The sequence below is a fragment of the Miscanthus floridulus genome, chromosome 16, assembly GCF_019320115.1.
Source record: "Miscanthus floridulus cultivar M001 chromosome 16, ASM1932011v1, whole genome shotgun sequence".
Lineage (NCBI taxonomy): Eukaryota > Viridiplantae > Streptophyta > Magnoliopsida > Poales > Poaceae > Miscanthus > Miscanthus floridulus.
Genome location: NC_089595.1, coordinates 114,482,824 through 114,553,727, shown reverse-complemented (window position 1 = coordinate 114,553,727; position 70,904 = coordinate 114,482,824). Strand labels below are relative to the sequence as shown.

General features: G+C 45.4%; 4 protein-coding genes across 5 annotated transcripts; 1 reads left to right on the top strand and 3 right to left on the bottom strand.

The window, feature by feature from the left end:
* Window positions 1–2,216: 2,216 nt before the first annotated feature.
* On the bottom strand, window positions 2,217–7,866 carry LOC136511548 (aspartic proteinase oryzasin-1). 2 transcript variants are annotated; one of them, XM_066505593.1, is made up of 14 exons: window positions 7,713–7,866; window positions 6,867–7,226; window positions 6,699–6,759; window positions 5,561–5,655; window positions 5,304–5,416; window positions 4,638–4,806; window positions 4,515–4,554; window positions 4,369–4,433; window positions 3,554–3,667; window positions 3,388–3,452; window positions 3,066–3,225; window positions 2,866–2,985; window positions 2,659–2,747; window positions 2,217–2,570 (listed from the first exon to the last, which is right to left on the bottom strand). In XM_066505593.1, the coding sequence occupies exons 2-14, from the start codon at window positions 7,215–7,217 to the stop codon at window positions 2,486–2,488; spliced, it is 1,527 nt and encodes a 508-aa protein (XP_066361690.1). In that variant the 5' UTR covers window positions 7,218–7,226; window positions 7,713–7,866; the 3' UTR covers window positions 2,217–2,485. The 2 variants fall into 2 exon arrangements, with proteins under 2 accessions (XP_066361690.1, XP_066361691.1); XM_066505594.1 differs by having other exon boundaries at window positions 6,867–7,271; window positions 7,713–7,792.
* An 11,520-nt stretch (window positions 7,867–19,386) lies between these two features.
* On the bottom strand, window positions 19,387–31,262 carry LOC136511578 (uncharacterized). Its single transcript, XM_066505623.1, has 10 exons — window positions 30,857–31,262; window positions 29,249–29,292; window positions 28,810–28,924; window positions 28,641–28,719; window positions 27,555–28,195; window positions 26,566–26,842; window positions 26,205–26,481; window positions 20,885–21,037; window positions 20,069–20,587; window positions 19,387–19,945 (listed from the first exon to the last, which is right to left on the bottom strand). Exons 1-10 carry the CDS (start codon window positions 31,029–31,031, stop codon window positions 19,655–19,657), a joined length of 2,571 nt encoding a protein of 856 aa, XP_066361720.1. The 5' UTR covers window positions 31,032–31,262; the 3' UTR covers window positions 19,387–19,654.
* Window positions 31,263–37,982: 6,720 nt separating this feature from the next.
* Window positions 37,983–38,960, bottom strand: LOC136511713 (chlorophyll a-b binding protein M9, chloroplastic). Its single transcript, XM_066505750.1, has one exon. It carries the CDS (start codon window positions 38,876–38,878, stop codon window positions 38,081–38,083), a length of 798 nt encoding a protein of 265 aa, XP_066361847.1. The 5' UTR covers window positions 38,879–38,960; the 3' UTR covers window positions 37,983–38,080.
* Window positions 38,961–40,233: 1,273 nt separating this feature from the next.
* LOC136511331 (eukaryotic translation initiation factor 3 subunit D-like) lies at window positions 40,234–51,900 on the top strand. Its single transcript, XM_066505436.1, has 13 exons — window positions 40,234–40,810; window positions 40,924–41,058; window positions 41,861–41,956; window positions 42,104–42,168; window positions 42,514–42,583; window positions 42,952–43,107; window positions 43,802–45,662; window positions 47,228–47,309; window positions 47,713–47,938; window positions 48,795–48,879; window positions 48,977–50,293; window positions 51,111–51,177; window positions 51,639–51,900. The coding sequence occupies exons 1-7, from the start codon at window positions 40,668–40,670 to the stop codon at window positions 45,564–45,566; spliced, it is 2,430 nt and encodes an 809-aa protein (XP_066361533.1). The 5' UTR covers window positions 40,234–40,667; the 3' UTR covers window positions 45,567–45,662; window positions 47,228–47,309; window positions 47,713–47,938; window positions 48,795–48,879; window positions 48,977–50,293; window positions 51,111–51,177; window positions 51,639–51,900.
* The last annotated feature ends 19,004 nt before the right edge of the window (window positions 51,901–70,904 follow it).

Genomic DNA, 70,904 nt, shown 5'->3' with positions numbered 1-70,904 from the left:
AAATGGACCCTAGGCCTATTTACTTTGGATTTTGGTGTTTGATGGCCAACACAACTAAATTGGACTAATGAATTTGCAAGTGATTATTTTGTAGTTCAATAGGGTGCAAGACGTGACTTGGATGAAGGCGACATGATGATCCGATGATCAACACCATAAGCAAGACCCTAGGAGCATAAGAGAAGACCTAAGATATCAAGCAAAGTCCAAGCACGAAGATAGGAACCAAGCCGTACACAAGATCGCGAAGAAACGAGCTCACGGAGGTGACCAGACGCTGGACCGGACGCTGGTGGAAAGTGACCAGACGCTCCGATCAAGAGGTTCGGCAACAGTAGGCGTCAGCAGCAGCGACCGGACGCTGAGCAGCAAAGTGAACGGACGCTGAGTGCCTGAGTCCGGTCAACATCAGTAAGGTTCCAGAGAGCAGTTTTCGTGACCGGACGCGTCCAATCCGTGCTAACCGGATGCTAGTCAGAGTCCGGCCAGTAGCAAAAAAGTAGGATTTCGTCCCCAATGGCTACTTTCTCAGTGGGGCTTATAAATAGACCCCCCAACTGGCCATTTGAGACATGTGGAGCTAAGGAAACATATCAAGGGTGTTGATACACCATTTTAGTGATCTCCATTTGGATAGTACTTAGTGATTCATTAGGTGATTAGTGTAGGTGCTTTGCAAAGTGCTTAGGTTGATTAGACCATCGCTTATGCGCTTGCTCTAGGTTTAGGCCTAGTGTTTAGTGAGGTTTGCATACCTCTTACCACTCGGTGCTTGCGCGCACCATCGTTGTACATCGGAGGGGCTTGTAGTCTTGCGAGATCACACAAACCGCAGTTGTGGTGTGGCTGCCACCGTGTACCGGAGGGAACAAGGTCCGCGGCGTTTCGGCCGGAAGCTTGATAGTGAAGACGGCGGGGAGCATCCAGGAGAGGCTTGCCGAAAGGCACGTCGGAGACCCACTTGCGCATGGAGAAGGCCCGAGGCTATCCACGGAGTTACCCGACCGGGAGCTTGGCCCTTACGAGGGGCTCCAACGAGGACTAGGGGAAAACTTGAGCGCTTCTCGATACCTTGGTAAAAATACCGGAGTCGTCGACGGGAGTTTGCATATCTCTACCTTGCTCTTTAGCTTCCGCATTTACATTGATTACTTTTACTCCTTTTACGGTAGAGATATCAACACACTAGCAATACCGTAGTTACACATTTAGATAGTTTATCTTTTACATAGGTTTTGCTAAGGTTAGAAAAAGAGACCATAGTTTAGAGTTAGAATTTTAAGTTGCCTAATTCAACCCCCTCTTAGGCGTCACGGTCCCCTACAGACATTATTGAGCGTGCTATTTTGAGGAGGAAGTATTAGCTTGGGATTGACTTAAGCTGGAGCATCGTTTTTCCTGTGGTTAATACGACTGTTGTACTTCATAGAGGACATTATTGTGCGTAACAACAAAAGAGTGGAAGGGGATGAGTGGCTTAGAGGGTGTTTGGTTTAAGAAAGGGTCTAATCCATCATCTACTCATGTTTGGTTTATAGAATGGAACGAGTTAATGCATCATCACTCTATTCCTCAAAAGTCAATAATTAGTGTTAGTATGAAAAATAGTCGTTCAACTAAATTTGAGGAATTGACTCATGATATAGCACCTCATCTAGAATTGAGTTGAGTGGAAGTGAGTCCTCGAACCAAAACCAAACACCCATGAGTACGATGTGGCATGAGATCCGTAGATCAGTGACTAGCCCGTCGCCGGATCGAGGAAGTGTTATAAGAGGTCGAATGGCGTCCTCAGTAAGGCCGTAGTTAGTCGTGCAAAGTTTTGCTGTTAAGCATTTCATCAAGAAAAAAATATGCTTCCCATTGCGCAAGGCCGTAGTTAAGTCATGCGAAGTTATGTTCTTAACCATTTCAAGAAAAAATATGTGAAAAGTTGACTGCTGAGCGTTCTCCCTCTCCCCGTTGGTTAAGTATACTACCTTCGTTTCCAAGAAAACCCCACTTTCTATATACCAAAGAAGTTGCAAAAACCAGTCATCAATCTGATGCTGACGCAATATGATCCCACTGTGCGTACAAACTGTAGGCCTGTAAATTTTGGAAATATGTTTCAGCGACGTACCATACATCATCAGCCAAAGCGTCAATATCGCAGATTAACTGCTATCATAATTCATAAAGCATACCAGGGTCAGTGCACATATCGCACGCATAACACAAGGAAAATATTTCTTGAAGTACACGTTGCTAGGGTGCACGGCAACAATTCAGTACAAGACGCCGAGCCACGATGGCAAATACATCCAGAAATATTCTTGCGCCAGGTTAAAACAGATGGGCGTTGTCTCAGGTCTCAGAAAGCATCACTAAACATGTAGTAGCATATATACACACATCGCCGGCCGCATAAACACACAAGTTAAAAACAAGCTAAGCTTCTCTCTCGGCGCATGAGTTTGCCTCGGGACGAAGCTTCAAACCATCCTTAGGCCGACTCTGCGAAGCCAACCCTCAGGTTGCCATAGTCGAAGACAGTGTGGTAAACTCCCATAAAAACATCACCCAAGATCCTGGAATTGCAAATAGTGTCCAAACGTTATGCGCAAATATTAAGAATCGTGCGAGCCAGGATCAGGAGCTTAGCGGTGCATAGTTTACCAGAGGGGGCCACGAGGTGGTGGGATATCCATAGCAGTGAATCCGCTGATGCACTGAGCAGCTTGTCCTTCACCAACCTTCAGAATGTACTGCATAACCAAAGAGAGAGAGAGTCAAGTTCAGATACCGCAACAAGATGGCAAAAGGGGGTGGTTGGGCTAATAAGGATCAAGAGCTGAGAGAGTGATAATGGAGAAGGGATCACACCTGCTCTGGTTTCAGCTTGAACTTCTTGCCTCCAATGGTGAACGCAATGTCAGGCATGGACCCAAGACTGGCACAGTCCACGGCTGATTCTCCCATGGGACTAGGGAGACGCTCGCAAAGCTGTCATAGTGAAACAGTTAAACAAAGTAGAGTACTATGTGGTACATAAACACTCTGCGCTCAAAGTCAGTTAACCTCACCTGATTAATGTAGTTCAGGATGAGCTCCTGTGTCTTGTTCTGGGCAAGTTGGTTCTGCATCCATACCACAGCCATCTCACAGGCGTTGCACATTGGATCACTCTTGAGACCACCATTTGATTTCCCAGCTTCATCATCCACTACGCTCCGAATTCCAGCACTATGTTTGCATAGCATATAACAAAGGAAGAAATGAGCTACAGTGACACCATAATATGAGACGGTATGCCCAGATGGTTATCGTTATCATGAGTACATGACAAGCTATGTCTCAGCAAACATCAAACAGTATGTAACTATAGAGATTGTTTACAGTCCTCACCTAACACCATGACTGCCATCAAAAGTGCACAGACCAACCTGAGAACAGACCTTCGCTGGTTGTGTCTGCAAAATATCCCAATACCAAGTTGAGTTACCTCAGAGTTTCAAAAGCAACTGACCAAACCAGCAACCAGAAAAGCAAATCCATAGTTCATTACACAAACCTCTTCTAGCAAAAGATCTAGGATCTGTTGTCCATATTGAGAAACAACAGTCTTGCACTCCTGGCTGACTACACCAGCAGCACCAATCTTTTCATTGATTTCAGTAATTATGGCCTGCATTGATCATATTAACTTGTAAGCACCGGAGCAACACAGGGTGGAACACAAAATGCAGAAAAGCAGGGAATGATAATCAGACTCAAATCACCACCCCGACATTTTATGTGAGCACCACAGGATTGAACACAAAATGCAGAGAAGGAGAGTGATGATCATAGATTCATCACCACCTAGGCAAATATCAAAAGTTAAGTGCATCAAATGCAAGTGCTGTTTTCTCACAATTAAGCTGCAAAATTACATAGAGTTTTGGTATTGCTGAAATCATCCTCGCCAAATGATATACATATGAGATAAGATGGTACAAAAAGACAGTCTTATTAAAAAAAACAAAGGATAAAGTGTCCAGGAGCCAACCCGGTACATCTAACTGAGTCTAATTTCCAAACTGTTTTAGCTATCGAAGTATTAAGCACCTGAGACGATCAATTTGTCAACACTCAACAAGGCCATGGTATGATGGATTGATGGTACAGTAATATAAGTAGCAAGGTGGCCATTTTTAGGCAGACATGATAGCATCAACTACATTTTTCATTCAACAAGGATCATCAGGTCATTTATACAAAGGTTTTGTTATATATAAAATATAACCAAACAGACAAAAAAAACTAAGCAGCTGCTTCAATCGCAAAATGGTGAATCCCATCATTGTTATTGCAGATAAAAAAAAACACACAAAACTCAAAACTTACTGTGGGGCCAGCAAGCAAGGAAGTTCCAGAATCTGCGATTGCTGCACAACCGCCAGCACAAAACCCTGATAATGATAGATGTCGCATTTAGTTATATTTCTCATCAACATGAGATTAGAATAACAAAGAGAGAAACATTGCAGTACCAGTGGACTTTCCATCAACCAGGACATCGCCCATGTTAAACTGCATCAACAAATTGTACACTTTAAACTGAGACATACATTCGAAAAATGAAATCATTTGAGAATACAAGAAACAAAACCAACCTGCCAGTATCCCTTCTGAGTGACTGGGACATACGTGTGATCACCCTTGTAGTGGCTAGAATCCATTCCACCAAACACAATTTCACCACCTTCTCCATCATCAGCATGTCGGTTAAACCAGAAGGAGAAAACAGGGTCACTGATGAGACCTTGTTTTACCATGTTATACCTGCAATTTGTTTGTTATTAGGGACCAGATGTGCAAAGTATTATCATAATCATATTTCCCAAACCGCAAACCAATATGTAACAAAGTTGTACAAGACCATAATCACATATCTTACTATTCTTACTAGATACAGCAAAATCTAACTACATAGCATGGGAACACATAAGATACCCCAGAAAACGCTTTACAAATATAAGCATCACAAGAAAAAGGGAACAAGAACTCTTAATGCAGAAAGATGACCTTTTGTTTTACACAACAATAACCAGGAAATATGTAGCATGCTGCCATTAATGTAGATACAATGTGTTATGAGCAACTAAACCACGACGACCTTGAGTTACAGTGTTCGAGAGAAGAAAAAAAAGACCTCGAGTTACTGAAAGAATCTTAACAACAGCTAAAGCTAGATGCACAAAGGAACGATCATTGCTTTTACTGTAATTGAAAGACAAGTGATTAAATAATCTGAACTTTGACGGACACAAAAAGCTTACCACACTGGTGTTGCATTCCCAACAGATATTTCCTGAAAGCCTAGCCCAAGAATGCCATCAAATTTTGCAACCATGAAGGTAAGGCCTGGCTCCTTTGTAGCTTCAATAAATTCCTAATAAAGCAACACAATATTTATTATTTCCAAGTGGAACTGATGTGACCAGAGAGATGCAATAAATGAATTCCGAACACATATTATAACATATACAAAAGAGCACTGTTTCATACAAATAAACATATACAAGTGCGCACTAACCTGATCCTTCACAACCAGATCACCTAATGTAACGCTATCCTCACTGAAAAAACCAGCAATTGAACCAGTTCCATATTGAATGGCAGCAGGTTTTCCTGCAGACATGAGGTGTCAATGTCCAGAAGCAAACAAATAGCACACATAAATGGCCAATATGAAGAGCTGGATTCTTTATGCTTTTTATCTTCTTTTTAATTTTACATTATCGGTGGCTCATGTTGGGTTTCATCTCTAGCATACCTCAATTTGCTTGGGACTAAAAGTTTTTCTTTTTTAAAAAAAATAATGAGCAGTATGATAAAACAAGGCCATATACATTCCAAGAAGAGACAAACCTTTCAATATCCATACTACAAGAAAAAATAAGGCGACTATTTCCAGCATAAGGTGTGCTAGAGTCACACGCTGAAGTTATTACTATACCAACTCCTAGGTTTCAATTGAATTCGAGGAGTCATAATCAAGCTCAAAAAAGACAGCTACTGTAAACTGTCATCATCATTCCTGAATCCAGGCTCCAGAGTGCTACATCTACACAATTTGCACTACATCTACATCAGGTGCTTTTAACATCCTTTTCATAGTTGTTGCAATAACCAAGCTAACACATATTTTGTTTTCATGTTGCTAAAATGCATGATGAATTTTCTGTTTCATCATAAATATTCTAGAACCACAAAGTAGGGCATGCAGCAGACCTACAAAGCAAAGTAAGATTTACACTATTAGCAATACATGAGCAAAAATAAAAAGGGAAATTCATGATGTTAGAACTGAAAAGAAAATTTGTGTTTCTGTTCAAACAGAGTAAATTTAGCATTAATTCATGACCATGCGTCTGTTCTAGGTATGGTGCTTCGACCTAATCTCCTAGCTCGGAACTTTTTTTGCCCACAAGGCATTTAACTTATGATCCCCGACATATAAGTTTAGCTTTCCACATCTTATCATATTTTCAACGTATATGGAGTGTGTTTCCTTCATAAGAACACGGATTTTAATATGACACGATCATGTAACATGGGGCACCAGATTGGGAAAGAAAAACATATGACAAAAGCAACGCAGATCTCTCAGTCCACAATGAGCAAATCGGGAAAAATACAGTAACGAGAAAAAAAAAATTAAAGAGTCAAACCGTTCTTCTTGTAAGTGCTTGACTGCCCTGACTTGTAGCGCGAGTGGAAATAACAAGCAATCTGCATCACATCAGCACAAAAACACACTTCAGTCTCCGCACAAAACACATCCAAACCCTGGGAAAAAAACCTCGACCAGGCAAGGGAAGGAATGAACGAGGGCGCACCGACAAGTAGCACTTGGAGGACGGCACCCAGAGGTTGGAGCTGCCGGTGTCGAAGATGACGGTGAACTTCTGCGCCGGCGTGCCAACGCCGATCTCCCCAAAGTACTGTGCGTTCATGTAGTTCTTGAGCGCGATGACGTCGGAGTCGTCGCCGCCCGAGCCCAGGGCGTGGCGGAGGAGGAGGCGATGCCTCTCCTCAGCGGAGAGGCGCGCGGCGACGCGGTTGTTCTGGTCGACGGGCTGCTTCTTCAGCGTGACCCGCACCAGGCCCTCCGCCGCCGCCGGCGCGGGGAGGAGCGCCTGGAGCAGCACCGCCGCGAGGAGCACCAGGGCGACGCCGCGGGTTCCCATGGTCGCGATCTGCGGCAATCGAAGGCGGAGCCAACGAGAAGCAGCGGATTTAGCCTAGGGAGTGAGGAGACTTCAGGGGTGGTTGGATCGAACAAATCCTTCAATGGGGAAATCGCTGGAACGAAAGGACTGCTCCTAACTGATACTGCAACGATTAGTTCGGTGCGGTTGCGAGCGGAGTTTACAACGTCTAATAAAATGCTCACACGATCGGATCGATCGAGGATCAAAGTCGCCGACGAACTCGATACTGGACGAACAAAAACCTCAAAACCCGGGGAGTCCATGCGACCATGCCCAACAGAATTGAACCCTTTTTTTCGAGAGAGAAAAAAAGCACAAAACTACTTGGAAATCGCAAAAATAAATCGGGTGAAAACGGATTAATCTACGAACGCGCCGAAACAGGCAGATCTAGCACAGAGCCCGCATCAGACCCAGGCAATTCGAGGCGCAGTCAAGGCGAGTCCACGAGAAGAGAATCGTCGAACTCACCAGAAACCGAGGGCAGGAGGAGCAGGAGAAAAGGTGGAGGTGGAGGAGCAACTGACGTGCGCAGCACTACGGAGCGGGGGCGTGGTGGGCCGGGTATATAGAGCAGGCGGAGAGGGGCCACGCGCTCTATTGGCCGTCGGATTCGGTGGACGTACGCGATTGACCGTTGGATGAGGATAGGGGCGTCCCGTGCCCGGGGTGGAAATTGGTACAGGTACCCAGGCAAGTGCCCGAAAGCCCGATCAGTTTTTTGATGTGTAGAAAGCAGGTCGCATCTGGTGGGGTGGTGTGGTGCGGTGTGACTTCGTGAGGAGTGCGTGAGCCTCAGACTCCTTTTTTTTTTTTTGAGGGAGGGAGGCATGAGCCTCAGACTTGAGAGTGCATGAAAATAACCTGCTGGCTGTCGGTTACTTTGCCTTGAAGCAACGAACATTCATGTCAATAATTTAAGTGTATACCATAGTTTTTTTTTCAAACATAGTAGGTCAATGTTGACCCCTATCAACATAAGAAAACCACACCTTAAAAAACTGAGCCGACTATACTTCAAGAAAAAAACTAAGCCGACACATTTTAGGTTCTTGACATTGACGAAATTATTGTAGGCAACTTGCTACCAACAAACATATTATCTACCACTAAAAGAACAAATATTGTTAAGTCGTATAATAATTTTAGAAAAATACAAGCATATATGCTAAATTAAGGATTTAATTAAATACAAATGGGTATGTTCATCGTAAACTTAGTCCAGTACAACACAGTATTTTTTAAAAATATATATATATACTATTGATTAACTTTAAATAAATGATGCAAGTTTTTTATTTTTTGTAGCAAAATCAGTCCATTTAGATTTAAATTTATCAACTTGACGGGGATCCTCGTCAGTCGTGTTTGTCGTGACTTTGTCTTAAGATCTGTTGGCTCGATTCCTCATATGTATATTTATAGGAACGATAGAGTGTGTATTTACATATGTGCACACGCTTATATATGTAAAAACGTATATTACGTAATTACGTTTGGAAGAAAAAAATGGCACTGCATCGGATACTGGTTTTTAATGAGCCAAGTCACCGCTTAAAAACGGCAAATCTCCTGTACCCAATATGGTCCATTCCTTGTAGTTATGCTTTTTTTTTTCTTTTTTGAGTGAACTATCCTTGCTGGAGTACAAAATTGACGAGGAGCGAGAGCGACACGTAGATAACTTGCATGAACACTTCGTGGAATCTCCTTGTCGTGCTGCCTGCTGCTAACGTGACGCATGGGCATGGCATGGGTAGCACCTGTGCACCTGGCCGGCGTACACAACTCCAGGCTCCCCATCTGACGGTGGGCCTACTCGCTTCCGGGGCCCACGGGCATGGAGAGCGAGCCCTCTCGCAGTAGGCTCTTCTTGTCTTGTATACGTACAGGAGGGGGCCGCAGCGGGCGGCGGGTACGGGTAGGATAGCGTGTGAGCAGAGCGACGCGTGGCTGCTCGGCGCGGGATTCTGCTCCGCGGACCCCTCGCGTGCACGCCAAAAGCGCCAGGTCGCATCTGATGGTCCGTCGCGGTGTGAACTGAACAAGGCCAAAAAGACAAAGGAAAGCATCGAGTGATCGACGCACAAGATTTTTCTTATTTAGTAGAGAAAAGAAGATAGATTTATTTGCTAATTCTGATGGTCATTGTTGAGCCGATAAGGTGGACAAATCAGACGCACGCTGTCCGCAAAAATAGACTAACCTTATTAAAACAATACATTTTGTTATATAAGCGCACGCCACTAGCTAGTAGATTAACAATACAGCATGAGGGGCACTGAACTCCAACGAAATCACCGACGCTTTGTTTATAGAGACAAAAAAAATCAAGTGAAGTCAACTTTTAGATGCTCTTCAGAATATTGAAATATGTTTAGTACCGTACCTTCGTTACACAGCCTGTTCGGCCGGCCGTAAACGATCATGGATTATTTACTGTTGGCTGATTTGGTGTGAGAGAAAAATACTGTTCTGGTTGGAAATTTGCGTTTACGACAAGCGAACAGACTGACATTTATTACCGACCACTATGCTTAATATATGGACCACTATGCTTAATATATGCAGCACGCACAGTGTGGCACGTGATATAGCAGGGGGTCGTTTTGAAGGATGGAATGGTTCCAATTCTCTTGGGAGAATCGCTGCCAAACAGCCGGACAGCACAAATATTTCAAGCAGAATTGTTCTGGAATGTTTCTCATTTTTGCGCTGCTCGATAGAACCTTTTTTTTAAGTCCACGTTCGTTTCGCTGAAAAGCCAGGCTAAAAAGTATTGTTCGTTGATTTATTATGAGAGAAAAACACTGTACCATAGCTGATAAGTTAAGCTAATAAGTTCAAACGAACAGGGCAAATCTTTTTTAGTGCAGTGAGTTAAAAAAATGTGTTGTATTTGAGTTGTTCTTTAACCACAAAAAGTCCGGAATTTTTTGAAAACATATTTTTGTTTATGTAATTTTAAATAAAGAATATATACATATTCTTGTGATCAGAATCAGGTCTACAAACCAAATGATCTCATAAAGTGATTCTGATTCATCACCCGAAACAAATTTGGATCCGAGATGTTACTACCAGAATTTGAATCCCTACCAAACAGTCTATCACCTGACCAAACACTATGGAAAAATATATCTCATTAAAATCTTAGCCAGGTCGTGCTATGTCTCGAGTTTTTTCAGATTTTTCAATTTTGGTCGAAAATCAAGATTGGAACTTAACCGATCATTTTTAGATTGGGTTGGTCTGGTCAGGTAACCAATGATCAGGTCGATATGCACGGTTGTCTTAGCTCCTATTTTCCATAATAAATTATAGGAATTCTACTAGTACGTTGTAGTGACAAGTACTTAACTTATTTTATACGCTAATTTATTAACAAAAAAAATCCAAGTAGATTTATCATGAAAATACTGCGTCTACCCTAAAAAAATGGTAGATCATTTTTATATTTATGAGCTAATATCATTATTTAAAAAGTTATTATAGGCAAGTTTGAGCAGTAAAACCTAGTTGAGTGGATGTTTCATGTCTTTTTACTGGTACGCTCTTTCCAAATAGTGCACATTTGGATCCCTCGAAAAATAAAACGAAATGATAGCGTCGATGATACTATAGAGTATCTCTTTCAATTTGTACATTCCATCAACAACTCTAAGTGTGTGTTTAATCCGGAGACAAGATAAAACTAAAAAGTTGCCGTCCTTATTTTTGGATCAAACTGTCACAGCTGATGTTTGGTTGAAGAAAATGAAGCCATTCATATTTGTTCGTTTGGTTGAGGTGATTGAATCAAATGGGATGGATAGAGATATTAACACAATTATCTGCGGTTGTCATGGTCCCACCTATCACAAATGGACCCCAGCGAGTAGCCTCATGAGCACATCTCCTCTTTTTTTCTCTACGACGCCCATATGCTTCCGCTTTAAGCGCCACCACCTTGCCGCCTGCCCGCACCACCCCACCGGCACCATCGACTAGAGACTTGGTCGCCACTCTGAGCTTTGGCGCCACCCCCGCCCTAGATCTGGTGGCACGAGTTTCAGACGAGGCTTTGAGTTTGGGTGCTACCTCCCTGGCCCCAGGTTCAATTTGACAGTGTAGCCCTCCCGCGTGGTCATCCAAAGATGGACGGCAAGTTTGTTCTCTCGCTTTGGAGACACGGACTTGCCACGAATCTTCATAGAATATTTGAGAATCAACACTATTGCACTTCCTCTGCAACCAGGTAAAAAGGGGATAACCTCATCTCATCCTCATTTGTCCTCGCAACCAGTGGCAACATGTGAGATGTTACTAGCGTCTATAGTTGTCGTACATACGGTCATTGGGAATTTACTTGCACAATAGTGGGATTACAACTTTTTTTTCGAAGACTTTGTTCTCATTCATTCATATATATATATATATATATATATATATATATATATATATATATATATATATAGTAGTCCTATATACTCCAGTAATAAGCAGCCTGTGACTGGCCAACTAATTGGAGTTGATTCGCAAGCAAGGAACGCCGGGGGACTGCACATGTTGTCGCTTATTTGCGCCACACAGTCGGTGGCAACCCAAAGGTACTCTAGGTATAGACTACGAGGAGTTGGGAGGGAGTGTATAGTACGTGACGGATCACTTCGTTCTGCAGGTCAAATTGAGGGAGACATCACCTTTTTTTTTCAACGAAAGAAGAATTATATTAGATAATAGCTGGTTACATGAATACGTTACGAGCCCTCTGAATTACACAAATATTTATAAACTGGTTTTCATCTAAATTGTACCTGTAACACCCTGGTGTTACATTGTAACATTTTGCTGAAATAATTCGTAAGCATCTGATTTATGTGCATTGGTGTATGATAGGCTTTATAATCCATGTTTGGCTTGGAAACATTTTTACGAAACGTAAAGAAAAAGGTTATGTTTCGTGTTACATAACGCGTTTATTACCTGAATCAAAATTTTGTTAACACAAAATGTTATAAACGTTTTGGGAATGATGATAAAAAGTTGTGGTCGATGACATGGATGGCTAGTGCGTACGTCCCGGGGGTCGGGTTTGGAGTTTCGACGCGAAACCTTTCAAAACGACGCCCTCCGCGGCGGTTTTTGAAGTGGTCGACGAAGCCACCTTTGGCATTAGTTGTGGAACAATTGTCTTAAGGAGTAGCGAAATGTCGCAACTGTGGGTGATGGCTCGGTGTACCCCTTGTCGCATCGAGCAATTAGCTTAGCGTTTGGGACATGGCGTACACAATTTCTAGCTGCTTTAAAAATCGTGCACACCACCTGGCTGAGCGCTGGGCGTGGTCACCACCACGGTCGGCTTGCCAGCGCGCTGTGTCGCGTAGGCCTGAGCCACTGCCGCGCTCGGCTGTGCTGACGACGCCGTTCACTCGCACGCCCCGCGCGTCTTGACGCTCTGCCTCGCTGCTGCTCGCCTCGCCAACCGACGCGTGGCGCCCGTACCGTAGTCGTGCTCTGCCCGCGCCTTGCTCTGTGCCACCGTGGCCGTGTCGCCACCGGGTCCCGCGTTCGCGTCGCCAGCGGCTACGTTGGTACCACGCCTGGACTCCCTTGGCTGCTTGCGCGCTGGTCTACGGCCTGCTTCGCCATCTCCTCGACGTCGCGTTGCGATGTCCGTGGGCTGGTACTACCCACAGGCGAGCCATGCCGAGTTTCGTCGTTTGCTGCTGCGGCCGTGCGAACGGCTGTCGGGAGCACGCCCTGAGGTTCCCCATGGCCAGGCAAGTCAGTACCGAGCGTTGACGTCGCTGGTGAGCCATACCGCGACGGGACCTCCTCTGTCTCCGTTGTCCCCTTGCCGTCGCGACCTTTTCTTCCAATTTGCCGTAGTAGGTGCACCGCTTTCCAATTGGCTTTGCTTGCAGCTCCGTTAGACAGCCGGTCGTCTAGCCTACCCCACCGTGCTACCATTCTCGACTCACTGTGCTTCAATTTTGGACTACCGCGCCACCGGGTCCATAAGGCCGTGCCGACGCCCTCCAGCGGCGAACCGGTCCCACAGTGCACCTCGTGGCGATTCAGTGCACCCACAGACTCGCCATGTCCTCCTGAGCACCCCGCGCACCTCAGTCCTAGCATCGCAGTAGGCCAGCCCCACCGCCATGGTAGTGCCCCCGTCGGTCATCACCGCACCGCCGCGAGCTCACGTGGCCAGCCTTGCTCAGACTGCCTCCAACCTAACCGTCAACGCAGGGGTGTCGGTGAGTGCTCCCTGGTGCTCGCTAGCTCGTGCGCTGGCCTCGCCTTTGATGTTGCTCACGGGAACGCGCTCGCTCTTGCAGGTCAGGAGCCACCGCCGGGGAGGGAGGTTGTGCCTGCATCTCTGCTCGTCGTGTCGCCTCCAGTAGCTTCTACGTGCTATCCAGGTACCTATCGACCCCTTAGGTAGGCTGTAGGGGTTCAGGTGAGGCCGGCGTGGTCGCCCGGTGCCGTGCCGTCGCGTCGGTGCGCGCCCTGGGGGGGCCAGGGACCTCCTCGCGGTGAAGAAGAGGAAGTGGGAGGGTGCTGGTGTAAAACAGTAGAGTAGAGAAACAGTACCGTAGAGCTCGTAGTAAATGCTGAGTTCGTCGGGGGTGTTCGTGCAATTTTTACCGCGCGCGCAGGCTTTCCCCTTCGCGGGCCGTTGGCCATCTGGGCCGCGCCTCCGCGTGGGCCGCGCGCGGGCGGGATGGCGAGTTGGGTCAGGCCGCGCGTCGTGGGCCGGTCAGGGAGGTTTCGTTTTCTCCATTTCATTGTATTAGAAATTGTTTATCTATTTAGGTTATGAACTGAACTTCAATAATTAGTAGTAAATTGCATGATTATCCAAAAATAGCGAAACAAAGTTTGTTAGGTTCGCAAAAATATCGACTACCTGTTAGCATAGTTGGTTCCCCATTAGTGGTTAGGATGGTAGGCCCATATGCTTGAAGTAGAGGGCTTAGCGGTATATCGATCTTTAATTGCAAGATTTGTTGTGGTAAACCGACGATAACTTTAGCTTTGAAATCGTTACCGTAGGTTCCTTAGGCATTTATATGCTTGCTATACTGATGATAATCATAGAACGAGTCGTTGGATGACGTAGTTGCTATCCTTGCTTTATCATAAACTGACATTAGGAGTATGAATATCCGTAGTTATTGTAAGAATGTAGGACACGATCATACTTGTTAGTAGTACTGGTATGTGGCTTAGACTTTAGTAGGTAGACCTCACTTAGTAGTGTAATAGAGGTACTTTTGCATTGAGAATTGATGTTGCCATAGTGTAATCATTGCATCGTCATTTCATGTAGATCACGAATAGGTAGACTTTGTGCCCGTCGGTGATCCGGAGTACGATGAGGTGATCGAGGAGTACGAGGAGGAGCTTTTCACACAGGAAGGAGACCAGGAGCCTGTTGGTACTGACTTTGCTGACTCAGCACCTGCCCAAGACAAGCCCCGGCGCATAACCCCTATTTTTAAATGATCACTGAATATATTTATATGATATGCATTTACGTTACAGGCATTTTATGAAAGCTACATGCATAAATATATCCACCATGAGTCCTACTAGTACAGGTCGAGTAGCTGCTATGCTCAGGATGTCGGTAGCGTGAGTAACCTGTCGTTACTCACAAATAGGTGATTAAACTATGATATCATGATGAAATAATGGAAAGGAAAATGGTGACCGGACAGGGATGTGGATTTGGTACTGGTGAGTGTGAGGGGTTGTGTCCTGCGGCCAACAGGGCATAGCCCGGTTACACTTTTTCCCTGTCTGTGTCGATTAAGGACCGGTCGTTGCATATGACTCTAGGCAAGTCACAGATTATTGTCCCGAGCACATACTTGGGTATGGGCGCAGGGAAGGCTTGCTGCTCTCTTGTCACGGATCCGGCTCTTTCCGGACCGACTGATGGAAAGAGGAGGTGGTGGAGGTCCTTGCACCGCACTAAGTTCGGGACTTAGAGGCGGGGGCTTGGAGTCCAAGTTTGGACGGGGACCTGGACACCCGGGACAGGAGAGTGGTGGGTTAGTCCTGCTTGTGCCTGGGGTACAAGCGGGGCGTGTGTCTTCGGGGCATCCAGCTGGGCATATTGATTCGCGAATCGCAGGGTTACCCGGTACGGCTTGTCTGCGGTTTAGCACCGTAGTAAGAACTGGAAGTGGAAAAGGAGAAGAAACAGTATCGATTGCTCAACTCTTGCTTGAAAGTAGCACAGGTGCTTATATAGATTGACTAGATAAAAACTTAATACGGTTGATAATAATAATATATCAATAAGGATTCACTATTAGTACTGCTTTTGGCTAAAAGAAAACCAGCAACCATAAAGCCTAGCATATTCCTTGGAGTCGGGAGAGTATTCCCACTATCGGATAAGTCTTGCGAGTACATTGTGTACTCAGGGTTATTTATCCCTGTTGCAGGTGATGCTTGAGGAGTACCTTGTGTGGAGGATTCTTCTGGTGGGCTCAGACGAAATCCTCGTTATCTTATCGCTAGATGTTATCTTTTAATATTCCGCTGTTTATCATTCCGAACTCTGTATTTGGTATTGTAATAATGTACTTTTCAGAAACTCTAATGTATGAGATGGACTTGTGTTGTAACTCGTTTTCATTATTGGATCCTTGGGGAAAAATGTGGATCTTTCGGGCTCTCCCTCGGGGTGTGTCCGACGGATACCGCTCGCAGTAGTGGCTTTCGGGGTGCTTAGTGTCTGGTGGAAGACGAGCGCCTCCGTAAGTACGCTATTTCGGGTGGTTCTGCCACAGTACCCGCGCTGTGAGTAGCTCCAGATCTCAAAACAAAACATGTACGAAGCTTTGCAGTATGGATGACCACACAGTAAACACTCGGCAAAAGGCCTGAGGACAGATGCCCAACGAACGACGGCCAACATTTATGTAGGCGGAGTTGAGAAACTTCTTCTTTTTGGTGTCTTCCTTCTTCTTTCTGCCACCAAAGAATGAGGAAGACTCATCTAAAACTTATTCTCTGATCTTTTCTCCGTTTTATTATGGTTAGATCTGGCCACGATGGAGGACTTCGCGTCATCACGTTAGTTTCTTCTAGTTTTGGTCTTTTATAGGCGACGGTTCAAGACGGGCACTACAGATTATAACATATACGGAGTATACATACATAATAATGGAGGGGGGCGCCGGTTTTGGTTTTAATTAAACCAAGGAAATTAAAGTTAGGCACCGATCCACCAATGCAAATAAGGTGCTCTTTGGATGCAAGACGGGCACTACAGATTATAACATAGGTCTTGTTTAGATTGAGGTTAGGAATCAGTATTTGATACTGTAGCACTTTCGTTTGTATTTGACAATTATTGTCCAATCATGACCTAACTAGGCTCAAAAGATTTGTCTCGTAATTTACAATCAAACTGTGTAATTAGTTATTTTTTTTATCTACATTTAATACTCCAGGCATGTGTTCAAAGATTTGATGTGATGGAGAGAGAGTGAAAAAACTTACAATCTAAACAAAGCCATATACGGAGTATACATACATAATAATGGAGGTGGGTGACGGTTTGGTTTTAATTAAACCAAGGAAATTAAAGTTAGGCACCGATCCACCAATGCAAATAAGGTGCTCTTTGGATGCAAGACGGGCACTACAGATTATAACATATACGGAGTATACATACATAATAATGGAGGTGGCGCCGGTTTTGGTTTTAATTAAACCAAGGAAATTAAAGTTAGGCACCGATCCACCAATGGAAATAAGGCGCTCTTTGGATGCAAAACAATTTTATTATTGTCTTGGAAAAACATCGTGGTTGGTATTTGGATGTAACAGTATTTATACAAAACCATGGTACTATTTCCCTAAAAAAACCATGGTACTAGTTCTTTTGAAGTTTTAGAAACTCTACTCTAGATTTTTTTTCTTTTTCTAAGTTGCGGTTTTGCATGTTTCTTTTTCTATAAAATTAAAGTTCCTTGACACTAAAGTTCCTCAAAACAAGACACCCAAACAGGACGTTAAACTCACAGAGATCACAGCATGCTGCATTACTGCACGCCATAGGTAGGCAGGAGCTGCTTCGATACCGTACGCGATGCTTTGCGTCTTGGCAAGCGTCTCGCTGTCGCAGTCGGAACATCGAGAGATTATTGCAGGCAGAGGCAGCCAGGCAGGTCGATTCTTGGCGGTGTGCGGGTGTAGGATGTACATACACGATTGTCCAGCACACTGCGCAGCTTGAAACTTGGAGCCAGCGCATGGATGTCGACGACGCATGCAGCCAAAGCCACGGAATGGCAAAAGACGACGAAGGGAAAATAAAAAGAGGAGAAGCTGCGCATGCAACGTGTGCTGCCTCCAGTCGCGGTGACCTAAAAAATGGGCTGCTGCACCAGGATCACCAAAAGTGGCCAAACAATTCCAATCCAAGCATTCCAATCCAAACTCCACTAGCGACGTGTGATTTAAATAGGGCCGTAAAAGGAAGGCCCTGTTATACTAAGTGTCAAATAGGGAGTTTTCCTTCAAGGTAAACTATTTTAAATCAAGAAGCGACTCCTTGTTAGGTTGAACCATGTCTCAGTTGTCAAAAGGAAACCACAATGCATCAGTCTGGCAATTATTACACGTAACATGTTAAAACGTTCTCTAAACTGTTGTGGCCTGGGAGGCTAGGACCCTGTCAGAATTTCAGCGCTTAAGGTGACAAGCTCAGCTAAGATCCGAGCAGCTTACTGTGCATCGAATGAGCTTATGAGCACGCGAAACGAAACTTGGCATGTGATGGCGAAAGATCCGAGCAGCTTACACGGGCCGAATTTAACTGGGGCCTTGTTTAGATTGAAGAAAATTTCAACCCGATAAATAGTAGCACTTTCGTCTTATTTGGTAAATATTGTCCAATCGTGGACCAACTAAGTTCAAAAGATTCATCTCGTGATTTCCAACTAAACTGTGTAATTAGTTATTTTTTTACCTACATTTAATGCTCCATGCAAGTGGCTAAAAATTGATGTGATGGAGAGAGAGTGAAAAAACTTGGAATTTTGGGGTAATCTAAACAAGGCCTGGCACAGCAACGGGCCTGACAGATAAAAGGCCGGCCGAACACGCTCAGGAACGTCCGAACGTACGCCAGCACCCTACTACCTACCTCAAGGCCAAGTATAAGTAAGTGGGCCCAGTCAACGAACGTAATCCGATTACGATCTCCCAAATCCGAACCCGACGAGGATTGCCACGGACGCACCAGCCTCTTGCCGTCGTTGGGCCTGCGCGGGGACCTGCTGCTCCACTTTATCGCGAGGATGCGCGTCAACGCGTCCGACATGAGCACGAACCAGTGCCGCTTCAGCAGTTCAGCATCGGGAGGGGCGACGTCGACGAGCGCCTCCGCCCCCTGCTCTCGGCCGAGGACCGCCGAGCCGCCAACCTGACGGAACAAGCCGGCAAGAGGAAGCCGGCGAACGCGCAGCACGAGCACACGGACGGTGGAGGCGGCGAGAAGAAGCCGACGAAGAAGGGGAACGAGCACGACGGGCTTAGGGTGCGCGTCGTAGACCATGATCAAAGGGCGAGCAGCTTCTTGCGCGCGAGTGGGCTTCTGGTGGGAGATGAAGTTCAGGTCTGGGCCTTCCGCGGAGAGCCGGGCGGCGAACTCTGGTTAGTGATCGCCAAGACCGCCGGAGAGCAGCCGCCCAACGCAGTGCTGGAACAGCAGCCGGACAGTGCAGAGGATGTACGAGATGTGACCATGAGTCGTTTATAGTTTGTTTATGACAGTATCAGTAATTTTTTCCAGCATAAGCACACAGATCACGGTGACGATGAAACTCACCATGTTGGGGATCGATATCAGATCCTCAGTTTTTATTACCATTAACTGAGTTTTCAATGAAAATGGCATAATTGAACCACAAACAAATGTGGACTTGCATATCTGGACCCACAGACTTTACACAAGTAGCACATATTATTAATTTATTATTATTATTACCATAGTGATGAAATGTAGCCTGTGCTCTTCTCTTCCTCAATCCTGAAGCAAAGTTGCAACCGCATGACAAAATATTGCAAGCAAGAGCAAACAGTCAAAATCAGAGCAGCATCTGCTCAAGCTAGGGTAGCCAACTCTTGGAAATCAGAAACGACTGCTTGTTAGGTTACCATGTCTCAGTTATACAGGACTGCACCTCCGCACACATAACTCGCTATCGAAAAGAAATCACAATGCATCAGTCTGGCTACACACGCAACACGTTAAAACGCTCTAACTGTTGTATGCCTCAGCGCTCAAGGTACAAGCTCAGCTAAACCGAGCAGCTTACTCTGCATCGAGTGAGGGCACAAGCACGAGAAACTTGGCTTGTGACGGCAAAAGAGCCACCATAACAAAGGGAGTACAGGGCTCAGTAAGTGTGCTGATGCTGCCAGCTCGGATGAGATGGCTGAGACGGTGCGACCTGGAAGCCATTCAGACTGCCCTCAGCAAGGTTCTGGGGGTGCTCCTGTGTCAGGCCACCCTGAGACTGGTAGAAAGTTGGGTACCCATGGCCTCCAAATTGGGAAGGCTGTGGCTGCTGCGCCTGACGAAAGCCACCCAGCTGACTCTGTCCCTGGTAACCATAAAAGTGGTTAGGCGGAAGCGTAGAGGCCGCTCTTGAACCCGAGCCATGAAGCCACATTCCAGAGTTGTCGCCCTGAAAGAGAGAACAATAAATCACCATTTCTGTAAAAACCTTCATCCACAAAAAAAAGATGACGCTGACTGGGGAGAGAGCAAAAGGTTTCCCAGGTTACATGAGCCAGTGTGTGATGATTACCTGCTGGAGAGCCATGTATTGACTGGTGTCTTTGTACTGTCTGCTCAATGCTTCATCAAAGCCAAGAGTAGATGCAGAGCCGGTACTCTGATTAAGGGTAAAATTTCCTTGTATGTTGCTTGAGCTTCCGAAGCCTCCATAACCAGAGATGACTGATGAAGGTGGTTGTGGTTGCGGTTGTGGCTGATGTTGCTGTTGTAAGCCTGTGGCAGACAGGTTGTTCTTATACTCTGGGGTGGAGTACTTCATACCAGATCCGAGCAAAGCAGCAGCAGACTGATGGAATGGTCCATTACTCGGGTATGCTTGCTGGAAGGTGCCTGAAGATAGGTAAGTAGCATAGTTTTGTGGCAAATACGTCGGATAGCCAACCATATTTGGAAAATGTGTAATTGGTAAAGTTGGCTGAGAGTAAGGGTGATGTGCTAATTGCTGAGGGAGAGGAGGCCCCGTTGGAATGCTAGTACTTGGAAGACTCTGTGTAGACTGAGCGTTGGAGAAAACCCCTGCTTTCAGGGCCTGAAAAATATTTTCATGAAATGTATACTTAGGAAAGGCAAAAGAAATATAGGACAATACTACACAGGACGGTTCAGAATCCATAATGAATTTAACACAAGTTTGCTATGTTTCCAGTTTTAAATATTGCTGCTAATGATGTATATCACTAAACTAGGATGCTATTTCTTTCTGTATAATAATAATTTATAATTTATAGAAGCTCAAGTAATATGCACAGGAACTTTTGATACATAAAATAGCATAAGCATGTCAAGGATGTGAGTGAGAAAAAATGAATTCAAATATTTAACTAACCTCCTGCATGGATATGGCTGGTCTAGGATTTGTAGTTGAGCCTGTGTTATATTTTGCTTCCAGATAAGGCGGTAAATCAAACTCTAAGCCATGAAGAGCTGCATGATTTTGATTTGACCCCAATAGGCTGCTGGCGCTCAAAGGATTTGCTTGCTGGGAAAACAAATGATAAGAGTGAGAACTAAGAAACAAACTGACAGGAAGAAGAAAATGAAGTTTAGCATGATCCTTTTCAGTAAGAATGAAGCATGACATGAATTGAAATAGAACAGGAAACTAGAACAAAGCTGCTGGTCCATATGTTAACTGCTGAAGAATTTCTGAATGGACCTACATATATTTAAGCAGTAACAAATATACAACAAAATGTTAATTTAATATGAGGATCGAGGCCTTTCAGTAGTGAGAAGCTTTTTATAGGAGGAGATCTTAATGGGCATGTAGGTACTACAAGCGCAGGTTTCGAGGCAGTTCATGGAGGTTTTGGGTATGGTAGTAGGAATGAGGAGGGGGAGGAAGTTTTGGACTTCGCGGTAGCTTTTGACCTGATGATAGCCAACACTTTCTTTAGAAAGAGAGAATCTCATCTAGTGACCTTCAGTAGCGGACAACACTGTAGCCAGATTGACTTTGTCCTCGCAAGAAGAAAGGACAAACGAGCATGCTTGGATTGCAAGGTGATACCAGGGGAGTGTGTTGTTTCTCAACATAAGCTTTTGGTGGCAGATTTTTGTTTTCAGGTGCGTGCCCGTAGGGATAAACAAGCTAAGATTGAAAGAACAAAGTGGTGAAAACTGAAAGGGGAGACGTCAGAGGTATTCAGGGAAAGGGTTATCAAAGAGGGCTCTTGGAAGGAAGACGACGACATAAACAACATGTGGGACAAGATAGCAACCAACATTCGGAAGGTGGCCTCAGAGGTGTGTGGAGTAACCAAAGGAAGTGGACGCGAGGCTAAAGATACTTGGTGGTGGAACGAGGAAGTCCAAAGGGCTATTAAGGAGAAGAAAGAATGCTATAGACGCTTGTACCATGACAGGAGTGTGGACAACATAGAGAAGTACAAGGTGGCAAAGAAGACTACAAAGCGAGCTGTAAGTGTGGCAAATGGTAGAGCGTACGAGGATCTTTACCAACATTTGAGTACGAAGGAAGGAGAGAAGGACATTTATAGGATGGCTAGGGTTCGTGAGAGAAAGACACGGGACTTCAACCAAGTTAAGTGCATTAAGGATGAAAGGGAGCATCTCTTGGTGAAGGAGGATGAGATCCGACATCGATGGCAAGAGTATTTTGACAAATTGTTCAATGGTGAGAATATGGACACAACCTTTCAGTTGGATGACTCTTTTGATGACACCAATAGGCGCTTTGTGCGGAGAATCCAAGAATCTGAGGTCAGAGAGGCGTTGAAAAGGATGAAAGGAGGTAAGGCGATGGGACCGGATGGTATCCCAATCGAGGTGTGGAGATGCCTCGGGGGCATAGCTATAGTATGGCTAACCAAGCTGTTCAACCATATTTTTCAATCGAACAAGATGCCTGATGAGTGGAGGTGAAGTATATTGGTACCGATCTACAAGAATAAAGGAGATATTCAAAGTTGTACGAGTTACCGGGGAATTAAGTTGATGAGCCATACTATGAAGCTATGGGAGAGAGTTATCGAGCATCGCTTGAGAGCAATAATGCGGGTCTCTATGAACCAATTTGGTTTCATGCCCGAAAGGTCAACCATGGAAGCCATTTTCTTAACAAGTTATGGAGCGGTATAGGGAGAAGAAGAAGGACCTACACATGGTTTTTATTGACTTGGAGAAGGCTTATGATAAAATACCAAGGAATGTTATGTGATGGGCTTCGGACAAACATAAAGTCCCAACGAAGTACGTCGGGCTCATTAAGGACATGTACAACAATGTTGTGACTAGAGTTCGAACAAGTGATGGAGACACGGATGACTTCCCGATTAGGATAGGACTACATCAAGGGTCAGCTTTGAGCCCTTATTTGTTTGCTTTAGTGATGGATGAGGCCACAAGGAACATACAAGGGGACATCCCTTGGTGTATGCTTTTCGCGGACGATGTAGTGCTAGTTGATGAAAGCCGGACAGGAGTGAATCAGAAACTGGAGTTATGGCGGGAGACTTTGGAGTCCAAAGGTTTTAGACTCAGTAGAACTAAAACTGAGTATATGAGATGTGACTTCGACACTACTACTCGGGAGGAGGAAGATGTTAGTTTGGAAGGTCAAGTAGTGCCTAGGAAGGATACCTTTCGATATTTAGGATCAATGCTATAGAGGGACGGGGATATTGATGAAGATGTTAGCCATAGAATCAAAGCAGGGTGGATGAAGTGGCGGCAGTGTTTTTAAGGCGTCGCTTTGTCGTCACTTTGGCGTCGCTTAAGCGCCAAGGCGCTCCACGCGGGACGCCACAGCAGACGACTCGCCTTAGATTCATATGGCGTCCGCCTTACGACCACGTCGTCCAGAAATCGTCGCTTTGGCGTCCGATTCGCGCCAAATCGTGCATGGCGGGCGCCATACGCGGGAGAATCGGCAGGAGAAAAACGAAAGAGGGCAAGCACGAGGGAGAAAAAGTCGCGCGTAGATGGAGCGGGCGCGCGGGAGAAACAGAGCAGGCGCGCGGGAGACCAACCAGTGAGCGGGAGAGCGAGAGAGGAATAGGAAGCCGCAGCTCGCTCGCCTGCGCCGCTGCATCCCCCCCCCCCCCCCCCCCCCCCCCCCCCCCCCCCCCCCCCCCCCCGCTGCCGTGGGAAGTTGCCGCCTACCCGCCCGCAGCCGAACGATCCATGTCCTCTTCCCCCTCAAGAATAGCTTCCCCCTCTGGTCAAGTTTTGCGAGGAGCAGCCGCCTGCGAACCGCGGCCACCTCCCAATCGGCGCTGGCCTACAGGAGAGAGGGGAGCAAGAGACGGATTTGGGAGAGAGTTGCGGCGGCACTGAGGAGAGAGGAATTCGAGAGATATGAAGACGTGCGGGGCACATGGGCTGCTGGTGGGCCAGACCACTTCTTACTCTGTTCTTTTTTCGTTTTTCCTTTTCTGTTTTTCTTCACCATTTACTGCTCTGAGCTGTTGTTTTAAATTTTCCTTAAATTGTTAAGGCGTCGCCTCGCCTTACGCCTTACTCGTAAGACGGTAGTCAATCGCCACGCCTCGCCTTACCGCCTTGAAAACATTGAGTGGCGGCAAGCGTCTGGTGTCCTATGTGACAAAAGGGTACCACAGAAGCTAAAAGGCAAGTTTTATAGGACGGCGATTAGACCTGCTATGTTGTATGGTGCAGAATGTTGGCCTACGAAAAGACGACATGTTCAACAGCTAAGTGTCGCGGAAATACGTATGTTGCGTTGGATTTGCGGTCATACAAGAAGGGATCGAGTTCGGAACGATGATATACGTGATAGATTAGGGGTAGCGCCAATTGAAGAAAAGCTTGTCCAACACCGGTTGAGATGGTTTGGACATGTGCAACTGAGACCTCCAGAGGAACCGGTGCGTAGTGGAATCCTAAGCCAGGATCATAACGTGAAGAGAGACAGAGGAAGACCGAAGTTGACTTGGGTAGAGGCAATAAAAGGAGACTTGAAAGGATGGAATATACCCAAAGACTTAGCCTTAGATAGGAGTGCTTGGAAGACAGCTATTCACGTGCCTGAACCTTGATTGCTTCTGATGGGTTTCAACTCTAGCCTACCCCAACCTGTTTGGGACGGCTTTGTTGTTGTTGTTGTTGTTGTTGAGGATCGAGGCCTTTCGTCTTTTTTGTACTTCTTTTAAATAGAGTTAAACTAGCACACCGTCATACTGAAATATTTTTAAACTGGTTCATATGGCTTAAAATATTGTGTTGACACCTCATTTGAACTCTCTTATTCAATCTGCGTACTACTAGTCCTATAAACCAGAAGCAACTGGTCAGCAAAAATTAGTTTGACCCACTGAATAACTGTTTCTGCTTTGTTTTGAGGATATATAGTAATCTCTTCATAACTCATCCAGTTATAAAGGCAGTTACAATCTTTTTGTTAGATATAAATACTCCACCATCCTCAGCCCTGGACACTTGTTCACCAAATTACCTTTCCCTTTTGTTGATTCACATTTGAAAAAAATACAAAGCAAGAGATAAACACCACATAACAGATTACTTGGATTTTTCTGAACTTGCTAACACAAATATACCTAATGTGACCAAATCACCTCACCAATTTACAGAATCAAATAAGTCAACAGGGTAAAGAAAACAGCTTAAAAACATCAAACAGCCAACAAGAAACATCTGATGCCCAAAACAGCTAGTTACATAGACTTTTAACTTAATTCAGAAGGTGATAACATTTCTATTACGTCCATTAGATCTATGCAGTCAATCAACACTTAAAAGTCATTCTATGGCCGAGAACATATTCTAGTACATGTCACGAACTCATGCTACCTTTGTCAATGTCAAAGTTATAAATATGGGCGCATGCGCACACACACACACTTTTAAGAAATAATTTCAGAGAACTACACTCCTAGTTGCATAAATGCATCACAAAACTGCGATTTAAACAATAGCTTCACAAAAAAAACCCTTAAATTTTCATAAAAACACACGTTTAAGCACTCCATCCACCATAACCTTTGGAATACTAAGTGGACACACCAATGGGATATGGCAATGCTTAAAGAGTGTAGTCTTGTTAAATACTAAAATTTGTTCCTTAAAAGTGTGGTTTCTTGTGATAGTTTTACAAAAGGTAGTAATACCTTTTGAAAATCTATCTATTATAATTCTAAAAAATACAAATTGTATGCTCGTGTCAATTTTACTTTTTTTATTTATTACGCATGTGTAAAACAGTTTAAATGTAGAAGTGTTTCTTAGCAGTTCCCTACTCAAGCATTACATAGGTCATGCAATCATGATGATTTTTCAATACAAAAGGAGGTCAAAGCATAACCAGGGCAAGTTTAGCCAAGATATGAGCATTTAAGATGAGAAAACTCCAGATGGACCTAAGTGCAGTTTCCCTTATTAATATAATCTGGGCCCTCCTACATGCTAAATGTTCTAGAAAAATGTAACAGAAATGCTATATAAGGCCAATGCGTCTAGATCTGTTATCATATCATGGCAACTCAAGAAGTTTTTCTTATGTATGAAGGTTGACCATGTAGATACAATGGAACTTAATGCACCTTTGCAGTTACAGCATAGCACTAGACACAAATATTGAGGGCAACGAAAGATCAGTTACCAAGGATGTGTGGAAAAAAAAATACAGAAAGAAGAGTCAAGCATACCATCAAGTTTGACAAATGGGAAAGAGTATGTGCTTGGTTGTTTCCTTGTGGATCCTCCATTGTGCTAGGCTGTGAAGCGTTCGTGTTTGAATAAGCATGACTTGAAACTGATGGCACGTCATATTGAAGTCCAGAAGGATCAAGTACGTCCTGCCTAAGCTCATTAGCCTGTGAAACAGAAGGAGCATCGACATTCTCCATGTTGGCTCCTAGCATGGCCTCAAGACTTTCGTCCGCTGGCGAAGTTACTGCACCACTTTCGTAGTAATCTTGATTCCTGCAACAGACAATTCCACGGTGTCAACATTCCCGACATGAAGGGGTTAAGGAAAGTGCCACCAAAAACAGTAAAATGCTTCACCTGGCATCATTTTGATCTACTGGTGCAGATTCCTCTCGAGCAGGGAATTCCACATTGCTATCCGTGGTCTTTTGTGGGAGTAGCCCAGAAAACGCACCAGATCCAAAACTGCCAAAGCTCAAACTGACACATTCTCTATTTGTAACTTGCAAATGATCAGGAATTATCACTGCAGGGTTATCTTCGGCAGTCTTTTTTGCGGCTAACTCATCATTATGTAGGCTTAAACTCTGGAAGTTTGCTGCTGCTGCTGATACATCAGCACTGGAATCCTCAACTGAAGATAAACATATATAAACAACAATTACAAAAGGAATCAGAACTCATTGTGAACCATGCCAACAAATTTGTACAAAATTAAAAAACAAGACCAAGCTATCAGAACGCAACATGATTCATAAATATCCAAAGTGAAGTGATTCATACGATGGTAAACTGGATGAATAATTTGACAAGCCCAACAAAACTAGAAGCAAAATAACTCTCCCTTTCTTATGGAAAGCAAAGAATAATATGACAGTCCATAGTTTATTGTTGAAGACAAAACAATACAATGTCTATAGTTGTTCTTTAAATCTGTTTTAACTACAGTATCTATTACTTAACAAATACTAGCTGCATTTGATCCCATAGTTTGGATAAAGTAATGCTTTTAGGTGCTTATATTTGTCCCAGTACCTTCCTGATTATGTTTACATCTATGGCACAAATACAGTCTGCACAGAGTGAAATATACAGGCAGAACTACATAATAAATGGCAAAAAAATAGTTTACATTACCCAACTAGACTCACAAGCAGTTAATTACAATTTAGACCATTTCTTCCATGATTCTGACTAAGACTGGCAACTACCTAAGATGTTACTTTGGTGCTTATTCCATAGCAAATATATGGAAAATTAAATAAATGGATGTTTATAGAAAAAATCATCAACCTCTAAAATGGTTAACCAACAGCTAGCAGATTCCCATTAAGTTCTACACTTACCTTCTTGTTCTGTGTAAGAGTAATTATGAGGCTGATAGGAACTTGAGTTGTTCAACATTCCATCATTGTATTCAGAAATACCATCACTAGGCTCCAAGTGTCTCTCAGAGGCAGGTGCTGATCTCATTGCAAAGGTGCTGTTTTCATCCAAGTGCGAATTTTCATGTGAACTAACTACATCAGTAACCAATGTAGATGACTGAAACGATGCTTCATACAAGGACAGATCACCAGATGTCTCAGGAAGGGATGATTGGTTCGCAGATGTTGGGTCGTCTTGTGGAGACCAATCAGTACCATATGGGAGCTTGCTGTCAGAAGCAGAATGACCGTGATTCTTAACCTGAACCGAATCTTGGGCAGGTTGTAACCCCTTGTCAAGCTCTGTTGGGGGAACCATGCTTACAGATTGTTTCAGGTTCTGGTTTGTGCTTGGCAAAGATGGGTACTGACCAGCATAACCTCTATCAGCTGTGACCACAGGTTTGCTAGAAGCCTTGGCCTGAGGCCGACCCATTTTCACAATGTCAGCCATCGACAACTGACCAGGTGTCCCAGACCAACCACCATGCTGAAACCCAGACGATGATTGCAATGATACAGCTGGTCCATCAGTAACCGTATGTTTGTTTGCAGAGGAACTGCAGAATACAAGAGAGGATATTAACATCAGCAATCAGCAACATGTAATAATAAAAACTAAATGATCTGAAAATATTGACAGTTGAGAATAATTCTCTATTTTATAGAGATGGGCATCATTCAAACATTTGGAGATCATTATGTTGATTCTGAATACCCACAATATTCTTTTTTGCAAAAACTAGAATGTCATAAACTAAATGAAATGAACTACCTAGAGAACAATAGTAAACCTAAGAAATTAACACCAAGAATTCTTGTTGTCCTTGGATGTTTACTCAACATGGCAAAAGCACCAGCGGTAACACAAAAAATAGACATCACGAGCCACAACAAAATTATTTGAAGGAAAACAGAAAATCACTTAAAGTAAACAAAAAAATACATAAGCAAACAGCACTGATCCTTTGAATGGATCACAGAAGGGTCCTTTTGTCCCTTTACCTTGCAATTGTTTGCCTCTGACTGGAATTAACTGATGCCATACCAGACCCTGAGACTGGTGGCCTTGAGGTCATGTTATCTAATTTTTGGAGTGAAATGGAGATTGGGTCAGAAGAAATAATGGGCCAAAAAATAAGCTTGAGGTAAAAATGGCACATGTTCTATTTACCAGTAGAGCTAGAGTGCACAGAATTGCTCCGTCCACCACGATCTGCACCACTTCTAAGGCCTCTATTAGTAGAACTATTTGCCGATCGATATCTTGTCTCAGGAACCTCTTTAATCTGCTTATTAAATGCCCACAACTCTAGTTGTCAGTTCTAGAGGTCAACTAAGAATAGAGCACTTTTCAAACAATAACCAAAACTGTAGTTGAATATGCTAACTTCTGGGGCAAGGCATCACACATGGTAGAAAAGAGAATCAGTAGTGCATACAGATTCATTATCAGTATTATAAACCCAATGAAACTAAATGGTGCAAGAAGAAGGTTGGTTACCAATTTATGAACAAGGTAAATAAAAGCTGGCAAATGGTTATTATCAAATGGATTGTATATTCAAGACGATAGGGCATATTATAAAGTTTTTAAAAAAATCAGTTCTGACCTCTTTCTTCTTGTCGCGCTTGCTCTTTACCTCTTGGAAAGTATCTGAAAAGAGTATACACAGTGATGAGTTATCAACATTTATAGATGTGCTCGGCCCATCGACATAACAAATCAATATTGGTGTCACTACCAAGTGAACATAATGCAAGTTGCAAACCAATAAAAGGAAAACTGGAGGCCGGATGATAAAGATACAAAGCACATGTACATAATGCAAGATCAGATGATATCTAGACAACTATTTACATTGCCAGCAAAGCCATGAGTTCAGCAAGCCAGAACATATCCATAAATCCAAAGCTAACATTCTTGAGCACGTCTGGTAAATAGATAGATTTCATTCCATGACAAGCATATGTAATGTACATAGGTCTAGAGTAGTGAGAAGTTAAGCTACAGTGCCAATACTAAAATGTAGAGAACAAATGATTTAAGATCAAACTCATCCTACAGCAAAAGTGTGGGCAGGACGAAATCCTAAGAAAGTTGTCGCCTGTTCAAAGTTATAGTCAGGAATTGCAATACCAAAAGAAAAATACCATAATAAGCAGAACCAGCAAAAGCTGTTCTTCTTATACACAGACAGATTAAACTAAGAAGAAGAAGAAGAAGAAGAAGACAAGACAACCAAGCGATCTGATGTACATGTTCAATAAATCCTATCATGGGCGAATCCAGTACATAAACACCTTCCTCCAAATTGAATGACTAGCAGACAGGAGACCAAATATAAAAGAGCAAGAGTTCAAACATCATATCCCAGGGCTCCCCTCTTTCCAAACCTGGTAGCTAAAAGTACCACAGGTTTTCTTTCCCAACAAACTATATAAGCCTACCACAACCATCCTCTCCAAATCTGGTTCCTAAGTCCTACTCCTATAACTAGTACAAACACAAATCTATCCACTTAACCAATTTCAGTTTGCCTCCTGCATTGAAACACTAAGAGGTCCAGTCTAATGCAACACGCTTGTCTTACTTTCTCCCAAGCTTCCAATGTTCAGACATTGTCCGCGCTATCGTCTCATCCATTAGAGAAAAGTAAATCCTCCCAGAAGCGACAACCACAAAAAATGTCTGTGTTCTTGAAATGATTGGCTGGCACCACAACAACACAAGCGGAGGAACCAACCACCGGATAGAGAGAAAAGACAATCTACCTGCGTGGTTGTGTGATATTCCAAAATAGGTAACTCCTTAGTCACTAGTCCTTACCACTAATAGCATTTGCAGGAAATCTAAAATAGAAACCCTAAATGAATAGTGGACACTGTGACAGCACTCACAGCTCCTACATCTAATACTACTATAGACTCCAACATCTAATACTACTATCTGATATACTGCCTTAAAGATAACTAAACCGAGTATGAGCTCGAGGGCCCCAAAGGGGGAAAAGAAACAATACAGGTGCATCCGATTCCCACTAATCAGGCAGCGCGCTCAGACTACGACCTTCATGTCGACGAATCGCCCAGATCGACGAGAGCCCGCTGGCCTACGACCCGTGTAAACCCTAGCAACGGGCCATACAACGAACAGCTAAACAGGCACGGAATAGCGGGAGTGGGGAGTGGGGAGAGGACAGCGCAAGCCGTGCCCGGACCTTGGGAGAGGAGGCGGCTGACCGCCTCGTCGGGGTCCATACCGCACTCGCGCAGTGCGGCATAGATCTCCGCCTCGGGGCGGTTCACGATCTCCTTGAGGCCCTGCACCAGCTTCCTGGACCCGGCCGGGACGGGCGCCGCCGCCCCCTTCCCTCCGGCTCCGCCGCCGCTCATCCTCGAGGAGGGCCCGGCGTTGCTGCGGTGGGCTGGGGTGGTGGTGGTGGTAGCTTCGGTTTCGGCCTGGTTCACTTTGCTCTCTCCCACGCAACGGCGGCCGCTGCCTAATTCCAAAACCCTTCCTCCTCCTCCCCCTCCCTCGATGCGGCCAAGTTTATATAGCTAGACGGAAAGGATGCTGGGCGGATTAGGGAGAGGGGATTAACACGGGACCATAACTCTTTTTCCTGCCCCATGTATGGTACGGCGTACGCAATACGCGGCAATTACCCTGTGTCACATGTATTATTTGTGACTACTCCTGGAGTAAAGCAGACAACCTGCCACCCCTATAAATATACTAGGGCCTTGTTTAGTTCCCATCAAAATTCCAAGTTTTTTCACTCTCTCTCCATCACATCAATTTTTGGACGCTTGCATGGAGTATTAAATGTAGGTAAAAAAAATAACTAATTACACAGTTTAGTTGAAAATCACGAGATGAATCTTTTGAGCCTAGTTGGTCCACGATTGGACAATATTTACCAAATAAGACAAAAGTAGTACTATTCATCAGGTTGAAAAAACTTTCGATCTAAACAAGGCCTAGTACAAACAATAAACCGTACCTCTACCAAGGCTATGAGAAAATAAACTTGAGCAGATATAAGATTCATGAAGTCACTTGATATCGATGGCCATGGCGCTTGCCACAAAATTGCAAAACCTACCCCCTACATGGATCTGCCACAGATAACTCATAAAGTACCACAGATAAACCGTACCTCTACCAAGATCTTGAGATTCATAAAGTACCACAGATAACTCATTGTAGAGTGTCGACAAGCACATTGCCTACCACGATGTCGTAAACCCTATGACTATGAGAACCTCTGAAGCACTAAAAATGAGCTAACAAATCTCGAGAATCACAAAGTCAACATAGACGCCTCACAGTCAACGACAAACACGTTGCCTACCACAAAGTTGCAAATCCTACTCCTATGATAACCTCTGAAGGGCTAAACCTGAGCTGACAAATCTCGAGATTCATCACTCACAAAAAAAAATCTTGAGATTCACAGTCAACATAGGTGTCTCACTGCCGACAAGCAAGTCGCCTACCACGAAGTCGCAAACCTACCCCATGTGAGGACTCTAAAAGACTAAATATGAACCAGCAGATCTCGAGATTCACAAACTCACAACATAGGTGTCTCACCGTCGATGAGCACGTCGCCTATCACAAAGTCACAAAACCCTACACATATGAGAACCTCTGAAAGACTAAACCTGAGCGGCCAAATCTCGAGATTCACAGAGTCTTTATAGGTATCTCACTGTCAACGAGCACGTCACCTGCAACGAAGTCACAAACCTTAACCCTACGAGGACCGCGCGGAAGACTGAGCTTGAACTGGTAGATCTTGCGAGATTCATGAAATCACTGTAATTGTGTCCTGCTATCGATGGGCACGTCACTTGCCACGAAGTCGCCACATGATTTTAAACGAGGACTCAAACTCAAATGGATTGGTTGAACCACAGTAAGTTTAACCAACCGAGTTACGGTCGATCCGCATTTTGTTTTGTGCTAGTATATTTTCTATATATATATATATATATATATATATATATATATATATATATATATATATTATAAAACCGTTTTATTAATTTGACCCTCACAAATCATTACACATCTTATACATCTGAGGGAGATCGATGTTTGTCATTACTGATGATGGTCACTCGTCCCGTCATTTAGGCAGGCGTAAACGAGTGTGCACAAGATGAGGTCATTGGTGCAAGACGGCGATAATGTTTGAGGACAGGTTTAGCAACCTCGTTATTGCTCGCCATTCGAGTAGTAGTGTATTTGTATTGTCTATAGTAAATAGATGATCTTATAAGACGCAGATTGTTCTCATTAATTAATGAGGATCACACACCTTTATTTATTATATGTAGGAAGAAAACGAATAGAAATGCAAAAGATTGGAGCCATTCTCGCAAGAAGACACTAAGGTTTGATGACAGATTTGGTAGTCTCATTATTACATGCAAATTGAGGAGGGCGCATAACAATTATGCCATTTCTTCGTGGCATTATGTCTGCTCATAAATATATAATATCTTCTTTTTTTTGGCAGAGATAAATGACCTTTAGAGATATAGGCGACTTTATTTTTTTATGTCTTCGTCCACAAGCCACCCTCGTACAGCGCACTGCCACTAGCTCGATTAATGCCATGTTAGCATCATGCGACCGATGCCAACCACCGATGACCAGTAGGAGCCGTTTTAAGGTTAAATAGCATGTTCGCTTCGGTCAAGGCTTATCAATCAATCAATAGTATTTTTCTCTCACAACAAATCAATATTAGTTGAGCTTATCAGTCCAGAAACCAACCAGCAAACAGGCTAAAAGAGTGCATGGGACTTCTTTCCTTTGTGGTATGGAAGTCAATGAGATGGATGTAAAATGCAATGAGCACCGGTAATGAGGTGCTAGTGGACTAGTAGTGGTTGGGACAAATGTCTAAATACTACTACTTTCGTTCTAAATTATAATTCGTTTGATTTTTTATTTTTACCTCAAAATTGACCACTCGTCTTATTCAAAAAATTTATGCAAACATAGTCAAATTTAAGTCATTCTTGAAGAACTTTTGTTAATAAAGCAAGCCATAGCAAAAGAAGTCATATTTTGCACAAATTTTTTAATAAGATGAGTGGTCAAATTTGGGGTCAAAAAAATTAAATAAATTATAATTTGGAACGGATTTAGTAGTAAGTTTACGGCATGCAGCAAGAGCTAGCGGATAAAGATGGCGGAAGAGAACTCGTCAGAGCGAAGGAAAAAAAGCAACTCGTGGTCATGAAATCGTGAGAAAGAAGAACAATGTGTGGAAGTAGACATCGGTAGACCTGCCAATTTGGCGCTCCCGCTAACGGTGTGGGTGAAAACGAGTTTTATGGGTTGGTTGAAGATAGGGTTAGTTTTGGATGGGTGAGAATGGGTTTTATGAGTTTGTGAGCTTAGGTGACTACGTATATATGCGGGTTGGAATGGGTGGATTCAGGCGCTTGACATCCTTTGCCCCTGACCCCGAGTCTTGACCCTAGAAGGCCTCGAATGACACCATCGCCTCTGCCTTCGCCACTGTTGCACCTGAGCTCCCTTCGCGCAGTGGTCCAATGCTTTTTGGGTATGTTTCCAGGTACCTAGAGTGTCCATCTACACTCCACGAGTCTCTTCATTTGTGCCATCTCGGATCTTGCTGCGTTAGATAGGGGCATAACCGGCCAGCTTCGTCGCTAGACGCCTCAAGGGACCATATTCTCGAGGTCGGCGGCTACAACGACGTGAGTGGGAGGTGTGTGGGTCCAGGGAGGCAGCCGTGAGCTAATCCTGCGTGACAACCGCGGTTGCGGTTCCGTGCCTCGTTGAAAAGCTTTAATTGTGGGTTTTGGTGATAATAACCACATAATTAGAAAACTAATGAGATTTAACGAGATGACAAGCAGAAAATTTATATTCGAGGATGCTACACAAAACGGAGGAGCCCCTAATTATAAATGTAGATGGCTTCAAACTCAAAGGAGGTTTAAATTCTTTTATATATTGAATTTGAGTATAGGAAAATGCGTACTATAAAGAGGGCACAATGCTTAAGCTAATATGTGCTACCAAGTGCTCAAACAACCACATGCATCATCAGATTCGCAGCCAAGACAGTTTACTTCACTATTACCCTTGATGTCTTGCGCGGTGCGGCACTGTTGCACTTGAAGAGCGGTTCGCCCGACCCCTTGGTCGCGGGCTCCAGTTCGCCCGACCTTGAGGCCGTGGGCTCCGGCTCACCCGACCCCTTGGTCGTGGGATCCGCCTCGCCCGACCCCAAGGTCGCGGGATCCGTCTCGCCCGACCTCGAGGCTGCGGGCTTTCTCTCGCCCGACCCCTTGGGTGCGGTGTCCATTGAGGGCTGGGGTATATATACCTTTCCCTTTCCTCCTCAACGGCTATCTGCGATTTAAGTGACCATTGGGGGTTGCGGGGTATATATACCTTTCTCCTTCCTTTCCAATGGTAACCAATCTGCCTCTTCTTCCTTAATTCAGCACGTTCAAAAACAGAGAAGGAGCTCTCTCTCTCTTACTCCATTGTTGACCTAAAGCCCCCAAGCAAATTCATTGATTTCCCCATCAATCCTTAAGGAAAAAGGGTCCAACTTGATTAGAGAGCAACTCCATTGATTCCCAAACTCTAAAGAGCACTTGGTTCACGTTTTAGCTGGTGGTTGTGTTTGTTACTCTTGGAGCTTGGCTCCTAGCTAGCTAGAGCGTCGCCCGTGGAGCTTGCCAACTTGTGTGGCAGCCCCGGGAGGTTTGTAACCATCTTTTGAAGCCAGTAAATTCACCTCTCATCGCAAGAGTTAAGTCTCTTGACTTGAGAACGAGGAAGGGCTGGAAAGCTCTAAGTCTTAGTGGCTAACCTCAACAACGTGGAGGTAGGCAAGCCTTGGTGGCGAGCCAAACCACGGAATAAATTATTGTGTCACTTGTGCTTGATTTACATTACTTGCATGACATATTGTTGTTGAGGTGATTTCTAAAGTTTGAGGCTGATCTACTTGTGTGTGGTGTTTCCACCATTTTCAGTTGTCGATCTGTGATCTACTACCCTGCAGGAAGCTAAGAAATTTACCCTATCTAAATTTCGCTGGGCAGATTTTGAACTGTGAACTAATCTCTCCTGCAGGTACGATAGTGCCGCGCTCATAGAGCGGCAGTGCCGCGGGTGAATTTGACTTCGGTTTGAGTTGGATTTTTACAGGCCTATTCAACCCCTTCTAGACGTACCAGTGATCTACACTTCTGCCTCCGCCCCATCCACCCGTGCGTCCCCGCCATCTACCGGTACTGACCGTCTGCCGCTTCTCATTATCCAAATCCGCCACCACTACTTCCACCATCACCAACCTTGGGATTTCAGTTGTAATTGTCATTTGTGCTTGAGGAATTGCTTCTTCGCTCAATCATTCATCATAATTTAGGCCTGCAAAGTTGTCCTGGTATAGACATCGTGGATTTCTTCGAGATCCCAGTGGCAAGCTGTGGTGGTTTTCTAGTGGTAATGGGCACAGAGTTGGGCTTTTTTTACTAGTTGGATTTTTAGGTGGGGACTGGTTTAGGGAAGTGCCACATATGACATGTGTGGTGCTGATTCTGGATAGGCCTATGCTCCGAGTAGGTCAAACAACGTACAAAGACACATAGACCTATTGGTCCCGTTCGCTGGTCTGAAACTTGGCTGAAACTGGCTGGCTGTGTGAGAGAGAAACACTGTTCGCCTGGTTTTGTGAATAGTAAATTATGAGGGGGAGCAGCCGGCTGGTCTACAACTTCCAGACCAGCGAACGGCCCCAATGGGTTGGCCAAGCACCGAGCCCTCTCACTAATCTCTAATCAAAACAGTGATGGTTAGGCTGAACCTGAGGAGATTGCAACCTTGTTTATTTCTGTTAGTCTTATAATTTTTCTGGCGAAAAAGATCATTTTTGAGAAAGCATGTTAAAAGTCACATGTTTATATTTGGAAAAAAAACAAGCGGTTTTAATTTGGCTTACCAAAAGCAAACTCTTTTCATAACTTCTATTGTATGATAAGCTAATTTTTTCAGCTTCTTGCTCAAACAAAAGGTCCTACACCCAGGCGAATTCCCAACTTCAATCTCTTGGTCCAGATAGCATCGCACTCGTCAAGCTTACTTGTATTGTGGGCCAAGCAGGGGCCACGGCCACTCATCGGTCCAGTCCACTTAGATAGTTGGGCCCTTGGGACTCATCGTCCCTGCAATCTTTTTTTGGGCTAAAATAACATTTGATTTCATGGGGTGGTCGTCGGTCGTCAGTCTGGAATCTGTAGTGTACCCAAACTCTGAAAAAATGGAAACCTCGCAGATTTTCCTCTTGCACTGCAATGCGTGTCTGTGTCTCATTTCAACGTTGCAGAGAACAAAGCGTTCTTTGGCGAACGAAGACAACGCCACAAAGGCGCATTGCCCGATTGGCGCGCAAACACCCCATAATTTGGAAACTGCTATGCTTTAACGTTACACGCAATATCCTAGTGCAGTTTCTTTTTTCTCTCGAATACGCAAAAGATTTACATATCATTGTAATTAAAAAGAAGAAGAATTTAAGCATACACACGACACGCTTCTAATGAGCGCCTTAGAAGGTCTTACAGTTGTGACTGGACCTTCCTAGCAAACTGTTTTAAACTTCGATATTACATAAAGGTAAATAACCGAACTAAGGACAGCGCAGTAACCTACGGAGCTGGACGTCTCCGCTACTGGCTGCGCGACTCTGCTCCGTCATCCAAGAAGAGTCTTCTGCCACTCGTAGCGCATTGGTCGAACAGCACGTCCAATACTTCCACCTCGCTCGACGTCAAGTTCCACGCTTTCACCATAAAAAGAGTGCTGGTCAACTTGCTTAACCGTACTACTATCGCATCTAAAAGGTTGTGTACTAAATTTATAGATAGATTCTTGCATGTGTAACGAAGTGCAGACAAATAGCACAGCTAAACACCATGACCATACTGATAAAGAACTGGAACTAAATTGTAGCCTGTCAGTGTCAGAGCTCCGTTTTTTTTTTGCGAATACGGATTGCTCAATGGCTGGACTACACTGATCGAAAAAATCCCCACAACGGATGAACAATGCAGAATGCAGCTAAAACATGATCCGTTTACTCTTCTCACTGTAAGGATCGCTAGAAGCATGGGTTGCAGAAGCCCAGTGACCACAAAATCACACCCAGAAAAGTTGAGCAAAATTCTACGGTGCTAGCCCACGACCTCCATCAGGTAAGCAAATGTCTAAACTCTGATGCCCGATTTTTCAGGCAAATAAAAAGGAAAAGAATGAGTCGTATTGGACGTGGCGCGAGATAACGAACACAATTATTCCTTCTTGATTGAACCCTGGTGATTTACATCATGGTACAAACTGAAACCAGTGCGCGCTCACATGCATCCGGACACCTCCCTCACTTGCCGGGAACGAAGTTGGTGGCGTAGGCCCAGGCGTTGTTGTTGACGGGGTCGGCGAGGTGGTCAGCGAGGTTCTCGAGCGGGCCCTTGCCGGTGACGATGGCCTGGACGAAGAATCCGAACATGGAGAACATGGCGAGGCGGCCGTTCTTGAGCTCCTTCACCTTGAGCTCGGCGAAGGCCTCGGGGTCGTCGGCGAGGCCGAGCGGGTCGAAGCTGCCGCCGGGGTAGAGCGGGTCGACGACCTCGCCGAGCGGCCCGCCGGCAATGCGGTAGCCCTCGACGGCGCCCATGAGCACGACCTGGACGGCCCAGATGGCGAGGATGCTCTGCGCGTGGATCAGGCTCGGGTTGCCCAGGTAGTCCAGCCCGCCCTCGCTGAAGATCTGTGACCCGGCCTTGAACCACACGGCCTCGCCGAACTTGACGCCGTTGCGTGCGAGCAGCTCGGGGAACACGCAGCCGAGCGCGCCCAGCATGGCCCAGCGGGAGTGGATGACCTCCAGCTCCCGGTTCTTGGCGAACGTCTCGGGGTCGGCGGACAGTCCGGCCGTGTCCCAGCCGTAGTCGCCGGGGAACTCGCCTGTCAGGTAGCTCGGGGGCTCGCCGGAGAGCGGGCCCAGGTACAGCACGCGGTCAGGGCCGTACCACGGGCTGCCGGACGCCGCCGCCGGCTTGGCCTTCGCCGCCGTCTTGCGCATCGTCACGCGGGCCTCGCCGAACAGAGACGACGGCACGTTCACGGCCTTGCCGGCGAAGGCCGTGGAGGAGAGGGCCATGGTGCTGCTCGCCATTGCGCTGCTTACTGCACTTGTTTATGCGATGGGCGAGGAGTGAGACTTGCAGATCGATGGCTTGAGTTGCTGTGGAGACGACCAAGGTATTTAAAGCGATGGAGGGAAACACCGCCGCGCGCAGTTCTATCTTGAATGTTGCCAAGAGTTGCAGAAAAATCTGTTGCTTGGATGCCATTGGTGCGCCCGGGATGCTGGAACACTTGGCGCGACCGGAGCCTCAGGGAGATGAGGCAGCTCTGGCTGAGGCTAGGAATCTCCATGGAGAAAGGTGATTGGGCGCCCGGGATTTTGCGGTGGTTGTGGATTTTTCTTCAGATTTCTCTCCTTTTTGTGATTCCACAGATGCAATGCAAAGTAGCAGCCAGAAGTAACACCTCCTCTCCGGCCCCTGTGTTGTCTGTTGATATTTTTGCAACTCATGCTCACTTGGAGTCATCATGTTTCTTTTTGAGGAACGGTAAGAAAGCAAATTGTATTTTTGACGAAAGAGATTGTCCTAGTGACAGACTGATAGCGACTCCATGAGGCAAGTGAAACAAGCTAGCTGGCGGTTACTGCCGGTTGTTGTAAGTTGTAAGACAATCGACAGTTAACGTGTCTCTGTTTATAACCACTAGAAATTGTAACTTTCAGATATCAGTGTCTAGACTAGAGAGTAAAAACAGCGGAAAGCATGACGCCCTCGCCATTTCATCGGCAGCTTTCAATCGACCCCACACTCGCAACCATGGGCCGAACGGATCGTAACCCAACCAAGCTTTTCAGGCTGGGCTCGCAGCCCGAAACCAGTCTTGGGCCGAGGAGAATCATAGTAATCATGGGGCCTAATGTTGAACCCTAAAATCGTGAGCCTAATGAACCTTTCGTGTTTGGCGTAAAGGCCCGCAAGTCCACTGCACGTTCGGTGGTCCAGACTCCAGACCTTCCTGTAAATGAGGCCACTGGTGCACCGCAGGACGATGCAAATGCACTGGATCTCCGAGGCTCTACTCTATTTATTTACTGCAGCACGGGTGACCTAGGCGAACCGAACCGCATGATGAGTGGCAAGGCACGAACAGCGCAACTTTTACGGTTCACTCACGTGATGCGCGCGTCGGTCGCGTCCGTGGCACGGCGGCAGGAAACATCTCGGGGCTCTGATCGTCTCGTCCGTCGTCGCACACAACCAGCTGCAGCGTTCCAAGCTCGGTACACCACACGCAACGCAAGATCGGCCACCAAATCACATGGAAGCCCCGCGTTCTACTTGTTGTACCAGCGAAAATCAGTGACAAGCCACACGCGCTCGCTCGAGTCTGTCCACCACACCACACCACTCGGCAGATCCCAAACGAAACCCAACGGAATCAGGCAAGCCCGCGGCCGAGTCCCACGCGCCGCCCGGGGAGGAGGAGGAAGAGAAGCAAGCGGGCAAGGCAAGCAAAGCAAGAGCACCGGCACCGAGCGTGCGGCCCCTCGTGGACCGTTGCCTCCCCCGCGCGCCGCCGCGGGCACGCGTACGGCCTGGGACGGGGCGCGGGGGCCACGGGCGGCTCCACGTGGCCGCCCACGGACTCCCACGCCCGCGACTTTTACTCGCAGCCGCTCGCTCTCTCGCCGGTCCGCATCACAGCTTTGCTGACACCTCAGTCCTCCTCTGCGCTCCATCCCTGCACAGCTGCGCTCCAGTCCGCGCGAGCCGAGAGCGGAACGACCGAGCAGCTTCTCCGAGACTCTAGACACGCCCACGCCACCGCATCGTCCGCGCCGCGAGCCAATCAATCGTTCCTTCCGCGCGGCGAGAATGTCCATGTCGATGCGGCTCGCGATCCCGGCTCCCGCCGCCGCCGCGCCGACGCGGCTGAGGGTGCGAGCGGCAGCGGCAGGGGACGGGGGCTCTCTCCACGTCGCGCGCGCCGCCGTGCGGACGGACACGGGCGCGCTCAGGTGAGTCTACGGGGGCGGTGCGCCCTCGGTGAAACCTACCACTCTGGGAGCTCCTCCTCTTTCGTGGGATTATTATTGATCCAGCCTGCCGTTGGTGACGCGCATTTGTGCAGGGGATGCGCGTCGCTGCCACTGAAGCCGCTGGGCGCCGGCCAGCCGTGCCGGCGCAGGGGGACCGCCGCCGTGTGCCACTCGTCGGCGTACCTCAGCGCGCAGACCATGCAGTGGATCTCCGCCGGAGCCAGCGCGTGAGTGGCCTCCTATCCTGCCACCCATAACCAAAAGTCTCTTTCTTTCCGCTCTGCTTTTTTCGGCATTATTACCCCTCTTGTCTTGTGTGATGGCCTGACGGGTGCGAACGGTCCACACGTTCAGAAACATGGCCTTTGTTTTCTTTTGCCGTGCATCTGTTCATCTGTTGCTATTTTGCCTTCTTATTAAGGATCCTGAGCTATTTGCAAGTGTTGACATGTTGATATCTGCATACGCCTGTGAGATGTGCCATGTTGTGAAATGTGATCTTACTATTCATGTCGCAAAGCATATGCTGTCACCACTCTAGCAGTAGCTAGAACTAGTGCTCACTCCAGTGAAAAAACAAATGCCATCCTGTTGATGGAATCCATTTCCCGTATGGAAACATATGAGTCCACTGTCTAAAAACATAATTTCATTTGATCTTCCAAATATTGTTTGTCCTCTCGGGGTAACCACTTAGCATGTGTCCGTCGTGCTTCTGATCTCTTATACTAGACATGCTCATATCGTGAAGAGGATGAACTAACATGTAAAAAATGGAATTAATCCTGATTCAGATCTTTGATGAGTGTTCACGTCGTTCATGCTGCCCTTCCCTAGCATGACACTGGGCAGTCATTTTAAAAGAAGAGAATGGCCACATACACTTCGAAGTCCAACTTCTTCCTAACCGTTTTAGGACTTCTAGGGAAAACCTGGGATTGGGGAAATACATACACAGTAACAGTATAACTTTGCAGCACCCTTTATGATTCTAATTTGAAGAACATTAACTATTTTTATCTTTTGCAGAGTACTATTACTTGCTAAAGGCACTGCCATACACAAATCTTTCCTTGTGCCATTCTTTGCTCTTCAAGCACCTTGCAGCATAATCTCGTGGATCAAGTAAGATACTGCTATTTGTGGAAAGAATTGTTTGATACCTGTGTTTCTTATCTTCCTTTGTCTGCAATACAGTTTGTATGCTTCTTATTTTCGTTAAAATTACTATGTCATGCCTACTTATTTTATGTTACCAACAACCATATCTAGGGGTGACTATGGCCAGTGGACTGCTTTTCTTGCTCTGTTGGTGCGTCTATTCTTCTTCATTCCAGGTAGAGTAGCAAACATGGTTAATATAAGAGTATTTATGAGATTCTTTCTGTCTACTAATAATGAATTTCATACTTTGTTTTTGAGATAATGGAATGAGACATTTTTTAAGGGAACAACATAGACCCTGTGGCCAACCTAAACAAACTTTATTACTTTTTCGCAAGTATTCACGTGTAGGATTCAAGAAAAAAGTAACATGGGGAGTATAAAGTTATATTGTAATCCTACTATAGCAAACTTGAAGATAGTTCACGTCTTTGTAGCATTGATTCCAAACCGATTTTACGTTGTAGGTAACTAGGTTTACCCGATTGTTTATTATACCTAAAATCTGACTATTGCAGGTGAACTGGAGCTTCCGCTATCAACAATGCTGCTTGTGAGCGTTGCTCCTTACCAATTGATGAATCTGAGGTATGGGAGATTTCAACATTGGCCCTGATGAATATCCTGATGAATTTTTGTTTACACAGCTTTTTATTAACTATAATATATGAACATTTTGGTTAAACAAGTAATCATCTTTTCATTGCTGTACTGAACTGTGTTACATCTGTGTGTTTTTTGTTGGAAAAAGCACACTGAGACTTGTAGTGGTAGCATATTTGCACACTGAGACTTGTAGTGGTAGCATATTTTGAAGTATCATCATCATGCTGATTTCATATTCTCAGTTTTCCCTTATGAAAGTTGTTGCTTAATTTTGGTGAACAGAAAAAAAAAATCACTAGTTCGTTTTCTCATGTGCTCTGAATCCTCTGATTTCCAATTTATGGTTACAGGGGAACTCAAGGTGGTGCAGTACTGTCATTGGCCATAGCTGTGTATCTCGCCTTCCAGCACTTCACTAGGGTGGGAGGTCTAGGCAAAGCCTTTGAGCAGGGATCGATTATTGCGACCTTGGCCATCATCTGCATCATGATTGTTCCCTTGATGTTGCTATTCTGATTTGGATTAAGTTGGCAAGAGTTTGCTTCGCATTATGTTTAGACAAGCAACCAATCAGAACTTGTTTTGTTTGTGTGCCCAAACAAAGTTCCTTAAAGTTCTTTGCCTCGTTAGAGGGAAGAATATCAGGCATTTATTTTTGTTGTTAGGATCAGACTGTTGTCTTGTTAATCTTGCCAAAATTTTTAGATTGGAAGACCATTTTAGGTACTTTTGAAGATGCTCTTAGCTTTTTTGCCTAGAAGGTTAGGAGCCTGCCAAATAACATCATAACATCTCAGCCACAAGTGTTCCAATTCAAAAGTGGCACAAAGTGAGATATTTCACATGCCTCGATCGAAACATACCCTCCATAGCGTGTTTTTTTTTTTTGATAATAGCGCGACTTGAATATGTGTCCATACGACATACGTGTATTTTGAACGCAAAACACTCTTCATCGTCCAAGACGTTCATAAACGAAGTTACGTACATAGGACTCTGCAATCTTGACGCTGACACGTAGACCCTCAGGTGCAATCTTGAGCGTCAAATATTTTACGTGCATATAAAAATTCGATTTACACCCAAACCCTAAAGCCCCCTCCTCCCCGTAATCCCACCCCAGCCGCCGCGCCGCCGCCTCTAAGCCTCCGGATCCAGTCCAGCAATCGACGCCACCTCTAGCCTCCGGATCTAGTCCAGCATCGCCGCCGCAACCATGGGCTTCGACGTGGGCGTCGTCCCGTCCAACCCGGACGGCTGGGGCCCTCCTGACGTCCCGGCGATTCCGCAGTCCCTGGGCGGCGGCGCCTCCATCCCCTTCGCGCCCTTCTCCCGCTCCGACAAGCTGGGCCGCATCGCCGACTGGACGCGCAACCCCGCCGGCCCAGCCGCCTTCGCCGCGGCCTCCCGGGACTCCGTCTTCGACTTCACCTCCGCCGACGATTCGCTCATCGCCGGGGCCGAGGACTCCTCGTTCCGCCTCGTCGACGCTAAGCCGCCGCCGCGGCCGCAACGGTTCGGCCCCAAGTGGCGCTTCAACCAGCGCCAGCAGCTCCCGCAGCGCCAAGACGAGGAGGTGGAGGCGCGCCGCCGCTTGGCCGAGAAGGAGCGCGCACGCCGCGACCGCCTCTTCCAGAACAACCGCTCACATCACCACCCCAACTTCCGGTTCAACCAGCCTTTGAACTCGGCCAAGCCCTCCGTCGACATCCAGCCCGACTGGACCATGCGCGAGCAGATCCCCTTCGCCAACTTCACCAAGCTCTCCTTCTCCGTCGCCGACCAGCCCGAGGACCTCCTCTTATGCGGCGCCGTCGAGTTCTACGATCGGGCCTATGACCGTGTCAACCCCAAGGCTGCGCGCCGTCTCGAGCGCTTCAAGTCCCGCAACTTCTTCAAGGTCACCACCACCGACGACCCTGTCATCCGCCGCCTCGCTGAGGAGGACAAAGCCACGGTGTTCGCGACTGATGCCATCCTCGCCGCTCTCATGTGCACGCCCCGCAGCATCCAATCATGGGACATGGTCGTCCAGCGCGTGGGCAACAAGCTGTTCCTTGACAAGCGTGACGGCTCCCAGCTCGACCTGCTCACTGTCAATGAGACTGCGCAGGAGCAGCTTCCTGAGAACAAGGATGACATCAACTCAGTGCACTCGCTCGCTGTTGAGGCCACCTACATCAACCAGAACTTCTCACAGCAGGTGCTGCACCGCAATGGTGAGAAGGTTACCTTTGACGAGCCCAATCCATTTGCTTCTGAGGGCGAGGAGGCAGCATCTGTTGGCTACCGCTACCGCCGCTGGAAGCTGAATGATGAGATCAGTCTGGTTGCTCGCTGCGAGGTGCATGCTGTCAATGTTGATCCAAGTGGTGGTCGCCAGTTTATTACCCTCAACGCCCTAAATGAGTTTGATCCAAAGATTACTGGTGTTGACTGGAGGCAGAAGCTTGAGAACCAGCGTGGTGCTGTCCTTGCTACAGAGCTCAAGAACAATGCGAACAAGCTTGCTCGCTGGACTGCCCAGGCTTTGCTTGCTGGTGCTGACATGATGAAGTTGGGCTATGTGTCACGTGTGAACCCCCGAGATCACTACAACCATTCTGTGCTCACTGTGATGGGGTACAAGCCAAGGGATTTTGCCGCACAGATCAACCTCAACACTGCAAACATGTGGGGAATCGTCAAGTCAATTGTGGACATTTGCATGAAGTTTGAAGAGGGCAAGTATGTGTTTGTGAAAGATCCAGCAAAGCCACAGGTGAGGATCTATGAGGTGCCATCTGATGCGTTTGAGAATGATTATGTTGAAGAGCCACTTCCAGAGGAGGAGCAGGTTCGCCCACTTGGAGAAGTTGATGCCACTGCAGAGGAAATGGATGCTGTTGCTGAGGCAGAGGCCAACAATGCATCTTCTGCTAATGGTGGTGAGGGTGAGAAGAGTCCAGATGCCACTGTTGCTTGAAGGGAATAGAGGGTTCTTTTGCCCTATGCAAGAAAGTTCATTTTTTGTCTAATTATCTGTTTCGTTGAAGACCTGAACTTCCCAGTATTGATACAGGTCTTGTTTTGGTTAATGAGAAAACTGTCACATTCGTTTTTTCTTTCATGCTTAGACATGCTATAGTTTTTTTAGCACCCCTCATTTGAAATTTGGTACTATATACTGGTAGTTTAATCGTTTCTGCTGCAATGTTTCTGTGTATGAACTATTGAATCCGTTTCAGTGTTTTTATTGTTAAGCCTTGTCAACAGATGCATCATTGAAACTTTTAATTGTGCTTAGTAATGTTTGCAATTGAGTAGTTCTGGCATTGGGCATGTTTGTGTTGCTACTGGTGGATTATATAGTTGTTCAAATGTTATACTCCCTCTGTTCCAAATTATAAGTCGCTTTGACTTTTTTGGTTTATCCATTTTGCTATGCTAGACATATTATTTATCTAGATGCATAGCAAAATGGATGTACCAAAAAAGTCAAAGCGACTTATAATTTGGAACAGAGGGAGTAGATGTGAAGATATCTGTGAGTCCTGTCCCTGTGCTTTAGGTTTGGGGTCGCATTTACCCAAACAAGCCGGAAGAGGTTCCCGAGCGATCAGACCGTCCACGTCATCACAATATCCTTTGACCGTTTGATTCTGAGATCAACGGTGGAGGCTGATCCCATCAAATTTTACTGCGCCTCCGAAAATATCTTGGCCTCCTCTGTCCCTCTCTCGGTCTCTCCGTCTCTCCGCTGCGGCGCAGCGGCATGACCCGGCCGAGGCCGCGTGCTGGCGCCTCCACCTCCACCTCCACCTCCGCCGCCCCCACCCCCGCCCCCGCCCCCGCCCCCTTCCTCTCCCTCTCTCTCTCTCTGCACGTGGCGGCACAGCGGGACGGCGCGGCCGGGGTGGCGCGCGCCGATGGTGCCCTCCTCCGGCACGGCTGCGCATCCTCGTCCCGGCTGGCGCCGCTCCCCGCACTGCGCGCACGGCGCAGCGCGCCCCCCGACACGGCGCGCCGGCCACCACCGTGGCCGCGACCCACCCCTCGCTATCCCGGCGTGGCCTCCTACAGGCGTGTGTTCCTGTGGTCGAAGAAACCCTAACTTCCTGTGCTCCACGACCTCGGTACTCGCCGGAGGCAGCGGCGGCGGCGGCTCAGCTCGGTTGTGCAGTGAGGTGCACCCTCTTCTTCCCCTCTTCTTTCTCTTGGCTTCTCCCCAAGATCCTCTCTCCTTCCATATTCCCCTTTGCGCGAGCGATTGAGCGAGAGATGGTGGAGGCTCGGCCACCACGCACGGCGCTGCCCACTTCTGGTGTCTGTCCCTGTCATCGAAGGTTTCGTTGACCGCGTACTGCCCTCCCTTTCCGCGCGGCGCCCTGGCCAGCCCCAGGCTGTGCCTGTCTCGGCGCAGCCCCTGCACAAACTGTGATTGTTTGACAAAGGGGAGGCATAGAACAAACAAGATTGCTGTGATGGGGATTATTGTGGATTTGGGGGACAAGTCCCTCTAGCTTCGTCACCTTTACGTATGAAATGTTCCCTATGTTTGTTACTCTGTACTGCTAGCTTTCTATTGCCTGTAGTTTGGATGTTCGATTAAATGCCTAACCAGGTTGTGATCTCATGTATTGGCAGCCTAGGTGTGTGAGCAACTAAAGAACGGATGTTCAGGCAGGGGCCAACCCATCCATGCTTTGCCTCATGCACAGACACCAGGGTAAAAATTATTTTTCCTTTGTTAATGATTCATAATCACCTCATGTGCACTCCCCTTGCTCAACCTTGCGCATCAGGCATAGGTACTCTAACCGTTGTTACCTGATTAGTAGTTTAGTATTGAGTATTCGATTGTCCTTTCTTATTAGAGTGTATCTGTTTCAATGTCTTGGAGAAGAAGAGAGTACCATCTTTTCTCTTGTTCGTTACTTAAATATTATTTGGAAACAGCTTCCGGTTCTTTCATTCTTTGCTAAGCATGGTCTATTTGTTATCTGGATTTTAATGCCTACAATTCAAGCTTTTAAAGTTGGAAAATAGAACATGTAAACTTGGAATTCCTATTGCTACAACAGAGAAAAATAGTTATTTTCGAACCTGCTGATTTCGAATTTTAAATGCAGGTTCTGGTTTGCATACATTTGTGATGCATCTGGGTCCTCATATTGCTCTGTTTACTATTAAGGTTGTCCAACGTGGTAAAATTGATCTGAAAACAGCGAAAGGTTGGTGCATCATGGCTTTACAGAAATGTTCAGAGTTTGGACCGGCTGTGTATCCAGTACCAACTCTTTCATTTAGGAACCCAGAGCAACCCAGCCACTCCTACTTCGTTATTCGCATCGCCAAGTAAGCCGCCGCCTCCTCTCCTTCTTGCATGGTTGCTTCTATTCTCTTCAAATTAGTTCCGCCATTGAGGCTCTGATTCACAGGTAGATTTCCTCTCAGTACAGGTCTATCAAAATTAGTTCTAAACCAACCAACCGCTAATACAAAGGATATTTGAATTTAATTTCCACTATTTAGAATTCTGCCCTTAGGTTGGTGTGGCGCCTGCTAACTGAAATCATTTCTCAACATTCCACGTGAGCCAATCTCCAATCTCTGCTTCCAACTGTACATACACTGTTTGCTATATTTACCGGAATTAGCTTGGGAATACTAAAATCTTTGCTCAGTGGTAGGGATCGGCTTGAATTATAGGTACACTATATCTACAGTTACAGAAGCATCACAAAGCGACATGTCGAACCTATAGTTACTGAATATGCATCTTTGTCTTCCAAAATAATATTACGTCCCTTAATTTGCATCCTGAACAGACACTGTTGCAGGAATAGCGTGCCACCTAATTTCCCTTAGTATCACAGTTACATTCATGGTTCTGAACTGTTTACTTAGATCTCCTTAGTTGCTCTGCTACCTATTTGATTTCCATGTATGCTTCTCAAAGATAGTGCAAATTTAACGATCACTACCATTTTGATTTTCATCCGTATGTTCCAGTTCATTTAATATTTTGTTGCGTCATAGTTTCATTTGCAGAAACTGCATTATTAATTCAGTTTTTCCCTCATTTGTATTCTGACTTCTGAGTTAATGATTCGGCACATTTCTAATATATTAACCTGATATCCATAGGTTCTATAGTATGCCATGCCAAGAAATATAACATTCAATACAAGATTTGTTTCCATTTTTTTAGGTTTCCCTTCCTGAGTCATGAAATTGGAATGATGATCTGCTCATTGCTAAGTAGCTGCTGCTCTATAGCAACATGGCAAAAAAAGGTACCCTCCATAGGTTAATGAGAAACCAACGAACCTTTATCTTTGCTTTACATGGCTATATTCAACATTCTTATCCGTTTGTTCAAATGACAAAAAGGATACCCCACCCAGTAGGCTATGGAATGAAATCTTGAGCACCAAATCATCAATGCATCATCTGCCAGTAAGCTCACACTGAATATGTAGTTGATCTGTACTCATTGTAGCTTTCTGGTACATTTCATATTTACTTTTCGTTAATAATTTGTTGATTTACACACCTTTTTGCCGATCCGCATGTCCTACAATAACTTCTTCGGGAAATGGACGGTGGGCGCACTGCCATGGCCAGGACCCGGCGGTGGGCGCTGCCACAGGCCAGCGGCCGCTATCCACTCACCTCTCCCCCAGCCGCACGTGCATCTCTCTCTCTCTCTCTCTCTCTCTCTCTCTCTCTCTCTCTCTCTCTCTCTCTCTGCGCCACGTGCGCTGATCGGCTCACGTCCGTGGCTACCCCTGCCGGCGGCGGCGCACCTTGGCGGTCAACTCTGTGGCCAGCTCATCCTCTTCTCCACTTCGTCTGCCTCGTGCCTCCTCCCCTACATCCTCCTTTATACCTTTGTTTCCCCCCTGATGTTTGATGCAAGTGATGCAAATTTTTCTTTACTCCATAGCCTGTAATCAAAATGAATTCTTATATAAGTTGGGAATATAGCCTGATGCTGTTCACATGGAAATGTTTTGTGCTCCATATCTTGTGATCAGATTGAACTCTCATATAAGTTGAGAATATAGGCTGATGATCTCCCAGTGCATTCCTCTCTTCTTTTGGGAACACAACGTTCCCGACCAGCCAGCCTAGCCACGTCGGCAACAATTTTCATATAAGTTGGGAATATATGCTGATGATCTCCTAGGGCATGTTCATGCACATATATGTATTGCTATCTGTTTATTTATCGTACCTCATCAATTCTCTAGGGTCGATCTATTGCAGCTTCCTTTCGGGGCTTGCAAACGATTGTATTATCGGTGCTTGCCGTTCTGCCTAACCACAAGAGATCAAATGATGCCATTTTTTCCCATTTCTGAACCTACCTTTATTTGATATATTATTTCTGTTTTTCTTATTGTAATGGATTCATTGTAGTGAATTGCTGACTCAGTTGACCATTCGGTTCTCTTGGTGCCATGTTTGTACCTTTCAGCATCTAGCCTGTAGTACTATCGAACTTTTTACAAATTAGTTGTCATCTGTCCAGGGGCATAGGCTGGAATGGTTCTCAATCAGAGATCAAATGACAGGAAGCACATCACCTCTTCTTGCACCTGCTCAAATTGTTTCCCACCTCATAGTGCCGTTACGAAATGTGTCAACAGGAAATTAAGCGAAGCATGCCGTCTTGCCTATGTGTCTGCAATCAAGAAAATAAAGGTGCCCTGTTATATCTCCGTTTTTTTTAAAGAGCAGGTCAATACAGATGATTTTGCCTATTTACTCTAATAGGATTGCATCTGCACGTGCCAGATTGTTTGTTAGAGCATTTTGTGCCTGAGAATGCATAATGTAAATATTCATCAGCTAAGGTACCACTACAAGTGTCTGTAACATATAGACCATGCATGTATTAACCCACCCGTGCTCCGAATACCCACGCGCGAAAAGATTGGAAGCAAGGATGTCAAACTGTCTCGGATTTTTAGTGTGGTTTTAAATAGCTCTCTCGGAGATGCTCCAATATATAATCAACCCCAACGATGACCTTCTGTGATTCTCTAGGGGGTTTCATGAAGGATGTCAAACTGTCTCGGATTTTCCATGCTATGTTTACGGTCCTAACTTTTTGAGCCATACGTGCCTTCATGAAATAACTAACATAGATTTCAAAGTTTTCTCTGCATTGATGCTATTTTTTTTCTCCTACCTTGGACCTCGATCAAGGTTATGGTGTTTCCATTAATTTGTTTTAGGTTGTTGCAGATCTATCTTTTATCTTTCTTTTTCCCTTCCATGTTTTTGGTCCTGTTCCCCTGGAATCCTGGTCTATCTAGCTTCATGGGTTTCTTCGACATTGCATTCTCCTGCAATCTGCTCCATCTATCTTGATGGTTTTCTTCGTCATTGCAATTTGTAACCATATGGTGTTTTCTCCGTTTTTTAGCGTCTACTGCTCTTCTTTTCAGGTTTCTATCTCTTCAGCTGCTATTTCAGTTCCCATGTTCATTCATGTTTCGGTTCATTTGATTTGCAGTGCACATCACTATATGCCACAAGGAGTGCTTTGCCAAATCGAAGACGCAAAGGACTTAACTATGCATGTATTATACATTCTGTACCTCTTCCTTCCTTTGACTACTTTCTCCATACATAGATTGAATGCCTCTGAGAAAAAACAGAACTAAACGTCTTGAATAGTTATTGATGGGTAATGTGTTTAGAAGTAGCTACGGATAATTTAAGCTTGCTACTTTTAGCTGGCATGATTTCTTGTAGTAGATTGTAGGTTATATAGATTAGTCCTCTATACATGGATTGCCTGTGCAGTGCTTTCGGTACCAGCTAGGGCTGCCAAATTAGGTGATGATGTTGCATCTGCTACATGATATGGCCTGTCATTTTCTTATGCCATAGCAGCAACACATCAATTCTTTCTTGAGTAAAGTCCATTGCTTATTTTGTTTAGGCACCTCGCGTGGTGCAAAATAAAACGAGTTGCTTATGTGTGCCTTCTGTGTGTAGCTAATTGTCTTTTCTCCTCTTTCTATCCTGTACCCTGCAGGTCATAATGCTACGTTGAGGGGAAATGCAGCTAACATACGCATTTATATTGAAGATGAAAGGAAGCAAAGTTGCAATATATTTTCAGAAGACATCCGCGAAGCAATCCAGCAATACTGTTCTCGTGTGTTTACCATCGGCAAAAGTAGAAACTTTCTTTTCCCATTTAGATACCTTTCTCGGTTGTATAACAGTTTAGCACAATATTAGGTGAATATTCTTGACGTTGTCATTTAAACCAACATTCCAGCTTCTCTATATAACATATGTACATATCAGCTCGATGGATGCACTTCCACCTAACTTGCGACGCGCGCAAAGTCACGCGCAACATACTAGTTTTCTACAACTTTCAGAAGCCACACCTGATTTTGCAACTGTTTGACAAACCCTACTACCCTAGATGTACATGTGAAATCGTTTACGGCCAGTCACTGTATATATGCATTTCAAACCTCCATTGTAAATTTCCTCACACTGTGACCTGGGGCAAGATTGTTTTCAGACTGAATATTCCTTATTCCTTAATTCATGCTGCATTTCTCATGTTAAACTTTTGGTGTTGCATTGTTGGGTTTTGAACAATATAAGAGATGCTCCTTTTTTTTTGCAAGGATAAGAGATGCTCTTTGCAACCTCATTAGTGAGGAAATATCAGTTCTGATAATCTTGTTGTGCTCCCCCCTAGCTAGTTGCTAGTTGGCTTTATTTGCATTTGTTCTTTCATAGTAACCAGCGTATTAAGTGCCTTGTCTAGTATACCGTAGTCGTTTTTTTATAGGTGCAAATGTTACTATTTTTTTCTTTGGGTGACAAAAGGGTACCACAGAAGCTAAAAGGCAAGTTTTATAGGACGGCGATTAGACCTGCTATGTTGTATGGTGCAGAATGTTGGCCTACGAAAAGACGACATATTCAACAGCTAAGTGTTGCGGAAATGCGTATGTTGCGTTGGATTTACGGTCATACAAGAAGGGATCGAGTTCGGAACGATGATATACGTGAGAGATTAGGGGTAGCGCCAATTGAAGAAAAGCTTGTCCAACACCGGTTGAGATGGTTTGGACATGTGCAACGGAGACCTCCAGATGCACCGGTGCGTAGTGGAATCCTAAGTCAGGATAGTAACGTGAAGAGAGGCAGAGAAAGACCGAAGTTGACTTGGGTAGAGGAAATAAAAGGAGACTTGAAAGGATGGAATATACCCAAAGACTTAGCCTTAGATAGGAGTGCTTGGAAGACAGCTATTCACGTGCCTAAACCTTGATTTCTTCTGTTGGATTTCAACTCTAGCCTACCTTAACTTGTTTGGGACTTAAAGGCTTTGTTGTTGTTGTTGTTGTGGGTGAGAGGAACTTGTCTCAAAGATCAGATACAAATGTGGTTGGCAAAGGAACTTGAGTTGTGAGTTGACATTGATAGAAACATATCACGATACAGGTTTAGGCGTTTAGCGCTTGTTACAACGATTCTCTTCAATACTGCAAAGTCGTGTACTTCGTATATCTGGCAAATATATTGAGACATTCTTGATCTGCTAGCGGAGTACTGCGCTTAACGTTCTGAAATCTATGATCAAAGTCACCGAATTGCGCTGCAATCATATGCTGCTGCTCTTCTCTGCCGAATTGGGCTTCAATCCTATGCTGGTTTCAGTTTCGGCACAAGTTCCAGGTTTTTTTTTTCTCTCCTTTTGCTTATCTTTTTTTTTTCTTTTGCATCTTCAGTTGGAACATCTTAAAAGAAAAACGTTGTTGATTCTCGCAAAGTATATACAAGTTTTCTTTTGTTCGAAACTATGGCATGAGACGAGAATGCGATGCACACATAACTTCATTGAAGGTTTGGTACTCAGGTTGAGAATCATTCTCGTTGGAGCAAAGCTCTGCAACTCGTTTGTGATGAAGCGGTTCTAGGCACAAAAGGGGAACGAGTCACTACACTGCCCTTGATTAATTCAGTGGCAGCAGGTAGCGTTCACAAAAGCGGCATTGCACGCACCTTCTCTCCAAATGTTCAATAATTTTCTGTTTTGCAGAATAAAGCGGCTTACTCAAATGTATACCCTATTGCAGCATATATTTTGTAGTTGTAGTTTTTGGCTTTCATAGATATCGTGGTTCTCATTTTTTCCCTGGTCATTGTTCAGTCTTATCCAAATAGCAGACATGAGTTCCTTTCCGAATGTTCAATATTTTCTGTTTTGCAGAATAAAAAAACACAAACTAATCCAGGCAACACCACTGCAAGAATCCGATATGGATGTTGAAGTTTCGGAGGCAAATAAGATGCAAGTTATTCCTTTGAAAACACAAGTTCGCAGGTAATGTACTTTGTCCCCAACAAGAGATTTGGGAAAAATGTCATATTGATTATTTTGTCTGTTTACGCAGAAAAAAAATCCTCTCAGAGTACAAGCCGCAGTATCACAAAAGAAGCCAACGTTATCACACAATCAATGGCAATAGTTCCCTACAAGAGGAGGTTTGCAGATGGGCAGATGCAAAGGTCACACAGTTGAAACTCTGGTATTAAAGTATTTTTTTTAAATTCAGCGACTAGTTTAGATGGTGGACTTTACTGTAAAAGAAACATCGGCAATACCATGATCAGAGGGTCCGGACGCTAGACGCTACGTGGCTGCTGTCTCCCAAAATAAAAATCTCCCACTCCACAAGTTGCCAGCCGCAAGCCGCACACACGTTCTGCTTCTGCCAGATCCAGTCCACTCCTAACTCTCCCAAGTCCTGCAGTCAAAGCACCGCCCGCTGATGACGTCTCCGCCCCACTCAGTCGAGGTCCGAAACCCCAGCGACTCATCGCGTCCCACTGCCGCTCTCCTCTCCTCCTCCGTGGCCGCACCCCAGCACTCATTTGCCCCCCGTCGCCTCCTGCTCCTCCTCACCGTGGCCCTTGCTGCCACCACGGCCTTTGTCCTGCTCCGCCCGTCCCTCGGTGTCGTGAACGCGGATTCCGCTGCCATACGGCGGCTCTCCAATCTCCCCCAAGTGAAAGGTTTCTAGTTTGTGTTTGGTAATTGAGTGACAACTTAGGTGGACTAATATGTGTTTATGTGAGATACACAAGTGATTAGTCCACATGTACACTTGTGTGAGCAACCTATGACATAGAGGTGAAAATGGCTTGGATATGTTCCAAAGCTCACACATGTGATGGAGGAGCTTAACGTATGTGATACATGACATAGAGTCATGTGACTAGGTGGAGAAGATCAAGATAAGGCTTGGCTTGATGGACCGGTTGCAAGCGTGAAGGGCAAGTTGGAGGCTTTGAAGCGATAAACCGCATGGCGGGGAAGCTTGAGCAAGACTTGGTGCCGATGGACCGAAGCAACGGTGAAGAGCAAGTGAGGTCAAGATCGATGAACCAATAAGGTCACATGATGATATGAAGTGGATCATATCATTTATGATATTGTTGGTTCATGTGTTGCATCAACATTGAAGGAGATGGAATAGAATGCGCAAGGCAAAGGTATTACTTATAGGGCATTTTATTTCACCGGTATAAGTTGAGTAGAGAAATGCTTGACCGGATTTAGAATAGATAGCCGTGCTATAAAGAGAGAAAATCTTTTAGTTGCAACGGTTATCTAGTGCCACTAAGTGTGAGTTTTATTTGCATATGCATTGCGCTTAGTGACGTTGTGAGATGCATGAGAAAGTCTAGAAAAATTCCATGTGAAAAGCTATCTCAAGAGCTAAAATTGGTTTGGTGCTTTTTGGGAAGAGATAGTACTTGTTTTGGGCAAGTTGTGGATTGTGAACCAGAATTTCTTGCTCACCCGGCCAAAATTTCCAGATAAGGGTGCTCTGTTGGTTGGACAGAATTAGCTAGAATTTTAGTTGGTCCGAGCTAGAATTTCCAGTGTGGGAGGCGCACCTGGTGAGTGGAGCGCTCGTCCAAGAAATTCCAAGCCGCCGCCTAGATTTTTTAGTGCGGGAGTCCTCCCAGCCAATGGTTGGAAGAGGTGCGTCCGCCCAGAAATTTCTAGGCCACGTCGCTTGTAATTTCCAGTGCAGGAGTTCTCGGCGCCAACGGTCGGAAGAGGAGCGTCCGCCCGAGAAGTTCTAGGCCGCACACTGAAATTTCTAGTGCGGGGCTGAGAGCTAAGGGAGGCTGTGCGTGAGGGGATATGGTTGCCTCCTCTCCTCTCTTCTTCCTCCTCCAACCATTCCCCACTGTTGCACACTTCAAGTTAGGGTTCATCCCCTACCTCTCTCTCTCTCCCCAAGCTTTGTGCTCCATGATTTTGAGAGATTGAGTGCCCTTTGTAGGTGTGCATGAGAGGTTGAAGATCCACCATCTCCCCCATCTCCCTCTTAAGCTTGGTGTTAATTTGAGTGAGGGATTGAGTGAGCTAGTGTGTGCATTTGAGGATTTACATTTGGTGACACTAGGAAATCTTTGTGATTGAAGATTTCTTGTTATTCTTGATGATTGCTAGCACCTAGATGGTTTGATGGATTGAGGTCTTCGTTGTGAAGCCCGCGTGGTGATTGTGCGGTGCTTTGGAAAAGAGCTTTGTGAGGGGTATTATGCTCACCCCACGGGAACCACGAAGATCAACTCTAGTAGAGCGTGTCATTGAGCTACCCTCACTTTTAGGGTAGGTGAAAGGACCGAGGATGCTACCTAGAGGAGGGTGAATAGCCATTTCTAAAAATTCAACCCTTAAAAATGCAGAAACGGAAATTCCAAATCAGAGAAATAAACCTCTCATGAGTCAAACACAGACAATATAACAAGTACTAAAAAGGTCTAGGAGCCACAAGCCTGCAACACAAAGATTAGAGCAAAGAACAAATGAATTAGGCACTGGCCCCAAATACCGGACGTGTCCGATATCAATACTGGACGCGTCCGGTATACGCGGGTTCTGCAGATAGCGGCCTGACTTCTCCGTTTGATTCCTCCTTGTTCACAAGCTACAGGCACTCATTGACCACCTGCTCAGAAGTTCAAGCAACACAACAAGATCACAAATACCAAATGTAAAGAGAGATCGAGACACGATATTTGTTTTACCGAAGTTCGGACTCTGTCGAATCCTACTCCCCGTTGAGGGGGCTATGAGCGACCCAACAAAGGTCAGCTCTAGAGGACCACGAAGGCCACTCTAGATGGAGTCTTTTCTAACTCCTTTTTCTCCTTCCACTAGATGATTCCTTCCCTTGCAACGGTGGAATCGAACCGTTATAGACTTCCAAGGCACACCACAATGTCTTGGGTGCTCTCCGGCGACGCCTAGCCGTCTAGGACCGAAGAGGCTAAGAGTAACAAATGCAAATCATGAGATCGACAAATATGCACAAGTGCTCAAGAGTGGCTTGCTCTCAATTTGAATCTCACTCAACCCACAAGATGGATTTTGCAAGTTTGAATCAATCACTCACTAAGAGAGGGTTGGACATGTTCTTAAGGCTCAAAAACATGTCTAGAAGTCAACAGAATTAGTAGCTCCAAAGGTGGAGGCTTGGGGGTATTTATAGACCCCACTAAAAAACTAGACGTTTTCTAGCTGTTGGAATACTGGACACGTCTGATATCAATACCGAACACATGGCCGTACAACCCCAATGGTCACACTGTCAATTGAACTGTGAGATGTCGGAACTCCCGACGATTGCTGGGACTTCTGACCCTCAGAACTCCCTACGATCCAAACCGAGACCAACGAAGAAGTCACCATGGTCAAGTCAATACCAGACACATCCGGTAGGTATTGCTGACCATAGCAAACTGAGTTAGCTCTTAAGTCTCTCAAACACTCGATCCTCACATAGGTTGGCTTGAGCACTTATGAATAATCATCTTCAACATGATGCATCCTTCTTAATAGTACGATATACCTATTAACTCAAGATTAAATAAAAACAGAATTTGAAGCGTTTGAGTTGATTTCCCTTGAACCGAAATGCCATAGCTTTCAATCTTTGACAAATGAGGGTGTCAATCATGTTAATTTGATTTTCTCCTTGAGCATAGCCATCTTGAGCATGTGACTTGATTCCATTCAACAAATGTGAGTTAACTCCAAATGTATCAAGTCGCTTCCACAATTCATCCAATGTTTTTGATCCTCCATTTCAATGTGACCATCATAGTTTGATTGGTACCTCAACTAAATACAAGTACTTTCTTCTTCACCCTAGCTAGGTTCCTCGGTCATCAAGCCGTCGCTTGCCCTTCACCCTTGCTATCTTCACCATCTCAAGCCATCAAGTCACACTTGGTATTGAATCATTCATTAAGATCATTTGTATAATTGTCTTTCAATGTAGCAAGCTTTAGAATCTGAGACCATTCCATATGCAATTAGTCGATGAAATCTAGTCGGTAGTCTATCGAGGGGTATACCCATAGTAGTAAATGATCGGTGGGGGTGCACGTGATCAGGAATCAAATGGTAACAGGGACACATGACATAAGATTTATACAGGTTTAGGCCCTCAATGTGATGTAAAACCCTACGTCCTGTGCTCTGTTATTTTGTATTGATTGTGTATCAGATTTGATATATCTCGTCTAGGGGACCCCTGCTCCCCCTTATATACTCTGGAGAGGTAGGGTTATAAGGAAAATATCCTATTTGGTATTACAATATCTTTTTGTAGCCTTGCGGTGCACGCCGACCAGTGCCGTGCGCCGCATGCCTTGATCTTGTGGGCTAGGCTACCTTTGATGGTGAGGCCCATGTCTTGTCCTATGGATACTGGGGTTATATCCCCCATAGCTAGTCCTCGAGCGCCTTGTATCCTTTGAGCAACGCTGTCTTGAACAAGTCTGAGCAGTTTGACGTGAAGCCAACTAGTTTAACTGGTGATCCGAGTAGTGGAAGTCGAAGCCGACCAGTTTAACTGGTTAGGAGACCTCGGACTTAGCCAAGTAAGGCTTGCCAAAAGGATGCAAGGGGCTCAAGATTAATTTTAAAAATTATTCACCTCAGATGAAGTGTAGCCACTTAGACTCCGTTTGCGAGGTCAGATGGTTATCATCCGTGACTTAGTCAATAAGGAGGGTAAATCAAGAAATAAGCACTACATTCACTGTCAGGTGAAGTGTAGCCACTTAGTCCCTGAGCCTGTTGGAAGATGAAGAATGAATCTTGTAGTATGGTCAAAGAAAATAAGTCTAAAAGCTTGCTGACGTCATCTGTCATATGTGTATCAAGACCTCAGATGTGCTGTCCAAGATCAGCACCCTGATCCAAATAGCATGGAGCAACTTGATAGCACACCGATGAGACGTAACGAGATCCAACCACCAAGGGAGTCCCCAGCTTAGCTAGTGACTCTTGCACGAGGAATCCGAACACTGTCTAACACTGAGGAGTCCCCAACTTAGCTGGCGACGCTTGCACAAAGAATTCGAACGCTGAGGAGTCCCCAGCTTAGCTGGCGACGCTTGCATGAAGAATCCGAACGTCGAGGAGTCCTAGCTTAGCTGGCGATGCTTGTACGAAGAATCCAAACACCGAGGAATCCCTAGCTTAGCTGACAATGAAATGATGGACAATCCGACTAGTTAGTTGGCAAAGAATCGAGCATCGAGCAGCCTAACCAACTGGTCGGCAATGAAATGAGCACTGAGTAGAAGTAAACACCGAACAATCCAACCAACTTATCGGCGATGAAGTCCATGAATCTAGCGGTCCGACCAGTTGATCGGCAGAGAAAGCAGCAGCAAAGCTTGCTGGAGACATGGACCTTAGGTGAAGTGTACACACTTAGGCTTCGTTAGTGAGGTCAGATGATCATCATCTATGACTTAGTCAAAGAGGATGTTAGTATTGATACATGCACCGCAAGGTGCAATGTATACCTTGTAGTCCCCAAGCCTGACAGTAGGTGAAGAATGCATTTGGTGTTAGGATCAAAAAATTACAACGATCACTTAGTCAGAATAACTGAGTCCTAGCTTAGCTAAGCACACAGCCAGTCCCTAGCTTAGCTGAAGACCAGTGAGAGGAAAAATAGTACACTCACTGCTAGGTGAAGTGTACACACTTAGTCCCCAAGCCTACTGTAAGATAGAGCAGCATCTTGTAGCAGGATCAAGGAAACAAGTAAAAAGTACGAAATCCCCATGCTTAGCATTGGACATTGAAGTAAAATTTGGAGAGTGCTGAGCACTTAAAAATGGAGAAAAAATAGAGAGTGCTAAGCACTATACTGTTGGAGAACATGGAGAGTGCTTAGCACTTGACCGTGGGGAAATTTAGAGAGTGCTTAGCACTTGACCGTGGGGAAATTTGGAGAGTGCTTAGCACTTGACCGTGGCGAAATTTGGAGAGTGCTTAGCACTTGACCGTGGTGAAATTTGGAGAGTGCTTAGCACTTTACCATTGGAGAACATAGAGAGTACTTAGCATTATACCGTGGCGAAGATGGAGAGTGCTTAGCACTTTACCGTTGGAGAACATGGAGAGTGCTTAGCACTTTACCGTTGGAGAACATGGAGAGTGCTTAGCACTATACCATGGCGAACATGGAGAGTGCTTAGCACTTTACCGTTGGAGAACATGGAGAGTGCTTAGCACTATACCATGGCGAACATGTAGAGTGTTTAGCACTTGACCGTGGCGAAATTTGGAGAGTGCTTAGCACTTTACCATTGGAGAACATGGAGAGTGCTTAGCACTATACCATGGCGAACATAGAGAGTGCTTAGCACTTTACCGTTGGAGAAAATGGAGAGATAACTCGACGAAAACTAGCCCAGCCATTCAGTATGCTTTGAGGCCCATTGAACCATAAAGAACTTAGCTCTTGTGCACTCTTAGGAGCATAGGCATCACCGAGGAGACGCTGCCAACCACCTATGACGCAGAGCGCTGCTGCTCGTGCATGTTTAGGTGCTAAGTCGAGGACAGGGCTGCTTCTGGATAACGCAAATGAGAACATGGCTGTCAGCGGCAATGAAATTACTCGACCCTCGAGCTTTTTGGCCTATTGTCATGACAGCGGTCACGGTCATTATAACGTCGTTCTTCATGGCAATCATTGGGACATGGAAGGTGATCAAAATGAGTAGTCTAGTCAGGTCGCTTAGCATCTCGCTTGACAATTCAGACGGTTCGCTTGATAGCTCGGATGGCTCGCTTGATAGCTCGGATGGCTACATGGAGTCATAGGCAAATGGGCATAATCGGAGCCTGACGGAATCAATCCACGTGGGGAGGCGAAGCCCATGAGCGTGTCCGATCGAGGTGAGGGCACAATCTGATTTGAAGGGTGATAGTATGCATCATCTTAAAGATGTTTAGCATGGAGAAATAAGTAAAGGGAGAAAAATTATGGAAAACAAATGGAGAAAACATTACAGATAAAATCATTATTGAAATGCATATATACATAAATAGGTACATATCTTTTGTAGAACGTCTCAAGGACCGTCAAGGAGCTTTTCGTAGGCAGCATTGAAATTGCACTTAGCGCGTGGCTGTTCTACGTTGTTGATGAAGTTTTCCAGTCGACGGCGACATGGCTATGCAACCCTCGATCCCTCTGACCGATCATTATGACGGCATTCATGATCGTTGTAGCGCTTGTCGTGATCTTTATAATGTCATTCTTTGTGGCAATCATCATGACGACGTGGGTGGCGATCAGAGCGGGAAGCACGAGCAATGTCGTCCTAGAATGCAAATAGAGGCCCTCGAGCAAAGACATTTGGAGAATAATCATGGAGAAACAAAATGGAGACATCATGGCAAAAACTTTAAATGCAGATATAGGAAGGGTACTTATCTTTAGTCATAAAGTCTGTCAGTAGCGATGAAGTTGCCTAGCCCTCGAGCTTTCTGGCCTATCATCATGGCAGTGGTCGTGGTCGTTATAACGCCGTTCTTCATGGCGATCATTGTGACACGGTAGGCGATCAGAATGAGTAGTCCGCTCGGCTCGCTTAGCGGCTCGCTTGACGGCTCGCTTAGCGGCTCGCTTGACGGCTCGCTTAGCGGCTCGGATGGTTCATTTGATAGCTCGGACGGGTACACGAAGTCATAGGCAAATTGATGTAATCAGAGCCTGATGGAGTCAATCCGCATGGGGAGGCAAAGTCCTTGAGCATGTCCGACCGAGGCGAGGACGCGGTCCAAGATCTTCCTTGCATGCCTGAGATATGTGAGGTTGCCCGCATGGTGGTGTAGATCTAGATGCATATGTGCTTGTATATCTCTTCAACTACTCCAATTAGCTTGTATGGCCGACCAGCATCTTTGGTGGAAACACTGCTCCACATCGCGTTATCGTCGGCCGCCTTTCTTGGTTGCTGGTTGTCATGATCCACAAAAATGATCTTGCATATCCGATCAGAAATCACAAGCAACAACAAGATGTGATTATGTTTCTCCCAACCGAAATCATGCATACATACAGATATATCTAGAAGTATAATAACAATATTTAATTAGGAAGCGACTTGACTTAGCTTTCTTGGATTGCTTGACTCTGATCTTGTTGTCATGTGTTGCGTCTGTTGGAGGCGCATGGCAAGGCGTCGGACTCTAGCACGTGTGGCCGTTCGTCGAGGAAAGTGATCCGCTGCGAGCCAACATCGAGCTACCATCGAATGCTGAGTTGCTAGCGACGTTGGTTGAAGAAAAGATTCCCATCTGGTTTGCCATAGAATTAGCACGCACATCCCCTATCTGGCGCGCCACTATCGATGAAATCTAGTCGGTAGTCTACCGAGGGGTATACCCATGGTAGTAAATGATCGGTGGGGTTGCGTGTGATCAGGAACCGAATGGTAACAGAGACACAAGACACAAGATTTATATAGGTTTAGGCCGTCAATGTGACGTAAAACCCTATATCCTGTGCTCTGTTATTTTGTATTGATTGTGTATCAGATTCGATATATCTCATCTAGGAGACCCCTACTCCTCCTTATATACTCTAGAGGGGTAGGGTTACAAGGAAACTATCCTATTTGATATTACAATATCTTTTTGTAGCCTTGCGGTGCATGCCGAACAGTGCCGTGCGCCGCACGCCTTGATCTTGTGGGCTGGGCCACCTCTGATGGTGTGGCCCATGTCTTGTCCTATGGCTATCGGGGGGGTATATCCCCCACAATCCCTCATGTCTCATTAATTATTTGTCAACAAGCTTGCTTTCATTTGAATCATTGAAATCCCACAATGAATAAGCCTTGCATGAATTATATTTGCATTGCTATCTTGTGTTTGAACTAGATTGTTTATACAACAACATATTATTTTGGCTTTCATGAATTACTTGTGAGAACCCATTTCTTGTCCAACACTTAGCAAACGAGTTAGACCTTTAATCACGTTGTCATTCAATCATCCAAAACCCACTAAAGGGCTTGATGCACTCTCAGTCTCCTCCTTTTTGGTGATTGATGATAACTTGATCAAAGCTTACAAGAAGATATTAAATATTTAAAGCTTTTGGGTTCAATGATTTATGAGAGGCTCCTCCTTAATATGTGCTTATTAATGGAATTCACAAAACGACCTTAAAAGTCAATTGCACATATTAAAACACATAGGAGACTCCCCCTAAATCATTGCATCCGCGGGGTGCAAGTGTGTGTGGCAAAATAAAACCGTGATGCATATGACAAGATATATCACACAAGAACAAATATAAAAGCATCACATCATACAAATACACATCATATAAAAGCATGTATGGTCCTTATGAAAATAAATACAACATGTATATTGCACACATAGCACTCAACACAAGGATTTCTCAAGTCCATAAGCCACTAAGATATAATATATCACAAGATAAAGATCATGATACATGAGTCTCAAAAGATACAACCATGAAGCACAAGTCATCTCTCACAAGATATAAAATAAAGCTCAAACTCAAACTCAAAGATGCATCAATGAGGCCCAAATGACAAATACCAACTACAGTCGCAGTACATATCTCCAGGTACAAAGATAACACTTGAAACACATCTAAAGCTTTAATCAGTCTCTCTCCCCCTTTGTCATCTATCATCACAAAAGGTCTGACAAAGATAATCCAAGCACAATGGGACTACAAACTATATCTAACACCTGTGATCACTCATCATCGTCATCATCATTCTGTCCACCATCATCATCATCCTCTAAACGTGGAGCAATAGGTGGACGCGAACCATCTACACTAGATAGATCATAGCCACCAAACCTGTAATAGCTATATCCACCTGTGAGGTCACCCTACCAGTCTAAAACATACTCGTCTATGACACTGGGGCATGGCTGAGAGTTAGTAGGCACATGAGCCTATAGTGGTAAGGTGTCAGGGTGTTCTGGTGCCTACTCCTGCTACCGAGCCTGCTGTTGCGGTGCCTACTGCTCCTGCCTCTAAAGAAACTCAGCAAATAGTCTGTTGTGTTTAATCTATCTCTGATCCTCAGTCTCGGTCTCCCTAGAAGGGGATCATCATCTAAAATAGGAGACCTAGGAGGATTAAGCTCAAGATTCTAGGAAATCATCTTGATTGTGCAATTATCCTTTTGCTGTCTGACCTCACTATCCTTGCGCATCACAAAGATAGCATGAAGAGCTTGTGAATAGGAGGAGGGCTACGATGATGTGAAGAAGAACGTGAAGGAGCACGTGGTGAAGGTGAAGCTCCTATTGTTGCACCAGGTGCATCTGCCTCTGCTGCTGCTGCTCCTCCTGGACTAGGTGGGGGTACTCCAGCCTCTATCAGATCAGCCACTATCTTCAAAACCTTGTGAGGTCTGTCATAATCAAACTAGTGCCCTATCACCTGCTCAATCACATACATAATGTATGGATCAAAGCCACAACCCTTGACTAGCCTCTCTCAGACACTCTGGATCTCACACCAGATAAAGTCAAACATACTGAAGGGCTGTGCATCTGGTGCCATCCTGTGGAGAAGGTTCCTAGAGTAATCTACAATAGTGCCTTTGTCACCACCCTTGCAGTCAATGGTCTTCCTAAACATCCTATATAGGTACCTATAGGTGGGATGAAGGCCATTCACCTTCCCAACTGAGCCACCTCTATACATATAATCCATGCTCTCAGGAGGTAATACCTGCTCAGTGTGAATCTTGTCTCTCTGAAGCTCCTCCTCTAAAATACCTAGATGCCCTATGAAGAATGTGTAGTCGACACTGTACCACTCTCCCTCTAACATCTAGTGCATACGTCTTGGCTCCTCCTCTACAAACAAGGTGGCATAGAACTATGCAATAACTTTAGAGTTCTAGGGATGCTGTAACTCCATGAGCTGGTACACATCTATGCGTTGACATGTAGCAATGGCATCATGAAGAGAGAGCTTCTGCAACTCTCTAACACATGTCCAATCAATCCACTAAGACTTTGCCACAACTAGGTTTCTAGAAAGGATCACACTAGTATAAAAGTCAAGCTAAAACATAGTGTGAAATCTATGATCATATGGGCAACTCTCTGGCTGACTCCTGGGATCAATCCTCCTCTGCTCTCTAGCTCTCTCAGTCATATCGTTAGCCTTGTAGTTCACTCAAGTAACATAGTTGGGTACCTTGGTGCTATGCACCTTAAGCATACCATAGTGAATACTGTGAGCTGGCTATCCTACCTAAGGTGGGTGTTGAACTAGATGTGCCTCCTCCTCCTCCTCATCTGGACTGTCATCATCTGATTCTCTGTCAGTGCTCTTTCTCTTCCTATGCTCAACTCTATAATCCTCAGTGTCATCATTATTAGAAGAGGGGCTGCTTTCACCACCACTCTCTCTGTACTATGGAGCACCCCTAGTAGCTCTAGAGGGTCTCCCGCTGCCGCTCTGCTCGCCAAACCTAGTGTGGATATCTTGCCTTGATTTCTTATGCCTCTCAAAAGTAGGATGATCATGCTTGTCCTTAGACCGTGGCTCGATTCGTCCACCTCTCATAGTCGATACCCTATATCCAAATAAGCATACCAAAGAGTCTCAGAAGCATGTCCAAGAATAATTTCACTTTGTATTATTAGACAAATGATTACTTATCCAATGATATTATGCTCATCTAGACCAACCTTGGTCATAGTTTCACAAAACATCTTAAACAAATAGTCATAACACTAACTACAACAGTGATGAAAGATTGAGTCGAGAACTGTAGAAAAATCTACACTGCTGCGCAATACCGGACGCATTCGGTATACATGCATAGTAAGCCCTAACCAGGGGCTCACGCTCAATCTCATCTCTGATTTAATCCAAATTTTAACCACGACTTCTAGACCTCCAATGCAACATCTTGACTAAAGGAATTTGTAATTGAAGCACTATCCAACAGATCGAACGGGTTCTAGGATTTGAAATACCTAGTGTGGGAAACTTGAAACCAATTTCAAATCCAAGGAGCAGTTGTTGACGGTAGTTAACATTCACCATAAACTGTCAATACACCTAGCATAAATGACTAAAATGGATCATCAACATAGACTTAGGGATTTAAACTGACAATTTCCACGAGTTTGGCAAATCTGTGTTTTTAGCAGAATTTAATCAGAAAACCGCTAAGGATGACCTATTTATCAAAGGAAATCACGTTTATCCGCGATGGTACCAACGTGGGAAGACTCTAGAAGGCTCCAGAAGGCAAATCACCAAAGCAGGCCACATGTCCATGGCATATGGGGCCAACCGGTATTAGAGATAGAGAGAGAGTGTGAGGGAAGAGTTTTAGAGGAGTCCTAGCCTGTTGATGCTCTCTCTACGGCTTGTACCCTAGCAGAATCAAGTTCTTCTTGAGCTTGCTTATGAGATTATCTAGTAATCGACTTTTAATTCAAGTAAACATCTTGTTCAGATTGTTCTTTAGGTTTGTGACTCTATTTTTTAGTACTTTAATCCTTGCAGCTCCTGGGTTAAAGTAGTATTCGTAGTGTAAGTGTGGTGCTTAGACTCGGTTACTCGTAGATGTACCCTATATGCTGGATCGGTGGTACCTCACGAGGGTGACTCTTATAGCCTCGTTGAATCATTTATGGTCCACCTCCCATTGTAGGCATAGAGGCGGAACTAGGGGGTGGCCAGCAGGGGCCATGGCCCCCCATGAAGCAAAAAATTTTTAGAACCCCCCTCCGCATGTCAGCGGCCCACCCCATCAACGAAAGCGGAAAGGTCGCGTACGAAGCGCCTCGCGTCGCGTGACTTGCCAGTCATCGCTAGCGTCCCTTTTAGTTCCCCGTGCGGCTATGCGAACAACGATTCATCACTCAACAGTTCATGTCCCTTCCATTTGCCCATTAACGGAAGTAGAGCTATAGACTGCAAATTTTTTATTCAGTTTTATTATGCAAATTCAAGTAGAAAATAATGCCCCCTAAAAGGAAAATTGATTTCTATGACATGAAGACACGCAAAGTGAGGCTCAAATGAACAAAAAAAGTAAGTTTCTTTTATACTATTTTCTAAAAGAGTCACTTCTATGTGTTGTCACAACAAATATTATGATTATATGGATATTTATATTATATATATACATTTTACCGGTTCTCATATTTTATCTGGCCAGAGTGGCCCTTTTCTTATTTTGCTAGTTCTGCCATTGTGTAGTCCTAGCAGGACCTTGTTGCTATAAGAAACATACTCTGCTTGTGTTTTCTTTAGTAATATCCTCATAATTGAATAATAGAAGACAAAGCTTATCGAAGTTAGAACTAGAAGACCTTTGTGATCTCCTTTACACTCCTATATCTAAGTCTTGATTGTGAAGTTGGGTTAAGTTGGATTTAGTTATTCTGACACACGTTTCCTTGAGTTTGATATAAAACTAGGATACTTCCGATGAAGTGCTACATCGGTATAATATCCATGTGCTTGTGGATTATTCTGTGTGTGTTAATATTTACCAACAAGCATTTCTGGTGCCATTGCCGGGGAAACAGTTGCTGAGTTAACTTCAAACCTAGCTTAACATTATATCATTATTATTTTATCTTTTATCTTTTATTCTTTTCTTTTCACTATGGATTTAGAATCCACTTCTATCTACCAATATGATGCACCTACGAGCGCATGTCTAGAGCCACTAGAATCTTCAAAGCCTATCCTAGCACCTGGCTATGAGCTGTGCCCATGTTTAATCAACATGGTCTAGGATCAATCCTTTTTGGACAAAGATGATGAAAATCCTTATTCCCACCTAAATGAGTTTGAGCAAACCTGTACATGCCTACGCGTTGTAGGCATGTCAGATGAAACCTTATGATGGAAGCTTTTTCCTTTCTCTTTGACAAAAAAGCCAAACGTTGGTATAAGCTCACCATAGGGAGTAGACAAGAAGATTGGAAAGCTTTGTGTTCTAGCTTTTGCTTGCAATTCTTTCCCATCTCTAAAGTAGCCAGCCGTCATTCAGAGGTTCTAACTTTTAGACGAGAAGAAAAAGAATCTCTAGGCATGGCATGAGATCCTTTTAATGCTCTCATTAATACTAGCCCTGACCTTACCATTCAAGACCCCATTCTTCTTCATTATTTTTATATGGGTCTTGATAGGAAAACCTCAAAGCATCTTGATATGGCTTCAGGAGGATCATTCTTGTATGTCTCCGCTAATTTAGGGAGAAGCATTCTTACTAAAATCCTAGTGAACATCCCTAAAGAAGTAGAAAAGAAGCCATTAGAGGAGGAATCCCAGATAGCTAAACTAGAACTTTTGCCTAACCCATCACTAATTTTAGCTGTCCCAAATCCTGAACCACCAGAAAAGGAGGAAACTCTAATTTTGAATTGTATGCTTGTCGGTGCAGAAAGTGACCAACTAGTGAATATTTGTAGTTTTGCTGTACGTTGTGATCGGAGGTGGCCTAGCACTCAATGACACAGGATTTATACCGGTTCAGGCAACATGCCCTACGTCTAGTTAGGGTCAATCGGTGACTTTATTCCTGAGCCTAGGTGCTCAAAGTCTGCAGTGGGGTTACAAACGAGAAGGAGAAAGGAGGGGTATTCAAGAGGCCCGGTCGGGTCCGACCGGAAGGGCCGAGGGCGACCGGAACTCCGCTATGAGCTAGAAGTTCAAGCGTGTGCTTGAGGGGTTGTGAGCTATCGATCTAGTGAGTCTAAGCTTAAAGAAGTCGACCTCCTCTCATTGGAGGGAGCACATCCCCTTTTATAGATGAAGGGGATGGCTTTACAGGTGAGAGGGAGAGAGTACGGATGTTTCTAAGCCTTGTTGCCCACGCTGATGAAGACTGGATAATGGTAGGCACCCCTAACACTGTTGATGTCGCTGTAGAATGTCGGATGCGCATGGGAGGTCGTGCTATATTCTTCAGGAAGGATGAACGCCGGTACATGCAAATACTATTTGATGCCTAGTGTCATGTGAGGAGCCACGCTATGTTCACCCGGTACGACAAACCCTAGTGCCTATACTGCGATCGGTGTCTAGAGACACGCGGGGGGCTTACCGTAAGGGAGTTTTAGTGGCCCCTACAAAACTGTAGGGGGAGATGGTGGCTGTAGAGTACTGTTTCGTGTAGGGTATGGTCCCTGGTACAGTGGTTTTGACTTGTGAGCCTTGCCTTGCCTTTCTTTGCACGTCTTCTGGTGCCCACCGAATGGGGTGCCCCTGGTCGGATGGCTCCAGTCGGCTCTGAGTGCGCCGGTTGGAGAAGAGCGATGAGCAGGGTTCCCACGAGCCCTGATCGCGGGGTCAAAGTTAGAAGTAGGGCTCCTACAAGCTCCCGGTCGGAGGGACATGGGGTCGGAGTCAGAAGTAGGCTCGGGACAGGCCTTCCGACCGGAGAGGCCGTCCAGAGGTAGCTGAAGCCTGAATTGAGTGCTCCAGTCGGATAGGTGGGCCGGTGTAGTCGAGGAGCGAGCGTTGCTCTTCTTGAGCCTGGCCTTCCAATCGGTTGCTGTACCATTCCTTTGCCCTGTTGTTTTTAGACTCTTGGACCAAGCCTTGGCGCAGAAGCTGGTCCCCGAGGGACCCTGGGTTTATGAACCCGATAGGAGCCTCTGAGCCCCCGGGCGATTTAGGTAGAATCGTCTGGGGGATTTTTGTCTTGTGGACGGGTGTAGCCCCCTAGCCCCCGGGCAGTTCGGGCAGAACTGTCTGGGGGGTTTTACTTTTAGCGGGTGTGTGTGCTGGAGAGGTTTTGTGATGGTTAGTTCTAGAGATGGACGAGACGGAGCCCATGGGTCCTGATGTTGGTGCGGCCTCGGCAGCCGAGGTAGTTAGTTCAGTTAGTTTTTATGCGAGTTCGGAGTTGTGGTCCCTAGCCAGGGTTTTTTGGAGTGCAGTTGGTAGTGAAGCCGTTATGCGAGTTTAGAGTCACGGTCCCAGGCCATAGCCGGATGTCGTAGATCCTATCGACGTGAGTTCAGAGTCGCGGTCCCAAGGTTTTTGTCAGAAGTGAAGCTATTACGTGAGTTCAGAGTCACGGTCCCAAGGTTTTTGTCAGAAGTGAAGCTGTTACGCGAGTTCAGAGTCATGGTCCCAAGCCGTAGCCAGATGTCATAGATCCTATCGACGCGAGTTCAGAGTTGCGGTCCTAAGGTTTTTGGCATTTGAGCCCCCGAGCCTTGTCGGGCCTTCGTGGGGGTCGATGTGAGTTGTTTTGCGCTACCCCATCCGGTTTCTCACAACCGAAGGGGCTGAGTTTTATCGCCTGTCCCGATCGCTCGGGCTCGAAGACTAGCTCGGTGAGCTCGCTAACGGGTGTGATTGAGCAGAATTCGGGTTCGTCGTTCGTGACAGGGTTGGCATAGCCCTCTTGTGGCATTCCACTGCTCCTTTACCTACAACCTGGGAGATGCCTAGGCCATTCTGGAGATCGACCCGGGTGGCCTAATGGCCTCCCCTCGATGGAGATTCTGTGGGCTTGGCGAGAGGTTTAGGATCGAACGAGAAGGTTGAGATGACCCAGTTTGCTAGATCGGGCGAAGGCCGCACGGTGCTCATCTATGGTTTTCTCCCTTGGCTCTATTATTTGCTCATGTCAAATGAGGCAACCATCGCTTCGTGGTGCAACACGGAGCGTTCTGGTGCATTTCGCTGCACGTGCAATGCTTAGTTCCTGAGCCCCTGGGCGATTCATGCCCTAACCGTCCAGGGGGGGTTCAGGCGTATGAGATGAATGCGCGTATGGATGTATGAATGATTTGTAAAAAATAGAGGGGGTTTTGGTAATGTTTACCTTGGCGACTGGAGTGACGGGGCTTGGAGAGCCTTAGTCAGAAAAGTCCGACTAGGACCTTAACGACCTGAGTGACGGGGTTCGGAGAGCTTTAGTCAGAGATGTT

Excerpts from the sequence above, each read along its gene's own strand:
- LOC136511548 (XM_066505593.1), bottom strand. The coding sequence starts at position 7,217 with ATGGGAACCCGCGGCGTCGCCCTGGTGCTCCTCGCGGCGGTGCTGCTC. Across the intron at positions 5,417-5,560 it reads ATCTGGTTGTGAAGGATCAG|GAATTTATTGAAGCTACAAA; the intron begins GTTAGTGCGCAC and ends TTGCTTTATTAG. Across the intron at positions 4,807-5,303 it reads GGGAATGCAACACCAGTGTG|GTATAACATGGTAAAACAAG; the intron begins GTAAGCTTTTTG and ends AACAAATTGCAG.
- LOC136511578 (XM_066505623.1), bottom strand. The coding sequence starts at position 31,031 with ATGAGCGGCGGCGGAGCCGGAGGGAAGGGGGCGGCGGCGCCCGTCCCG. Across the intron at positions 29,293-30,856 it reads CAGCCGCCTCCTCTCCCAAG|ATACTTTCCAAGAGGTAAAG; the intron begins GTCCGGGCACGG and ends TACTCTTTTCAG. Across the intron at positions 21,038-26,204 it reads CCCATTTGTCAAACTTGATG|CAAGCAAATCCTTTGAGCGC; the intron begins GTATGCTTGACT and ends TTGTTTTCCCAG.
- LOC136511713 (XM_066505750.1), bottom strand. The coding sequence starts at position 38,878 with ATGGCGAGCAGCACCATGGCCCTCTCCTCCACGGCCTTCGCCGGCAAG.
- LOC136511331 (XM_066505436.1), top strand. The coding sequence starts at position 40,668 with ATGTCCATGTCGATGCGGCTCGCGATCCCGGCTCCCGCCGCCGCCGCG. Across the intron at positions 40,811-40,923 it reads ACGGACACGGGCGCGCTCAG|GGGATGCGCGTCGCTGCCAC; the intron begins GTGAGTCTACGG and ends GCATTTGTGCAG. Across the intron at positions 41,059-41,860 it reads ATCTCCGCCGGAGCCAGCGC|AGTACTATTACTTGCTAAAG; the intron begins GTGAGTGGCCTC and ends TATCTTTTGCAG.